The sequence below is a fragment of the Diospyros lotus genome, chromosome 15 (genome assembly GCF_014633365.1).
Source record: "Diospyros lotus cultivar Yz01 chromosome 15, ASM1463336v1, whole genome shotgun sequence".
Classification (NCBI taxonomy): domain Eukaryota; kingdom Viridiplantae; phylum Streptophyta; class Magnoliopsida; order Ericales; family Ebenaceae; genus Diospyros; species Diospyros lotus.
Window position 1 is genome coordinate 30684105 of NC_068352.1, and position 72089 is coordinate 30756193.

The window sequence follows — 72089 nt, forward strand, 5'->3', positions numbered from 1 at the left end:
AAAGTCTTAATGTGTTGTTGAAATGTCGCCCTTGCTGTTAACTAAGTCCAAGTTCCGGATACTTCGGGTCAACGCGGCGTCGTTTCAACTCTAAACGCTGATTGGGCTGCCGACTTCCCAGGTCTCTAAACCGTCGTTTCAACGTGACTCACAAAATCTACTGTTTGGAAGAGGTTTAAAAACCATCCAAAGTTTGTTTTCTGGGTCATTTAATATTTTTGAAATTCTATGTGAAATATAATTAGGAAAAATGTTTTTAATTTCTTAAAATGTGTTTTTGTTGTTTGCCTGTAACATGAAAATGTTGCCGAAAGATCATTTTCAGTGTTTGGCTGGCATTTAAAAATTACAATATTTTTTTATTATCAAATCTATAATATAAAGATAACAAAGTATAATAAACACATAATAACAATAAAGATTAAAATATTACAATATTATATATATATATTGTTATGATGTTTAGAGAGAGAAAGAAAGAGCTTGACAAAAGACTAGACAAGAGACGGTGGCCACTGAGAGGTAGAGCGAGATGATGACAATGAGAGGCTGCTTTGGCAATGCAGGCGAAGATTGAGAGAAGTAGATCTTAGAAAGAAGGAATTAGATAGAGACGATGATGGCTTTGATAATGTTGGCGGAGATGAGAGAGGCAAAATCTTAGCAAAGAAGGATGATTAATGTAACTTGTTCGGTGACACAAAGTAGTGGATCTAAACAGAGGTGCAGGCTGATTGAAACAACAACCAGTATAACGACATAGATAAAGGCTAACGAAGTACGACAAAGATAGAGAATGGCCAATTGTTACAGGCAACTCGAGGTTTAACTCGATGGACAAAAGCAAAGAAAGCATTGGAAACTCTACAAAGTGACTTCCTCTTTTCAAGTTGAGAAACCACTTTTCGAAAATCCTTCATCTTTTAGCATTTCATTTTTCATTCATCGAAAACTCATTTCCATAAAAACAAGAAAAGTGTTTTCTACCTAAAAGACAAAACCAAAATGCATTGATATATATATATATATATATATGCAGATCTAGAAATAAATTTTACATAAATTATTTTTAACAAACTTAACCATTCTAATAAATATCAAAAGGTATGGAAAAGGAGGAGAAAAACATAATTGTTGATAGGGTATTTGGTAACTACAATTACAATTCACTAATTATCATTAGCAAAATTTCTTTAAAAAATACATAACCTTCCATAAATAATAAACAACAAGCGATATGCCTACTATATAATTCTTTTTTCCAATTGAAAAATAATGATATTTGAGATAATATTTTTAAAATAATTATTAAGTGGTTGATTTTTTTATTTTTCAATTTTACACATGATATTATTGTATAACCTAAATCGACTTTATTTTAATTTTTAAAATAGGATTTTTGCTAAAGAGTGACTGACAAATTTATTTCATATTTTAAAAAATACAGTTTATATAATTAATTTTTTTAATTAAAAATATTATAATATATATTTTTAATTACAAAGGAAATATAATATTTTTTTATATTTAAAAAATTAACAAATTTATAATATTTTTTAAGAGATTTATTTTCAAATAAAAATAAACTAACATCTCCATAAATTTTGTTCCATTTTTTAAATAAAGATAATAATCTTTTCATTTAAATCATTCTAAATTATATCCTAAAATATAGATATGATATTTATTGAAATTTTATTTTTTACTAAATTTTGTATAAATAAAATTACTTTTAGTTCGGATTGCACTTGTTTTTCTTACAATATGGGCAATAAAATAATTTAATTGTCCCTTAATAAAGTGTATAGGGACAAAGAGTTGTTAGGGCCATTTAACATAGCTCCTACTCCAAAAAATAAGTCAATCTAACTGAAAATACTTAAATTCATTTTCTTTTCTAAGTTAACTTTTTATTTTTTTGAACCAAAACGAATATAGAGATTATCTCGTTATATCTTTTATCAAAAATTCCTTTCTAAGTTAAGTTTTATTTTTGAAAAAAATATAAAAATGAATACGATTTTTGAATAAATATAATTAGAGATATGATGTTGGTTTTAAAATTTTGTTTTAAGAATAGAAATTTTTAAAAGTAGGAGAACTTAATGTATTGTATATAAATAAATTATTTTATTAATAAAATTATATTATCTATCTTAATTTAATAAAATATGTTAATATATAAATTATAAATAAAATTAGACAAAAGATCATGTTATTATTTTAATCTCATGGGGATAGATTGGTACATTCCATTCCCAATAGAATTTGCAGTTCCGAATTTGTGGCTAGGTTACAAGGAAACGAATATAGAAAAGGTTTTCGATATAAAATAATTCTAAAGTCAAAGTCAATCCACAATTAATTATAGATCCCTCAATTTAGGTAGTTGACGTGTGGGTCCAATTAAAAGTCATATGCTTCAGTCTCTCTCTCTCTATATGGTTGTTGGGGAAAGAATATGAAGTAAAAATAAAGTTTTACCAATCAATTATTAATATTTTATGTTTACTTAGAAAGTGGAGATTGGGGCACATATATATATAAATTGTGTCTATTATTATGGCACATGCACAATAAAATGAACACGTGGGGATGATTAACGTTAAGAGACATATATTGACAATATAATTAATGTTGTAAAAATCTTAAAAGTTTAAGAGACGAATTGGTAAAATTAAAATTTCAAAATAAAATTTAAAGGGAGACAATAAAAATTAATATTTTTGGGTCATGATAGTAAGTTGAGAATTACTCAAGATTTAGTATGAAGTCTATAGTAAAGGTGACTTTGAAGCAAGTGGATCTGACGATCATCTCAATTTATGTATTTGCCAACTAATTTGTCCTACACAAGGACTCTTCCTTCTTTGAATTGGTACAAAAATTAATGCCTCACCACAGGCATGATAAAACAGTTGATTGAATGTCTAGAAGAAAAGAACCAAATTAATATATCCATTGAGCCTAACTCCAGCTTTATTTTTGATGATGAGATCTAATAGTTTAGATTTAATCTAAGGTTTGAAAGGTTTAATTTGATTCAAAATTTGGCTTAAGGTTATCTAAACAAGGAGTACCAAGGAGGGTCTAGTCCCAAACCCGCTAGCTCGCCCAATTTGTCTAAAGTATTGAGTCTGACTATTCATGTAATATCATACTAACCGTTTAATTTGGCTATATAAAGGTGTAGTCTCTCAAGTATCAGGTATAACATTTTATTACTCATTTATTACATCATTTTTACATTCTTTTCAAGTATAGTAATTGAATTGGGTATTGAAGGATCCATTGAGAACTAGACTCTCTCGTGTAGGAATAACTAGTCCAAATAATCTCTGATTTGAGAATTGTTAAGGACTACCTTAGATTTGAGGAAAATAGGGAGATAAATGATTGTTGTACACATCAAATGACTATTGAGTTCAAAGCATCTATCAATTTTCTTTCAGTACATATATGAGTTATTTACTGAACCGATTATATATATATATATATATCTTGTTAGGCTTTATTAATAATATTATCAATTTTTTCTTCTTTAAATTTAAGATAATTAATGGTGGACACTAGTTAAGCCTCAAAACAAGAAGAAACATTGCTCACAAAGGGTCAAGACTTTCCCTTCCAACGCATTAGTTAGACCACCCTCATGTCACTTACCTCAGCGGCACAATTATTTTAGACCTAATAGGCTTATGAATTCTATTTTTTTAACTACTTAAATCCATAATTCAAGTGTGATGTTTCTTTTTTTTTTTTAACAACCATTGTGGTCATGAGGGCGAATCCAACATTTTAAGCTGGGTTGGGCTGGAGTGGGTTGAGGGTGAGCTGAACTAAATTTAGGCTAGACTTTTATTTTAAAATTTTAATTTTTGTTGTGGGCTATCATGAAGTTCAGCCCATAATAGCTCACATTTAAATTCGCCCCGATGGTCCATTGGCAAAAAATAACAATCGAGCTGAGATTTCATTTAACGTTTTTTTGGATTAACTTGGAAATGATCAAAGTGGTGATTTTAAGTTTTAATTAATTAATTCTTTTCGGTAGTGTGGGTACTGTTCTATGATCAACTCTAGCTAGCTAGTTGTAAACCCAATAACGACGAGACTATGGACCCTGTGGCATTAAACACGTGGTTTCTACCCACCACCATTAATTGTCCATTGTAACCGTCCACAATTTTATATTAATAATTTACCAATACATAAAAATATCATATAATAGATTGCATTTTTGTATTTCGAAATCAACTGTCATGTCAAAGATAAAAGAATGCCACGATCCATGAAATTTTTTTGTTTAATATTCTTGAGTAACAATTACAAGAAGGGTATTCTTTAAATTATATTATTAATTAATTATTCAATGGGTAATGATAATTAAAAACCCGTAATTGGTCAATAATAAGAGAAAAGATATTAAATTTGAACTTTACTAAGATCGAAATGATTACATAAATCGTAGCTCATTCAATTTTTATACCCAAAATTAACCTTAATTCAGTATATAAAAAAATATCACTAAAATTAATACGAGTTTTATTAGAAATATTTAGGGGGACAATAACAACTGTGATATAATAATTACGTCATTTTTTATGGCGTAATGTTACGAAGCTTCCTTGTCCCCCAGCCAAGAGTTTGTATAAATGGACGTGAGCAGAGCCTTATCAAACGCGGCATTCCACAGCCTCTCTCTCTCTCTCTCCCTCCCTCTCTCTACTCTATATATATATATATATATAGGTGTATTATATATATATCTGCATCTGGCAGATTAAGGGTTTCAGATCCATACATTTCTGAGGAAACCCTTAATCTGATCGAAATTAACTACAAACTTGGTTTTTGCTCACAAGAGCCCATAATTACTATCGTTAAGATGTATATTAATTTGGAGTGGCTCTAATGGGTTCTTGCTTCCAATTAAGCAGCAAAAGGTGGTCGTCAGATTCTGCGCGAAGAGCAGCAGCAAGTCTCGCTCCAAAGCCCTCACCATTGCCGTCGGCGTTCAAGGTATCACATAAATACAGAACTTTCGTTCAGAATAACATCGTCGTACTGTCGACGGCACTTTTGTATCTGTATTATATGTACTTGTATGTACAGCTCTTCTTGTAAGAGACTAGTCTTTAATTAGGACAGTTGTATATTTATTGTTCTGAATCTGGTGTTTGTTTTTGGAAGGGGTGACATCGGTGACGCTGAAGCAGGACAAGGACGAGATGGAGGTGGTGGGAGAAGGGATGGACTCGGTGGTGCTGACGACCCTGCTAAGGAAGGGCGTCGGCTTCGCAGAACTGGTGAGCGTCGCGTCGGCGGAGGAGAAGAAGAAGGAGGAGACGCCGGTAGTAGTCAGCTCGCCTTGTTACTACACCTATGGCCCGCCTTATTACTGCACAAATTGGGTCCTGCCATGAGCATTTCCTTGTTGCTATGGCCACTCCATCATTATGTGAAGGAGCAAAAGAAAAAGAAAAACTGTTGTAATTTAAAGAAGTAGAAGGTTGGTTGATATATAGATTATATAATTATAAAAATATTATAGTCGTGTCATGATTTCGGTAGTATTTTTGGTGCACAAAATCTTCTGGTATAGTGTCTTATTTCTTACTTAATTACTATTTTTAGTGGGTTGGTTTAGTTTTTACTTCAATATGTTTTAATATCAGTATCGATTATTAATAAAAGTATTATTATCATTCATCGTCCAAAAAAAAAAGAAAAAAGAGAGAATTAAAATAAATTTTGTTATAGTCTGATTAAATCTAAATTTTAATATTATTCTAATTCAAATTTTATAATAAAATAATAAAAGAAATCCTAATCTTAATTTAATTTTTAAAATCAAAAGGGGAAACATATTTAATTTATATCCCTATCATAAAAATAAACATCAGTGTAAAGACAAGTACAATGACTTTTGGGTAGTTGGATGAGGCCACGACAAGACCACAGATGAAAACAAGAACACGCTCAGAGGCGTAGTACGATTGATTTTTAGGTGATAGATTATATTTAATAATACAGATTCAAGTTATGACAATCGCAGTGTAAGAGTTTTACCATCTTATAGGGTGACTCTTTGTGGGCACCATACACTGTGTCTCCTACCTGATATATACTGATGTGTACCGTGATTAACCCCTCTCACGTACATTAAACAGTATGTGGGGGACTTTTAGGATGAGAGATTTCATCTTTTGCACCCAAGAAAACAAGAAGACTCTTTATGGGTGACATTAATACTGAATTTGTCATCTTCAATTGAAAGAAGAAGGATTTTAACGTATCCCTTCCTTCTTTCTTCCCTTCTGTCATCACGGCTACCATTAATTGCCTGCTTCTTCTGCGGTGAAATTCGACTAAATAACATAAATAATAATCAAATTTTATATTAAATTTTAATTTAATATATAATTTCATAATTATTATTAATTATTTTTAAAAAAATTAATAAAATATTAATGTGACTAATAACATAATTGCTAAATAATATAAATAATTAATTACTTGTTTAAGATTCTAAAAACTAGTATTTGCATACAACACGAAGGGTATTTTTATTTGAGATTATTTTGTTTAAGATGAACAATAATTTTATATAATATGATGGAATTTTTATATAATATACTATTTCTATTGAGGACCTTTACATTGTATAAAATAAGAGTGTCCCTGAGCCTAAGTAGACTAGAGAGTTGAAATATACCGATGGGATCAACTCCAGATTTTTATTAGGTTAGATTGATTTCACTTCGAGTCAAACATAAACTATCCCGCCCCATTATAATATGGACTGTGGTACATGTACTCAGTGTCGTTTTTGAGATTTTGGAGCCTCAGTCAAAAATATAAAGGGGCACTAAATCGTAGTATACATTTAAATTTTATTTTTTATAATAAAATATTAAAATAAATAAATAAATATTCATACCATATCAAAAAATAAAATAATTTTTTTTCAAAATAATCAATTAAAAACTATTCTTTTTACAATTTTGAAGGAAAAAATATCAATCAAATTAACATAATCAAATTATTCGAACATTCTTTTTTAATAGACAACATAGTCTATCCATTCAATCTGTCTTATCACATAGTAAATTTCAAAGGGTCAGCTGTTACGTGCGTGTCTTAATTTATTGTTTGATCAATTAATACAATATTTTAATCTATTTATGTATTGTAATTAATCCTAACTTTTAGTAAACACGAAATCAACAACATCAGCAATATATATATATATAACGAATTTAGGGTTGAGCAGAAACCAAACCCAATTGGTTGTGGTATTATAAAAGTGTTAAAATAAAAAATAATTATTGAGCCTTAACTATAATAAGGAAAAGTAGTGATTTACATAGGTGTTTTTGAAAGAGAGATTATAAGAAACAGAGAAATGTTAGGCATGCTGCAAATGTTGAAGAATAAGAGACTTTATACAGGGGCAAAACTATCATTTTAAAATAGGGGCAAAATGGTCAATTTATTCCCAAATTTATGAGCCCCCTAAATTGACAGAATTTTTGCGCCCTGAGACAACCGTATCTTGGGCTACACTGTAGGTCTGAGCCTACATGTATGATAGGATGACAAACTCGATAATTGAATCGAATTTCATAGATTAAATTTTATCATCAATCATCATGACGTCGCGGACAAGAGAAGCCCGGATTTCATGAAACCCGATTGGGCCTAGATAAAACCCAACCAAGCTTAGCTCGATCGGGCTTCATCCGTGATTGAAGCCCAATCAACGTGCTTCATAAAATCCGGTCGACCTTTATCTAGAGGAGGCATTAGCAAATTGGGTGAGGGCATTTTTATTATTTGACGTCTTGATCATTCTTTCAATAATTCAATTATTTAAATAAGTAATATTTTTTTTGTAATATAATATAAAAAACTTGTAAATACATATTCCTCGTACTCCACGGCGCCAAGGAAACCAGTTGACATTCACTAAAGTTTTGACAAATTAGTATTATATTTCCCATCACGAGCAATTTGTACGGAAGAAATTTTCTAATCCAGAAGGTTGACATTAAGGGGCAGCAGACCATCCTCACAAGTGTATGTGCATATATAATTAAGGTAATTAATCTTATAAGGTAGTGTTAGTTAATTAAGATTTAGATTAAAATAATTAATTAAAATTTAAATTAAAAAAGTGGAAGCAAAGAGTCGTTAGGGGCAGCAAAAAATAAGTTAATCTTGACTGAAAATAGTCAAATTTATTTTCTTTTCTAAGTTAAATTTTTATTTTTTGAACAAAAACAAATATAAATATTACATTGTTATATCTTTTATAAAAAATTCCTTTCAAAATTAAGTTTTATTTTTTTTAAAAAAATATGATATTTGAATAATGTCGACGTTCGAAATTGGTCGACAGTGATTCATTGACCCGTTCTGATGTAGTGGATTCGAGAGGGAGAAAGTTGGATACTTGGTTCAACCCCTTGACCTGCAGGCCTTTCTCTGCAAAGTACTCCAATACCCAATTCAGTGAGCGAGTAAGTAAACATGCAAGGTATTCGTCCGTGAAAAAGAAAAAGCATACCCCAACTCTCAGAAGAGCTGGCTGATATATATCTGAGGACATGCCCTCCTGCATGCACTATACGTATACAGATGATGGGATGGAATAGTTGACGTCGGTGGGGACGGCCATGCAGTAGCAAGGCGTCGACAGGACCCTCATTAATGTGGATGGAATCGGTCATTAATGAGGATGAGATCCGAGGTGAACGTGTGAAAACCCAGAGGTGGATGTAATGATGTTGTAAAAAAGGGGCCAAGATGGGACAAGCATGGGCCGAGAAAACGGGCTTGAATAGTCCAGCTGGGACGGCCCCTAGCCTACTGATATACCGTGGCATACGTCCCTTCTGTTATGCGAACTAATCGACTGAGCCAACGAACTACAAGGATCGCTGAGAGCTCGCTCAAAACATAGCTGGGAGCTCGCCTGTATACGTTGATAAGTTAGAGGAATTACCGGGAGCTCGCTTGGTCCCACTATATGAGCCTAGGCTCCGGTAGCGTGTGAGTTCGCTTTAATGAGCTCAGCTCGAGGTCTCCTAGATCTTAAGCAGTTGGACCGACCCACTAAATTAAGTCCAGCCCACATGGAGTAAAGCGGAAAATACCCATAACAAATAAATATAATTAAAGATGAATTTTATTTTACGAAAAGAAATTTTTGAAAGCTAGAGAACTTAATATATTGTATATAAATAATTTATTATATGTAGTTAGTCCTATTCATTAATAAAATTATATTATCTATATTAATTTAATAAAATATGTTAATGTATATATTATAAATAAAATTAAACAAAATAACCATGATAAAGGCAAGACTTTATCTTCTGGTATAGTTTAGGAAAATTAAGTTAGGTGAATATGAGTGAGTCTCTAGAGTTAGGTGTCTTTACTTGTTGAGGTTTTATCCATTATATAGGTAAATTTGCAATGATTGAGTGGAAACCTTGACAAGCTCTTTTAACCAAGATTTTCAAACTCTGGGTAAGATATTTCCAACATGAACCACTTACTTAAGTAACAGAGAAGTTAGTAGACTGTATATTAACATGATTACGAACCTGTAGACTATATATTAAGATGATCGTGAACTTTATTGAGGTCAAACTTTGATCATTTATAAATTAAGCTTCAAATTAGTTTCAATTTTATTTCGTTTTCCTTAATAAATGAATTTGAACAAGATTTTATCAAGCCAAATACCATGTCATATGCGAACGACTCGACTTATTTACGATCCTTACGGGATGCTATGACTAATAAAACACTTTAACATATCATGATTAACTTTCCTCAAAATAGACCACAGGGATAAATTTATAAATAATTAATTTTTTGATGGTCGATTATCAGTTATCATGATATTTGTTTTATATAAAATCATGTGTGGCGATATAAAATTAGGATTGCTTTCTTGACAGATTAAAGAATGACCGAATAGTGCGTCACTATATTTCAAGACCCCTATATATATATGGTGGGGTATTTTTATCTAGGGAAATTCTATATGCAGCCACCAAATTTCTCAGTACAGCCCACTCTAGCGCCAAATCCGCCAACAAAACCGAAAACCCCATTTTGCCCTCAATAGCTCACAGCCCACCCTCTCTCTTCCTCTCTCTCTTCCAGCCATGTTTGCAGCACACATACATATGTATGTATATACACACACGCACTCTGTATATTTATACACACACTAACACACACACAGACACATATATATGTATATAGAAACAGCCAGACCATGAATAGCATCATGCATCTTGCCTCTTCCATTTAGCAACAACCAAGATTTTTCAGGAGATTAACCATATCTTGTACTTAAATTCTTGCTTTTTCAGATGCATCTATTTTTCCAAACAACCTCAAGGCCAACCCGTATCTGGCCAAATCATCAATAGAAGAAATCTTGGCATCTTCTGCGAACAAAGACTAGAGCAAGAAGCATGACTTTGCATTCACACCTTCTAGAATTTCACGGGGGAATTCTCTAATTCGTGAAGTGCATTCAGCTTCCTCACCCTTTAATGCAACTCCAACCGCAGCTATAGCAATAGGCAAACCTCCATATTTTGTCCACACCTTTCCTGCTACTAATTGATCGACTTCAACGTCTACCCTCACCATGGTAAACAGCGTCTATGCCTCTCCTCTTAAGTATCCAATTGGAAAATGTATCCTTTTGAATACCCCTTGTTGCCAAGAGATTAGGATAACTTTGCAATATCAACTTCAGAGTCATCTTCACTCAGAAATATCATCAACATCAGAGTTATATTCACCCGTGTTCAAAGTCATCTCCCCAGTACATATGGTTTTCATCATGTGGTTGCTATCCTCATTTCTATCAAAAAAAAGATGACAAGTTAATACCCACAGGGTTTGAGAATGGAACAAATTAAAGAGTACATAAAATAGTGTGAGTGAATATACAATGAGTGTCCAAAAATTGTGTAAGATTTTACAATTTTACCTGAGTTCAAAAAATGCATTAAGATCTGTGATTTCGATCTTTTGATCTCCTACCATAGCTTGTGTCATCCCCGGGGGCAAGCAAATATGTCCAGAAGCAAAGGTTTTCATCTTTGGGCAATCCTTCACTTTAATTTTCCGCAATGATGAAAAGCTATATGAACATCTTTCATCATTACAAAAGTTTTTGAGATTTGGTAGGTCAAATAGAATCAACTCTCTTAATTTTGGAAATTCAATATGGCGAGTTGCCTTCTCTTCCCCTGTAAAATTATTCTTTTCAATAATAATAATCTCTTCCATCATTTCACAAGATGTCACTGATAGAATTTTTAAGTGTTGAAGAGCCGCGGCCATGAAATGCGTAAAGAGATTTTTTAGTTGGGGACAATTTTTGATAGTTATGTACTCTAAGCTTCGAAGGCACCCAATTTCATGAAAATTCTTACTCCATAGAAGCACCAACTCAGGTAAGTCATAGAGCTTTATGATTTTCACATCAACAAACTGCTCTTCACCAATGCTTATTGTGCCATTGACGTCAATAACATGTTTGAATCCCTGACAATTCTTTAAGTATAATTTGTCGATCGTTTTAAAGCTTCGCTTCTGATAATGAGACGAAACCTTGGTTGAGACTTGGCATCCAACTACTTTTACTATCTCTAGATGTTCTTGTGTGGTAGTTAGAAGATCCCAAAGTTGTATCTCTCTTGAGCTGTTGAGGTTTTCCAAAAAAAGATATTCGATCTTGGGAAAAATAACCTGTCAAAACTTATGCTTTTATGATATGTAAGAATTACCATTCTTGTTCTTAAAATAAATAAAATTAACAATAAATGATAAAAAAATTAAGATTGATACATATATAATCTTTACTTTCTTAAACCTATAGATTCGTATATTTTTTATAAATTTCAAAGTAATACTTGTATAAAATAAAGTAATGCCTACTTATATGAGTTGAAGTTTTTTGACATAAATTTTGATGTAATTGCTTTGATTTATGACCGCAATCATCAACAAGAATTAATTAATATTATATATATACAAAGTATCAACTAACATATACTTTATATTTTTCTTCTCAATATATGAAGCAAATTTTCTACCATTAATTTTTTGGGCTATAGAGATATGAATTCATTATGTTCACTTTAAAGGCTTAATAGCAGCTATATATGCAAGAGAGACACTTTAATTGAAAGATTAATGAGTACAGTAGTGTCATTAATATGGAGAGTTCTTTTTTTATTTTTTTTCTTGCAAAGTACATTAGAGACGAAGCTCACAAAAGGAGGAAGAATCCAACAAAATAAGTTGGCTAAATAAGAAGAAGCCTAAAGCAACAACAACCAAGGCAAAACAAGACCTAACAACACAAAAACAAAAACTAGAGTGAAATGGATAGGCCTTGGGTTGGAGGATTCAACAAAGACTAGCAAGGCAACAAAATCATTGTTTGGCTTGAGAGTTAATTGAACTAATTGTTGCCTCTTTATGGAGGAAGGGAAGATGGCCTCGACAGGTCACTGCTTGCATGTAAGTCATTTCCAAGCTAGTTAAAGCCAAAATTCCTAACAAGACTACCACAATGAGCAACGAGGGGTACAAAGAAGAAACAAGATAGCTAGCATTGAGAGAAACTGAAACAAACAAACAAGTTATAAATTAACAGCAAACTGAGCACGAGAACTCCATCTAGGTGTTATGGTGGTTGTGGGTGGTATTTGGTGGTTGATGTTGAGGTAAAATGAAAGCTGCTGATGAGAAAAGTATGGATAAAGCGGGTGATATTTGCGAGGGAAGGATTTTTGTAGGTTGAGTAAGGGGGTTATCATTGATTATGATTGACAAACAAGACTTGACCACCAACAATGAGAGGGTGGCCATGACAGAGGTAGAAAATCAAGAGAAGATTTAGTACTATGCTGATGAAGAATCCAACATTTGGAATTGCTAGAAAAGAACATGGGTCGCCCCACTGGTGGTGACAAGAAACCTTGATCGATGGCCAATGGCTAGAGCAAAAGTCTGACGTATTTCCTATTAAACCCCAGTTCAAAGATAAAGACACATAACCAAGGTAACTCTAGACTTAATATGTAGAGTTAACTTAAAACTATAATTATAAAATCGAAAGAATGGATAAAAAATATAAAATGAGCATTTGACAATATCGAATTAATAATGGTAGAAGATTTAACTTCAAATGAGTGAAATTTACACTTAATTTTATTACCAGTACATTTGTAATCTAGACTAATAGAAACAATAAAAATTAAAATAAAATATTTATAGTATGTTAGTATATTTAACTTCTTAAGAGCATTATTAGATGATGCATTATAATTGTATATTGACACTTTAAAACTAAAATTTTATTTTTTATTTTCATATATAAATATATATATATATGTCCACGAAAAAAGTTGGAGTATTCGTACCTGGTCATTAAATAAATGTGATGTTTCAAACTTGGACTGATAAAAGCTTTCGAGATCTGGCAAATCTACAAGAATCAAATTATTTAATTTGTAGAACTTAATCATACCATCATCGGTCACTCCTTCTCCCCTTGCCTCTGACACTAGCGATGTCAAAGAATGACAGCTCCGAACACGTAATGTCTCCACTTTTTGTAATTGTGGGAGCATATTTGAGGGGAAAACATTTACCAGATTATGACAATGAGTTACTTCGACATTTTTCAGTTGAGAACAAGATGCATTGTTTGAGCCTTCTGAGGATTGGATCGTTTGCTTATTCCAAATAGCTTTCATTGATAACTCATTAATTTTCAAATTCTTTAAGAGGGGAAAAGAAACCTGTCATATAAGATTTAATATTAGGACATACACTTTTATATTATAGTTTTTTATTTTACTATTATCAACACGCAACAAATATTTAAGAAATAGAAAGTAATAGTTAGCTTGACAGCACAAATCGAAAGAAATATTTTCTTAAATGGTAAAATCAGAGTTGAAGTATTCGTACCTGGTCATTAAATAAATGTGATGCTTCAAACTTGGACTGATAAAAGCTTTCGAGATCTGGCAAATCTACAAGAATCAAATTATTTAATTTGTAGAACTTAATCATACCATCATCGGTCACTCCTTCTCCCATTGCCTCTGATACTAATGATGTCAAAGAAGGACAGCTCTGAACCTGTAATGTCTCCAATTTTTGCAGTTGTGGGAGAATATTTGAGGGGAACACATTTACCAGATTACGACAATGAGTTACTTTGACATTCTTCAGTTGAGAAAAAGATGCATTGTTTGATCCTTCTGAGGATTTGATCGTTTGCTTGTTCCAAATAACTTTCACTGGTAACTCATTAATTTCCAAATCCTCTAAGAGGGGAAAAGAAACCTGTCATATAAAATTTAATATTAGGCCATGCACTTTATATTATAGTTTTTGGTTTTACTATTATCAACACGCAATAATTATTTAAAAAACAGAAAGTAATAGTTAGCTTGACAACACAAATAGAAAGAAATATTTTCTTAAATGATAAAATCAGAGTTGGAGTATTCGTACCTGGTCATTAAATAAATGTGATGTTTCAAACTTGGACTGATAAAAGCTTTCGAGATCTGGCAAATCTACAAGAATCAATTCTTCTAATTTGCAGAACTTAATCATACAATCATCGGTCACTCCTTCTCCCCTTGCCTCTAACACTAGCGATGTCAAAGAATGACAGCTCCGAACACGTAATGTCTCCACTTTTTGTAATTGTGGGAGCATATTTGAGGGGAAAACATTTACCAGATTATGACATTGAGTTACTTCGACATTTTTCAGTTGAGAACAAGATGCATTGTTTGAGCCTTCTGAGGATTGGATCGTTTGCTTATTCCAAATAGCTTTCATTGATAACTCATTAATTTTCAAATTCTTTAAGAGGGGAAAAGAAACCTGTCATATAAGATTTAATATTAGGACATACACTTTTATATTATAGTTTTTTATTTTACTATTATCAACACGCAACAAATATTTAAGAAATAGAAAGTAATAGTTAGCTTGACAGCACAAATAGAAAGAAATATTTTCTTAAATGATAAAATCAGAGTTGGAGTATTCGTACCTGGTCATTAAATAAATGTGATGTTTCAAACTTGGACTGATAAAAGCTTTCGAGATCTGGCAAATCTACAAGAATCAAATTATTTAATTTGTAGAACTTAATCATACCATCATCGGTCACTCCTTCTCCCCTTGCCTCTGACACTAGCGATGTCAAAGAATGACAGCTCCGAACACGTAATGTCTCCACTTTTTGTAATTGTGGGAGCATATTTGAGGGGAAAACATTTACCAGATTATGACAATGAGTTACTTCGACATTTTTCAGTTGAGAACAAGATGCATTGTTTGAGCCTTCTGAGGATTGGATCGTTTGCTTATTCCAAATAGCTTTCATTGATAACTCATTAATTTTCAAATTCTTTAAGAGGGGAAAAGAAACCTGTCATATAAGATTTAATATTAGGACATACACTTTTATATTATAGTTTTTTATTTTACTATTATCAACACGCAACAAATATTTAAGAAATAGAAAGTAATAGTTAGCTTGACAGCACAAATCGAAAGAAATATTTTCTTAAATGGTAAAATCAGAGTTGAAGTATTCGTACCTGGTCATTAAATAAATGTGATGCTTCAAACTTGGACTGATAAAAGCTTTCGAGATCTGGCAAATCTACAAGAATCAAATTATTTAATTTGTAGAACTTAATCATACCATCATCGGTCACTCCTTCTCCCATTGCCTCTGATACTAATGATGTCAAAGAAGGACAGCTCTGAACCTGTAATGTCTCCAATTTTTGCAGTTGTGGGAGAATATTTGAGGGGAACACATTTACCAGATTACGACAATGAGTTACTTTGACATTCTTCAGTTGAGAAAAAGATGCATTGTTTGATCCTTCTGAGGATTTGATCGTTTGCTTGTTCCAAATAACTTTCACTGGTAACTCATTAATTTCCAAATCCTCTAAGAGGGGAAAAGAAACCTGTCATATAAAATTTAATATTAGGCCATGCACTTTATATTATAGTTTTTTATTTTACTATTATCAACACGCAACAAATATTTAAGAAATAGAAAGTAATAGTTAGCTTGACAGCACAAATCGAAAGAAATATTTTCTTAAATGGTAAAATCAGAGTTGAAGTATTCGTACCTGGTCATTAAATAAATGTGATGCTTCAAACTTGGACTGATAAAAGCTTTCGAGATCTGGCAAATCTACAAGAATCAAATTATTTAATTTGTAGAACTTAATCATACCATCATCGGTCACTCCTTCTCCCATTGCCTCTGATACTAATGATGTCAAAGAAGGACAGCTCTGAACCTGTAATGTCTCCAATTTTTGCAGTTGTGGGAGAATATTTGAGGGGAACACATTTACCAGATTACGACAATGAGTTACTTTGACATTCTTCAGTTGAGAAAAAGATGCATTGTTTGATCCTTCTGAGGATTTGATCGTTTGCTTGTTCCAAATAACTTTCACTGGTAACTCATTAATTTCCAAATCCTCTAAGAGGGGAAAAGAAACCTGTCATATAAAATTTAATATTAGGCCATGCACTTTATATTATAGTTTTTGGTTTTACTATTATCAACACGCAATAATTATTTAAAAAACAGAAAGTAATAGTTAGCTTGACAACACAAATAGAAAGAAATATTTTCTTAAATGATAAAATCAGAGTTGGAGTATTCGTACCTGGTCATTAAATAAATGTGATGTTTCAAACTTGGACTGATAAAAGCTTTCGAGATCTGGCAAATCTACAAGAATCAATTCTTCTAATTTGCAGAACTTAATCATACAATCATCGGTCACTCCTTCTCCCCTTGCCTCTAACACTAGCGATGTCAAAGAATGACAGCTCCGAACACGTAATGTCTCCACTTTTTGTAATTGTGGGAGCATATTTGAGGGGAAAACATTTACCAGATTATGACATTGAGTTACTTCGACATTTTTCAGTTGAGAACAAGATGCATTGTTTGAGCCTTCTGAGGATTGGATCGTTTGCTTATTCCAAATAGCTTTCATTGATAACTCATTAATTTTCAAATTCTTTAAGAGGGGAAAAGAAACCTGTCATATAAGATTTAATATTAGGACATACACTTTTATATTATAGTTTTTTATTTTACTATTATCAACACGCAACAAATATTTAAGAAATAGAAAGTAATAGTTAGCTTGACAGCACAAATAGAAAGAAATATTTTCTTAAATGATAAAATCAGAGTTGGAGTATTCGTACCTGGTCATTAAATAAATGTGATGTTTCAAACTTGGACTGATAAAAGCTTTCGAGATCTGGCAAATCTACAAGAATCAAATTATTTAATTTGTAGAACTTAATCATACCATCATCGGTCACTCCTTCTCCCCTTGCCTCTGACACTAGCGATGTCAAAGAATGACAGCTCCGAACACGTAATGTCTCCACTTTTTGTAATTGTGGGAGCATATTTGAGGGGAAAACATTTACCAGATTATGACAATGAGTTACTTCGACATTTTTCAGTTGAGAACAAGATGCATTGTTTGAGCCTTCTGAGGATTGGATCGTTTGCTTATTCCAAATAGCTTTCATTGATAACTCATTAATTTTCAAATTCTTTAAGAGGGGAAAAGAAACCTGTCATATAAGATTTAATATTAGGACATACACTTTTATATTATAGTTTTTTATTTTACTATTATCAACACGCAACAAATATTTAAGAAATAGAAAGTAATAGTTAGCTTGACAGCACAAATCGAAAGAAATATTTTCTTAAATGGTAAAATCAGAGTTGAAGTATTCGTACCTGGTCATTAAATAAATGTGATGCTTCAAACTTGGACTGATAAAAGCTTTCGAGATCTGGCAAATCTACAAGAATCAAATTATTTAATTTGTAGAACTTAATCATACCATCATCGGTCACTCCTTCTCCCATTGCCTCTGATACTAATGATGTCAAAGAAGGACAGCTCTGAACCTGTAATGTCTCCAATTTTTGCAGTTGTGGGAGAATATTTGAGGGGAACACATTTACCAGATTACGACAATGAGTTACTTTGACATTCTTCAGTTGAGAAAAAGATGCATTGTTTGATCCTTCTGAGGATTTGATCGTTTGCTTGTTCCAAATAACTTTCACTGGTAACTCATTAATTTCCAAATCCTCTAAGAGGGGAAAAGAAACCTGTCATATAAAATTTAATATTAGGCCATGCACTTTATATTATAGTTTTTGGTTTTACTATTATCAACACGCAATAATTATTTAAAAAACAGAAAGTAATAGTTAGCTTGACAACACAAATAGAAAGAAATATTTTCTTAAATGATAAAATCAGAGTTGGAGTATTCGTACCTGGTCATTAAATAAATGTGATGTTTCAAACTTGGACTGATAAAAGCTTTCGAGATCTGGCAAATCTACAAGAATCAATTCTTCTAATTTGCAGAACTTAATCATACAATCATCGGTCACTCCTTCTCCCCTTGCCTCTAACACTAGCGATGTCAAAGAATGACAGCTCCGAACACGTAATGTCTCCACTTTTTGTAATTGTGGGAGCATATTTGAGGGGAAAACATTTACCAGATTATGACATTGAGTTACTTCGACATTTTTCAGTTGAGAACAAGATGCATTGTTTGAGCCTTCTGAGGATTGGATCGTTTGCTTATTCCAAATAGCTTTCATTGATAACTCATTAATTTTCAAATTCTTTAAGAGGGGAAAAGAAACCTGTCATATAAGATTTAATATTAGGACATACACTTTTATATTATAGTTTTTTATTTTACTATTATCAACACGCAACAAATATTTAAGAAATAGAAAGTAATAGTTAGCTTGACAGCACAAATAGAAAGAAATATTTTCTTAAATGATAAAATCAGAGTTGGAGTATTCGTACCTGGTCATTAAATAAATGTGATGTTTCAAACTTGGACTGATAAAAGCTTTCGAGATCTGGCAAATCTACAAGAATCAAATTATTTAATTTGTAGAACTTAATCATACCATCATCGGTCACTCCTTCTCCCCTTGCCTCTGACACTAGCGATGTCAAAGAATGACAGCTCCGAACACGTAATGTCTCCACTTTTTGTAATTGTGGGAGCATATTTGAGGGGAAAACATTTACCAGATTATGACAATGAGTTACTTCGACATTTTTCAGTTGAGAACAAGATGCATTGTTTGAGCCTTCTGAGGATTGGATCGTTTGCTTATTCCAAATAGCTTTCATTGATAACTCATTAATTTTCAAATTCTTTAAGAGGGGAAAAGAAACCTGTCATATAAGATTTAATATTAGGACATACACTTTTATATTATAGTTTTTTATTTTACTATTATCAACACGCAACAAATATTTAAGAAATAGAAAGTAATAGTTAGCTTGACAGCACAAATCGAAAGAAATATTTTCTTAAATGGTAAAATCAGAGTTGAAGTATTCGTACCTGGTCATTAAATAAATGTGATGCTTCAAACTTGGACTGATAAAAGCTTTCGAGATCTGGCAAATCTACAAGAATCAAATTATTTAATTTGTAGAACTTAATCATACCATCATCGGTCACTCCTTCTCCCATTGCCTCTGATACTAATGATGTCAAAGAAGGACAGCTCTGAACCTGTAATGTCTCCAATTTTTGCAGTTGTGGGAGAATATTTGAGGGGAACACATTTACCAGATTACGACAATGAGTTACTTTGACATTCTTCAGTTGAGAAAAAGATGCATTGTTTGATCCTTCTGAGGATTTGATCGTTTGCTTGTTCCAAATAACTTTCACTGGTAACTCATTAATTTCCAAATCCTCTAAGAGGGGAAAAGAAACCTGTCATATAAAATTTAATATTAGGCCATGCACTTTATATTATAGTTTTTGGTTTTACTATTATCAACACGCAATAATTATTTAAAAAACAGAAAGTAATAGTTAGCTTGACAACACAAATAGAAAGAAATATTTTCTTAAATGATAAAATCAGAGTTGGAGTATTCGTACCTGGTCATTAAATAAATGTGATGTTTCAAACTTGGACTGATAAAAGCTTTCGAGATCTGGCAAATCTACAAGAATCAATTCTTCTAATTTGCAGAACTTAATCATACAATCATCGGTCACTCCTTCTCCCCTTGCCTCTAACACTAGCGATGTCAAAGAATGACAGCTCCAAACACGTAATGTCTCCACTTTTTGTAATTGTGGGAGCATATTTGAGGGGAAAACATTTACCAGATTATGACATTGAGTTACTTCGACATTTTTCAGTTGAGAACAAGATGCATTGTTTGAGCCTTCTGAGGATTGGATCGTTTGCTTATTCCAAATAGCTTTCATTGATAACTCATTAATTTTCAAATTCTTTAAGAGGGGAAAAGAAACCTGTCATATAAGATTTAATATTAGGACATACACTTTTATATTATAGTTTTTTATTTTACTATTATCAACACGCAACAAATATTTAAGAAATAGAAAGTAATAGTTAGCTTGACAGCACAAATAGAAAGAAATATTTTCTTAAATGATAAAATCAGAGTTGGAGTATTCGTACCTGGTCATTAAATAAATGTGATGTTTCAAACTTGGACTGATAAAAGCTTTCGAGATCTGGCAAATCTACAAGAATCAAATTATTTAATTTGTAGAACTTAATCATACCATCATCGGTCACTCCTTCTCCCATTGCCTCTGATACTAATGATGTCAAAGAAGGACAGCTCTGAACCTGTAATGTCTCCAATTTTTGCAGTTGTGGGAGAATATTTGAGGGGAACACATTTACCAGATTACGACAATGAGTTACTTTGACATTCTTCAGTTGAGAGAAAGATGCATTGTTTGATCCTTCTGAGGATTGGATCATTTGCTTGTTCCAAATTGCTTTCACTGGTAACTCATTAATTTCCAAATCCTCTAAGAGGGGAAAAGAAACCTGTCATATAAAATTTAATATTAGGCCATACACTTTTATATCTTAGTTTTTGGTTTTACTATTATCAACACGCCACAATTATTTAAAAGACATAAAGTAGTAGTTAGCTTGACAACACAAATAGGAAGAAATATTTTCTTAAATGATAAAATCAAAAAGTGGTAGTTAACTTGTTCTAGCTTTATTTTGTTAAATGATAAAAAATATTTTTATGAATAAAATTATTTTTTTTGTGACATTTTATCAAAAAATATCTTAGAGAAAATATTTTAAATAAAAAAAATAGATAGCATATTAAGATTTAATACATACCTCTTCATTAAAGATAGAATCTCCTGGTGTAGTCCAATTTGAAGGGTTTCCCTCAATTGTTGTCTTCTGCATTTTGAGGCAAAAGCTTCTAAATTGTGGAAGTTCTTTCAAATGCATCTTTCTCAACCGACTGAAAATAATTGCCTCATCAGTAACGACTTCCTCTTCATGATAATGATCTCCTACTCCAATTATTTGTTCCATTTTGCTACAATCTTGTACTTTTAGTGTTTGGAGTTGTTGGAGTGTTCTGGCAAAGGATGGGGAAAAGAGATATTTACTACTATTACATTCAGAAATTTTTAAATAGGTTAATTTTCTAAAAGTAAAAGATCTCCCGTCACTTAGTGTAAAGTGTCGTTGTGGCTTGCCAAGTAGATATCTCATGTCTTGAATATTAGACAACCTCAACTCTTCAACTTTGTCCATCAAGAGATGAAACTCATCTATATGGTGAATACCATCAATTTCCAAAACATTTGGGGATCGATTACTTTTACTATAACTGTCGCCTATAAATATGGCAAAATTACTCAATTTCTTAAATAAGTTGGGGCATTCTTGCATCATAATCGTGAAACTTTCTCCCGAAATTCCAACATGTAAAACTGTTAATCGAGACAAAGATTTCAGCTCAGCAATGTTCGCATTGCTCATTCCCCCACCATATATAGTAGTTTCCCATTTCTTAAAGTTGGGTGAAACATACAATTCTTCTAGATTGATCAATTTGGATATCACACCCTTTGGAATCACCTTTAGACTTGTGCACTCTCTCATATCCAAGGACCGCAAACGGATCAATTCTCCAATCTCTTGTGGCAACTCCTCTATCATATATCCCTTAAAGTTAAGTATCTCAATGTGATTCTTCAGATAATGAATTGTAGACGGGCCTCCTAATAATTGGCAATTGTTTAGCTCTAACATTCGAAGATGATTCAACTCCAAAACTAGTGATGGGAGGTCCACCATCATGTCTTCCAGAGCTAAAACTCTTGCCTCCTCCATGCCTGGAAAGAAATCATTTGGAATTTTAAGTGAAGATTTTCCACGCTTCAACGCAAGGGTATGCATTAGTGGACAATGGAACACATCGCAAGGAAAATGAATGATGTCATCATTGATCATTGCTGGGTAATGTTTCCAGGCATTATTCTCTGGCCAATCTTGACCACCGCTTTGTTCTGCTTGCTTCTCCTTTGTGATAGAAATTGCAAGGTCACGAATAACGTCATGCATTTTAACAAAATTCCTTTGTGCTCCATTTAGCAACAAGCATGACTTTTTCAGCCTATTAACCATGCTTTGTACTTTAATTCTTGCAACTTCCAGCGTATCCATTCTTCCAAGGAACCCCGAGGCAAAGCTCCATCTAACCAAGTCATCAATAGAAATCTCAGCATCTTCTTCAAACAAACAGCAGAGCAAGAAGCACGACTTTGCACCCTCGTCTTTTAGAAAATCATAGCTCCACTTCAAGGGGGTATAACCCTCCTGTTCAACTCCTTGTCCTTCAATGTATTTTACGGAGGACTTCTCTAATTCGTCAAGTGCATTTTGCCACTCAAACTCTTCCTCGCCCTTTAATGCAGCTCCAACTGCAACTATAGCAATAGGCAGACCTGCACATTTCTCGCATACCTTTCTTGCTATGAATTCATCAACTCCAAAATATTCTTCCGTCACCTTTTTAAACAACTCCCATGCTTCTTCCGGCTCCAAGTACCCAATGGAAAATGTTGAATGAACGCTCATCCCTTTGAAGACACCTTCGTCACGCGAGGTTAGCAAAATTTTGCAACCTTTATCGCCAAGGCCCGAATTAGGAATTCCAATTTTTCTCAAGTGTAGTACTTGCCAAAGGTCATCCAATGTTACCAGTATCTTTCTTTTCCCGTTTAACAATGCCTTTCGTAGCTCATCTGCTCTTCCTAACTCACTTTTTTGTTTATACTCGAGATCCAATTGGGTTGCAATATCTTCTTGTAGTTTTGAGATGTTTGGATCTTTAGACACAACTGCAATCACAATCTTATCAAAAATGCCTAGTTTCTTAGCTTCTTTGGCAACCTCTTTCACCATTGTCGTCTTCCCAGCTCCACCAGGCCCATGGACCCCAATCATGTCAACGTTAGAATCCTTCAAAGCATTCTTGATGTCGTCAACAACTGAAGCTCTTGAGCTAAACATGGTGTAATACTGAGAAGAATCAAATTCCGGCTCCCATTGGAAAGATGTATAGCGTGCCACTGGCGAATCCTTTAGTTCGTCGCCCTTCTTTATCAGTTCATCGAGCTTCGACTTCCTCTTATCAGCTTCCTTACCCCTCTTGTAACGCCACGTTAAGTTGGGACACATGCAGCCCTTAAAACACTTGAAGGATTCTTCGTTTTCTTGTTGCGGGAGGTTGGCGATGCCTGCTTCCATCTGTACTAGTTTCTCTAGCCAACTGGAGACCGCAGGTATAATGACTCTCCCACAGTTTGTCTCTCGATCCACCATTTCCTGGATTCTCTCCTTTTTTTCACTGAGCTCCGTATTTTTTTGTTCGAGTTCCTGGACCTTGTCCTTGTATCGAATCACATAGGCCACATGGCGCTTGACGTTTTTAATCACGTGATCTGCAATCAAATCGTAAATCTTCCCCACACATGCATCCGCTATGATGTTTGCCATAATCAATTTCCTCCTGTCCTGTGAAATGAGATTTCAAAGAGGTAGCTATATATGTGTGTGTGTGTGTGTGGAGATTAAGGAGGAGGAGAAAATCCAAACAATATTTTTCTTTCTTTCTTTCTTAATTCTATCTAAGGTTGGTACCATTCGAACTCATATCTTGATTCAACCGCCGTCAAATAAAATAAAAGAAAGAGAGAGAGAGAGAGAGAATTAAGGAACAGATGAATACCTCGTCTGAAGCAGCTGGTGAGACAGAAGAGAGAGGTGAGTAGGTCTTCTCGTAAAGTAAAAATCGAAGGGAAAATATAGAGAAGAGACTAATAATAAGAAGAAATGGAGTAGTTGGTGCTGATGGTGTGTTTGAGATGTATGTACCCAATCTTCTTCAACCAAAGCTTTTGGATCTCAGATCCACCACAGCATGCAGATGCAGGGGAGACGACGAAGCTCCAATCCAGAGGAAAGAAAGATGCTGTAATTGGCAATAGTAAAGATGATTCCTTCCGCGTTTCGCAATAATAAAGATGCGTGTTAATGCTTTGATGGAATATGAATTTATTTTAATTTATTAAAGTTATGATATAAAAATTTAAAAGTGTATTAAGTAATATTAATTATATATTTTATACTTAAAGAAAATTGTTTAACAATATTAACATAAATTTACGATGGAAGTAAAATAAAACTTATAAAATATTTAAATTAAACATAATTATCCATATATAAATAAATGCTTGTCTATTCTGCTTTTCTCTCTCATGACTTGCTTTTCTCTCTCCTCACGTGGTTTGTTTGTTTTGCTCTCTCTCTCTCTCTCTCTGATCTCATCGCCACCTTTTCTTTCTCCGCGTATCCAACGCTATAATTGACTCTGTAGCAAACCCTATCTATTTGAGTAGTTTGGTATAATTTGATTTGATGTTTTTACATTAATGTTTTTTAATTAAAATAAAAAATAAGATATAAAAATTATTTTATATTATATTTATTAAATTTATATGATAATTCTTGAAAAGAAATTACGTAATTTTATATATAAGATTATTTAGATAAATTTATTTTTTTATATAAATTTATCTTAAATTTTATAAATAAAAAAAATAACCTATATATGTCCAATATATTTTAAAAAAATTAATAAATAGTATGATAAAAATCTTCAAATACTTTTTTAATTTTATATTGATAATTTCATATTTTAATGCAAAAAAATATTTTAATATTATACTGATATAATTTTATCTTATTTAACAAATATTATATAAATATAAAATATAATATATTTCGGAAAAGATGAATAGCTCTTCTTAAATGAGAGGAAGCAGCTGGAGAGACAGAAGATAGAGGGGAGTAGCCCTTGTGTGAAGTGAAAATTAAGGGGAAAATAGGTACAAGAGAATAATAAGAAGAAACTGAGCAGTTGGTGCAGCTGGTGTGTTTGAGATCTACTTAAAAATATAAAATATAATATATTTTTTATTTATATATACATATAAATTTTATAAATATTATTATTATATAACACTTAATATGCTAAGTCAATAGACTCACTCTAACCCCTGCTTGGAGCCGAGATATGCTATCTCAAAATGCTGTCCCAATAGCTGTCTCTCCAATCAGAAATTGTCACGTCATCAAATAATTAAACACAATCAAATTTATTGTATCTTCAATTTAGAGGTGTTCAAAAAATCGATGCACTGCGGAAATCGATCAGACCAAACTGAACCAAACCAAAATGATTGGTTTTTTTTTTTTTTTTTGGCAATCAGAAACGGTTTGAAAGCAGTCCAAACTGCACGGTTCGCGGTTTATTTAATTAGTTTGGACAATATATTATTTAATTACATGTATATGTATATACATTTTATACTTAAAAAAATTGTTTAACAATATTAACATAAATTTAAGATGAAAGTAAAATAAAAATCATCAAATAATTAAATTAAAAATTAAGCATAATCATCCATATATAAATAAATAATAGGTAGTATTTAAATAAAATTAAAAAAAAAGATAAATATCTGTAATCTGTTAGAGCAAGCTACATATTGATATTGTGATCTTTTCTTTTCTTTTTTTTTCAGATAATATTGTGACCTTTTCAAGGGTGTTATTGTTAGTTCAAGGGTTTTGGATATCTCCCATTATTAGTGTGTGCCCCCCCTTGATGCCCCTATTTTTTATCCCGCCAATCTTTATTATTTTAGATATTTGAAAAAATATTTGTTTTGAAATGATTTTCGGATTGAAGGTTGATTTTCCTAAAAGTGTCTTGATTGGCATCAATGTGGATTGGTCTAGTTGTTTTTGGAGGTTGAGTTACAAAAGTGCAAAATTGGTTAAGATATTAATCACTAGATTGGATTCTTCTCCTATTTTCATGACTGGACCTTGTGATATATGTTTTTTCTATTATTATTTGTATCAGATGAGCATGCGACATCTTTTGCTTAGATACTGTTGAGATAACTTCTTTTAAATGCAGTTAAAACACCGACAATAATTCATATATGATTGTGGAAGCCTATTGTCATAAATTTTAATTCAAAGTTCTATTAATTGTTGTTTATTAGATGATATTGTAGACATTCATGTTTAATTTAAGGGTTAATAACGAAAATAATCCAATCTTTTTTGCAAAATTTTAATTTTATTTAATTCTTTTAATTTTAGCAATTAGATTCAAATTAGCTCAATTAGATGTAATTTTATTCAACATGTAAAATCGATTTAAAAAGAATATGTTCATGCTGAATTACTATGTTAGGTGTCATATAATAATAATATTTATGGGACATATATGTAAGCATAAATAATATATATATATCTTGCTGCATATAACCTCTTTATTTATTTTTTATTTTTTTTACAATTTACATCTTTTCTTTTTTTATATATTTTTTTTACTTACCCCTAGAGCTAAAGGCATCTGGAGAATAATATTGAGAATTAATACTTACCCTGGAGGAAAGATCATTTTCTTTCATCCAGAGATAATCATCCGCTTAGCATAAGATCATTTTTTTTATAACATTTAAGAATAATTATTTTAGAAGAACTTAGAGTGATCAAGATTAGCTTAACATACCACCTTCATAAGATTTAAGAGAACGTGTTTATCCCAAGTTTATTGAGACTCGAGTTGGCCTACTAGATTTTGATCATAATCTTGATTGAAGTAGGAATCTCAATTTTGATTGGTTTACTTGTGAGTTTGCAAAAACTCGAGGTCAAACGAAGCCTAATTACTAGTGAGTCGATTTTTTAATGTCATCAAACATATAATTTATTCCTTTTTAATTTTTCTTAAAACAAAAATAATCACACATTATACCTACACCCAACAGGCAAGACAATAATTTATGGTAGACAATAATTTATTTGGGGTGATACACCTTCCTCTAAAGAGTAGTCATACGAAATTCATGATATTTTAAATTAATAAAAAAACTATAAAACTGGGACATTTTTTTGGAGTTTATTTAATTTTTTTCCTTTTATCACTCATGCGTGATGTGGTGGGTTAAAGTTTTTATTAGTTTATTAAATATTAAATATAATTAATTAATAAAAAAATACACAAGCTAAATATTCAATTCTTTACTTCTCTTCACGTGACTTGTCTATTCTACTTTCTGTCTCTTTTCTCTCTGCTCAGATCCTGTCCTCTCCTCACGTGGGTTGTCTGTCCTGCTCTCTCTCTCCCATCTCATCGCTTGCTTTTCTCTCTCCATAGTAGACATATGGCCTATACAACTTTCTGCGTTGGCATTAATGACGAAGATAGGCTGTCAACTTTCTGCGGGAATGCAATTAAATTTCTTCTGATTGATGTAATGAAAGTAATGTTAATAATTGAATAATATTAACGCCACTAAGCCAAAATCTGAGTATGCAATTACGAAAAATTCACTCGGCTCTTTATCTGCCTCGTTCCTCGTCAATTTTTTGTTGTGTTTCAAATTGCTTGTTATAATTGAGTAAGAAATTGCTCTTTTTTCTTCTTGTTCCAATAACTTTCTCTCGTAGATATGAAATTGAAAGACCCGATTACGAGCAACAATAGAAGTGGCTATCAACAATGACGGTAACAAATAGTAGCAGAGTTTGAGAGTAGAACGACAGCAAGGAATTAGAGGTTGGAGTCGAATGACGAGGAATAGGGTGTAGATGAAGAGGATAAAGAGATTTTCAATGGGGTGAGTGGAGACTGAAATTTCTAGAAAATAAGTTTGTGAGATTTTAATATATTTTTTATTTATTAATGTATTGGATGATTGATATTGTGTATTTAATTATTAATTTAAATATAAAATTATTAATTTTGTATATGTGTGTATTTAATTATTAATTTTATTTATGTATATATCTTATTATTTTGTGTATTTAGTTATTAATTTGTGTATTTTATTATTAATTTTGTGTATATGTAAAAATTATAAAAAAATAAAATAAATAGAATTGAAATTAATTAAAATAAATAAATAAAATAGGGAGTGAAATAAAAAAAAAATAAGGAATGCTATTAGAATAAGCATAATTTTTAAGGTAAAATAAAAATAAGAAGTGAATTATTTATAATATAATAAAAAAAATGAGATAAGGAGATAGGTTGAAGTAGCTATATCACCTATTTTTAATTTTTGTAAAAAAAATTATAAAATTAAATAAAAAAAATTATAAAATCAAATAATAACATATATATAATCAACATATATTTCAATTATAATTTTTTATTTAATTTTATAATTTTTTTACAAAAATTATTATTTAAAAATAGATGATGTGACTGTTTTTTATTGACTGAATAAGAAAAGGAACAACAAATTTTGACTCGATTGAAGATGGCCTAAAAGTCGGTCATCAATTATATGATATCTCTTTATTAAAAAAATTAAAAAGATCATACTATTATTTTCTTATTTTTTATTTTTTAATAAAAATATAATACATAATTAATAATATTGTTATTAATTATAATTTTTAATATTAATCTAATAATTATCGATTATGTATTCATTATTGGTGTAGTGACAGTAATGTTAATAATTTATTATCGGTGCAAAGGACAACCGGAAAGCTACCTTTCACGTTTTGCAATAGTAAAGATGTCTCATGGCTGGCTTTTCTCTCTCATCGGATCCTGTTCTCTACTCGTGTGATTTCTTTGTTCTGCTCTGTCACTCTCTCTCATCTGTCTTTTCTTTATCTAACGCTATAATTGACTCCTTGCAGACCCTATCTATTTGAGTAGTTTAGGGTAATTTAATTTGATGTTTTTATATTAATTAAAATATAAAATAAAAAATAAGATTTAAAAAATATGTTATATTATATTTATTAAATTTATTTAATAATTCTTATTTAGATAAATTTATTTTTTTCATGTTTTTATCTTAAGTTTTTTAAATAAAAAAAATGATCTATATATCTCTAATACATTTTAAAAAATTTAATAAATAGTATGATGAAAATTTTAAAATATTTTTTAATTTTATATTGATAATTTCATATTTTAATTTAAAAAATATTCTAATATTATACTGATATAATTTTATCTTATTTAATTTAATAAATGTATAAATATAAAATATAATATATTCAGGAACAGATGAATAGCTCTTCTTAAATGAGAAGAAGCAGCTGGAGACGGAAAAGAGGGGGAGTAGCCCTTGTGTGAAGTGAAAATTAAGGGAAAAATAGGTAGAAGAGAACAATAAGAAGAAACTGAGCAGGCAAGCAGAGGGCTATCAAGATTGAATCAAAGTCACTTTGGCTGAGATGACACAAATGACTTTGGCCCGTTTTGACAGAGATGACTTTGTGACAAATTAAGATGACTCAGAGATGACCTTGCGTTGTTACAGAGATGACTTTGGCCGTGCAAAGGACAATCAGAAGGAAAGCTACCTTACAATATAAAGATGCGCGTGAATGCAATGGTCGACTGACTTGTAATTGTAAAGTGGGGCAAGGCGGGAAATTGGAAAGCTGACTTCTGCAGCGCAAAGGACCATCGAAAATGCAACTTTTCGCGTTGGCAATGACAAAGCGAAGTTGGCCTATCAGTGATTGAATCAATAATTATTATTAAAATTATTTTTCTTTATAATTCATTATAATTGGTGCAAAGGGCAATCGAAAAGTTTTTACCTTCCGGGTTTTGCAATGGTAAAAATGCGCGTGAATGCGTTGATGGAATAGGAATTTATTCTGATTGCATCCATAGCCACGGTGACAAAGGCTACCAAGCAAAATTAAAGTAAAATATATATATCAATTAAAGTTATGATATAAAACTTTAAAAATATTATCATATAAGGTTTAATAATATTATTATTATATTATGATAATATTTATAAGTACCACATTTATACATAAATAAAAAAATATAACTTATTATATATAATTTATTTATTTATTTTATTTATATGTATATCTAAATCTTACAAATATTATTATTATATGATATTTAATATGTCAAGTCAATAAATTCATTCCATCTAAATAAATTTTACATGTTAAATAAAATTATACTTAATTGAGTTAATTTGAGTCTAATTACTAAAATTTAAAAATTAAATAAAATAATAAATTTATAAAAAAAATAAATTACTTTCATGATTACCCCTTAATTTAAACAAATAGTACAGCCTTCATATATTCATAAACCCTGTTTCCTACCATATATTCAAAAAATTAAATTATGCCCAAAATGGGTTCATTACATACATTTTTAAAGTGTTTACTAACATATATATATATATATGTATGTATGTACGTACGTATATGCTATGCATGAGAGAGTGAGCGCTTTTATTGAAAGATTAGTCTTTTATTGAAAGATTAGTATGCATAGCGTTGATTAAAATAAATAAAATAAATTTAAAATATTTTTTAATTAAGATATAAAATAATTAAGATAAAATTAAAAAATATTTTAAAATTTATATTAGATTGTTTATTAAATTTTTTAAAATATATTAAGAAACATATGGGTTATTTTGTTTTATTTGTTAGGACGTCGATAAATTTATTTAGAGAGAGAGATAAATTTATTTAAATAATTTTAAATAAGAAATTACATGATTCTTTTTTAAGTGGGTTGTCAGATAAATTTAACAAATATAATAAAAAATACTTTTATTTAAAATACTTTTTATTTCTCACTTTTTCTATCTTATATTTTGATTAATAAACATTACCATAGTAAATAATATAATGAGATTTTACTTAAAATTATAATTATAAAACTACTAAAAGAAACAAAAAATAAAATTAACTCTTAGGATTATCGTCTTTGTGCAGTTCTCCGCCACTCATGCCCTTAATTTTAGTAGAAAAAATAAATTACATGTGAATTTTTGACCCTTGCCTAAACCTATTATCAAACTCGTGACTTACTAATACTAATCTCAGCATATCACTTGATCTATGTCCTGGGGCAAAAGTAAAACTAACTCTTGATAATATGTGATATGACAGACGACTTTGTTCAAGTATATGAAATATACATTTTCTTTTAATGATTATATATTTAGAGTAGTGGAAATAAAGAAAGTAAAATAAAATCTTATGCATATGTCTATATATTTATGTTTTTGGGGAAGATTAAGATTTGGTATATTATTATTGTATGTTAATGTATATATTTATGTTTTGGAATCAACTTTTAAGTTTAGCTACAGTATTAATTAATTTCAATTTTGTTCCAATTTTGAATGGTTGTTATATTTTTATTAATTAAAATTATTAAATACTAACGTCGCAATGGGAGGTTAGATTAAGTGACTGCCACGTCAAATTAAAAATATGGACTTAACATAAATAAATAATTAAATACAAAATATATAAATAAAATTTTAACAAGTCATACAAGCAAATATATATATTTATAAACCAACATGGGATAATTTTGTTATCAATACGACGCAGAACAGTATTGTTAGTTGAACAAGAGAGGTTATTGGCAAGTTGACTGATGTGGTCAAGAATTTAATAAAACCAATCACCAAACCTAATCAATATTTAATAGTTTTTATTAATAAAAGAGTATCAACAATTTAGAATTAAAATTATATTAAATTTGACTTGGAGATAAAAAAAAATAGAGTTGTTATTATTTTCAAAATTAAAGTTAAATTTAAAATTAAAAAGTAAAAGTTTAATTTTTGACAATTTACCCTAAACTTCATAATTTTACTTTTTAACTGATCACACTCCTAGACAAATCAATTGTTTTTTAATTTTTAGATATATTAGAACATACTTGATGGCTGGAAACATTGGCCTTGAATCACTAGAACCAAAAAATTGGAAAAAAATAGATGAAATTGCCCTAAAAAAACGAAAAAGCTAGAGATAGTTTGGGAATAATAATGAAAATAAATACTTATTTTGGATAAGAGATCCTCATTCTTTTATAATTATCCAAACATAATCTTTCACTTAGCATAAGATCACTTTTTTTGGATAACATTTAGTGTAAGGGCCCACTCTCGAATATTCCCGTTAGTATAAGATATTCGAAAGGAGGTCATCACAGAGATGATATAGAGCAAACTCAAAAAAAAAAAAAAAAAAACAACATTCATTACTAGCAGCGAAAACTAAATTAAGGTTCAGTTACACTTCCAATATCTCATAAGTTTGAGCTTGAAGGCCATACAAAATAATTAAAAGACTCTAATGTTAACTAACAAAATAAAGAAAAAAATCATTTCATCAAGCCTCACCAAAATGCTAAATAGGATCTTCAAGTTAGGGCGCGTCCCCGTACACTACTATTTTTAGCCCTTAGTCCCACTGGACTCATCCCCAATAATAGCCTTCCCTTTACCTGGAATGGCAAAAAAGATCAAGTGAGCTACAAGCCTCAGCAAGTTCGAGGAACAAGGAATAATATATAGGATCCAAGAACACGATAACACCAAAAAGAGTAATAAAAAACTCCACAATTATATACAAGATTCATAATTCGTGAATTTATCAATTCAACTTAATATATCATGTCACCATCTATGACTATGCAATTGTGTATAAAATTTCCAATATCATTATCAATTCTCACAGGCTCGCAAGCCATCATTCAATACATGCAAGAGTACATCATTTCATTACCAATATTAATTTTCTTGGCTCTCAAGCCATAAATCAATGCATGCAAGAGTGCATAAGTTTCATAAAATCTCACGAATAAATATGGAGCCAACCTGCCGGGCTATAGCCACCTCGTCCCGTGCCAGGTGCTCTAGGGTACCTTTTCCCTCCGTGCAAAATAATATATGCGTAAAGATAAGTAATACGAAACATCATAACATGAACATACTGACTATGTACAAACATGACATGCATTCATTCCCATATAAATAGCATGAAATTTCGACTCACAATTATTGCTATACTTATATATATTTTCTGTCTATCTCACAATTACTCAATAGTTTCCCAGTCACATCAATTATGCACACGAGACACAATGATTTACCCAAGAATTTACTTAATCAATTTCCAAGAAGCTCATAAATTCTTTACAATTTATTTAAATGAACCCCAAATATTTACATATATAAATATATTTGATATATGCTTTTCATTATTTATGGATTAATAATAACAAAAGGAATATATTCATCATTATATATATACCATATAATTAAGTGGGCTTGAATATGCATATATAAATACACTCTAATAGTTTATATGTGTTTGCTTGGAACATCCAGTAGCTTATCTTGGACGTGTGTGTATATATATATATATAATTTTAAATGGATTTACATGGAACATCCATTGGGTATGTATATATAGATATATGGTTTCCAAATGTGAACAGTGGCTGGACTTCATTTCTTTACAATGGGTGCGTGGGTGTTAATATATATATATAAATAAATATAAATGGTTTTCAGTGGCTTGAACGTGTATATGTATATATATATATATAAATGTAGACGAGTTGTTTGGAGCATAGCATTGGTATATATATATATATATATAAATGTAAATGGGTTGCTTGGAGCAGGGCATTGGCTTTATTTATATAGTGTGAGCGAGTGAAAGAGAGAGAGAAAGAGAAAAAGAGATAGCTTCATTTGTAGATTCTTTATCACGCATGCACACATATATGCATATATTTGAGGGAGGTTGACTAAAACAGGGGTAAGTAGATAAGGGGCGTGTGTATGTATATATATATATATATATATGTAAATAGACACTGATGTTGCTGGGACCATAATTTATAGTGGGTTATTCCAATCATGGGTATTATATTTGCGTGAAGCGTATATATATATACAAGTGATCATTGTGATTCGGCTGGAACAAGGCAACCAAATTGGGTGAGTATATATATATATATATGTATATATATAAGTAGGTCTTAAGTTTAACTGGGTAGAACAGGGGTAACTGATGCAGGGCCGATTATAAATATATGAGCTGTTAGTCTATAAGAGAGAGAAAGCTTCCACAGCCTCTCTATTAAGCATTTATATACATATGTGTATGAGTGTAAATGAAAGTGGGTCAGTGAGTGCAACTACATATATATTTTTACTAACTCATAAACAGGGAGTAGTGAAACTAAACAAAACTTCGCTGTAATTACGGAGAAAATGCCATTCACAGGAACACAATGGATTAATAATATAGCAACAATTTAGAGGACTAAGGGAGTTGCACTAATAATGAAATAGGAGTGCAGAAGAACTTGCAACAAAGCATCAGCAGAGAGATCAGAAAGAACTTGCCTGAAGAAGATGCTAGCAGGAGGACTCCACCAACGAAATGAAAGATAGCGCACAATGAATTGAACAGAAACACAAGGAGGAGGTGAAGTATAAGATGATGCTGAAGGGATGAGGAAAGAAATGGGAAAGTGAAGAAAAGAAAGAGATGATATGCACTAGAATTAGAAGATTTGTACACAAAGAAGGTTGCAAATTTCTGTGTACAGATTGCATGCCAATGTTAAGAAAATTTTACCAAAATGACATTCTTATTATATAATAGACAAAGGAATTGTTATGGGTTTTATTGACAATTGGTAATTTAATTTATTTTCTTCTCTTTTCTTTTATTTTTTTTTTACATAACAAAATTTAAATCCCCTCTACCATTGGGTCCAAGCCCAAACCCAACAATTTATTTAACCCACTTGGTAAACCCATGAATTCATTTAACTATTCAAATGGAGTCCAAAACATTTATTTCCCAAATTTTAAAAATAGGCCCATACACTTAAATTCATGATCACATGCATCAAAAATTTCATATTAATCCAAAATCATGTTATGCCATCAAAACAATATATCATAAATTGTTAAAATACTTTGACCCACATTTAGAATGTTTTTGAGCTAAAATTAAATATTAAAAATACCTAGACCCAATTTAGGGTCATTACAGTTTCTCCCCCTTCAAAGAATTTGGTCCCCAAATTCGTACCTGATCATGAGAATAGCTTGGGGAAAAGACGCCTCATCTCATCCTCACGCTCCCAAGTAGCCTCATCTGGAGAATGACGTTGCCACTGAACCCTCACAAAAGGAATCGATCGGTTTCGCAACACTTTCTCTTTCCGTTCCAAGATACCAACAGGCATTTCTTCGTACGCCACATCTTCCCCAACCTCTATAGTCTGATAGTCAATAATGTGCTGATGATCTGGCACATACTTCCTCAACATGGACACATGGAAGACGTTATGAACGCCGGATAGTTGCGGTGGCAAGGCTAGCCTATAGGCCAAAGTGCCAACCCGTTCCAAAATCTCAAACGGCCCAATATAGCGAAAACTAAGCTTCCCGGACACCCCAAATTGGCGTACGCCCTTCATGGGCATCACTCTAAGCCATACATGATCCCCAACTGAAAACTCCAAGTCTCGCCGTCGCTTGTTCGCATAACTCTTTTGTCGATCCTGGGCAGTCTTCATTCTCGCTCTGATGATGCGAATCTTCTCCGTTGTCTGTTCCACAATCTCCGGCCCCAACAAGGCTTTATCTCCAACCTCCTCCCAACAAATGGGTGATCTACATGGCCTACCATAGAGCGCCTCACAAGGCAGCATACCAATACTGGAGTGGTGACTATTGTTGTAGGCGAATTCTACTAGTGGTAGGTGGTCATCCCAATTTCCATGAAAGTCCAACACACACGCCCTCAACATGTCCTCTAGTGTTTAGATGGTCCTTTCTGACTGTCCATCTGTCTGAGGGTGGAACGCGGTACTAAACTTCAACTTCATCCCTAAAGCATCCTACAACGCTCCCAAAAAATGTGAGGTAAAACGAGGATCCCGGTCTGACACGATACTAGAGGGTACTCCATATAATCTCACTATCTCCTCAATGTACATCTTAGCCAGACGGCTCAAAGGATAAGTCTTCTTAATCGGCAGAAAATGGGCTGATTTAGTTAAACGGTCTACTATCACCCATATAGCATCATACCCCTTTGTCGTCCTCGGCAGCCCTGACATGAAGTCCATAGATATGTTGTCCCATTTCCACTCTGGAATGGGTAACGGCTGTAGAAGGCTTGCCGGCTTTTAATGTTCTGCCTTAACCTGTTGACATACTGCACACTGGGACACATATTTGGCCACATCCCTCTTTAGTCCATCCCATCAAAACTGCCGTTGTAAACCTTGATACATCTTCGCCATGCCGGGGTGAATGGTATAACGAGACTTATGTGCCTCCGCCAAAATTTCCTTCCTGATCCCAGCATCATCAGGCACACAGACTCGATCATGAAATAGTAACATCCTATCCCCTCTCTGACTGAAGCCCAATGGAGAAAACTTTCCCACATCTGTTAAAATCTGAGCCAACTTCACATCACAAGACTATTGTACCCTAATCTGCTCCATCAAATCCGGATGTACCCTCAGGTACGAACAATACACTATAAGTCTCTCCTCGGGTCCGAAAATAGACATCTCCCCCATCTGCCTCAAAAGCATCCACTCTTGTACCATCATAGCTGCTATGTGAGCTCCTCGGCGACTCAAAGCATCTGCCACTACATTGGCCTTCCCCGGATGGTATAAAATCTCACAATCATAGTCTTTCAGTAGTTCCATCCATCTACATTGTCTGATGTTCAACTCCTTTTGTGAGAAAATGTACTTTAGACTTTTGTGGTCGGTATAAATCTCTACCTTCTCTCCGTAGAGATGATGCCTCCAAATCTTGAGTGCAAATACCACGGCTGCCAATTGCAAATTGTGTGTGGGGTAATTCACCTCATGCTTCTTCAACTGTCTCGAGGCATATGCATTTACTCGCCCATCCTGCATCAACACACACCTAAGGCTAGAGTGCGACGCATTACTGAATATGGTAAACTTCTCCCCACTCCTAGGAATAGCCAATACTGGCGCTGTCGTCAATCTCTTCTTCAATTCCTCAAAACAACGTTCACATGCCTCATTCCACTCGTACTTGACTCCCTTCCGAGTCAACTTCGTCATAAGCAGGGATAGTCAGGAGAAACCCTCAATAAATCTCCTATAATAATCGGCCAGTCCCAAGAAACTTCTGATGCCCGTCACTGAGGTTGGTCTTGGCCAATCCATCACTGCCTTTACCTTCTCGGGATCTACTGAAATGCCCTCACCAGATACTGCATGCCATAAGAACCCCACATGTCGTTGCCAGAAGTCACACTTACTGAACTTGGCATATAATTGCTTTTCCTTAAGTCTTTGCAAGACTAACCTGAGATGGTTCTCATGCTCTTCCAAGCTCGGCGAGTAAATGAGAATATCATCGATGAACACAATGACAAAATGATCCAAGTACTCCCTAAAAACCCTATTCATCAAATCCATAAAGACGGCTGGAGCATTCATCAGCCCAAATGGCATGACCACAAATTCGTAATGGTCGTACCTAGTACGAAATGCAGTCTTCTGAATGTCTCATTCTCTGACCTTTACTTGGTGATACCCCGACTTCAAATCAATCTTAGAAAAAACTGAGGCTCCATGTAGCTGGTCCAACAAATCATCAACTCGGGGAAAAGGGTACTTATTCTTCAATGTCACCTGGTTCAATTGGCGATAGTCGACGCATAATCTCATGGATCCATCATTCTTCCTTACAAACAAGACCGAAGCACCCCAAGGTGAAGCGCTTGAGCAGACGAATCCCTTCTCAATCAACTCCTCAAGTTGTACTTTCAATTCCTTCAGTTCATTTGGGGCCATTCTGTAAGGTGCCTTGGAAACTGGCTGGGTTCCTGGCATCAACTCTATGGAAAACTCTACCTCCCTCGGTGGTGGCAAACCTGGCAACTCATCGGGGAATACATCAAGGAATTCTCGAATTACAGGAATGTTTGACAATTCTGTATCATTCTCCTTACCCGTGGTCACAAAAGCCAAATACGCTTCACATCCATGTCGCATCAATTTTTCATCCTTCATCACCGATATCATAGGAGTGACACTCATTGGTTTAATGCCTCGATACGTTATGACTGGTTGCTGAGGTAACTCAAAGTGGATAACCTTACATCTACAATCCACCTTGGTATAATGTCGAGATAACCAGTCCATGCCCAAAATAAGATCAAAATCATGTATGTCTAAGATTATCAAATCCCCGGGCAGCTCCTTATTATGCACCATAATCTTACATCCCTTATAGACTTCACTCCCCACTAACTCAACTCCTCCCGGTATAGACACGATCAAATAATAAGGCAATAATGTACTAGAGAATGGAATATAACACATAACCCTAGGTGCAACAAATGAATGTGTAGACCCCGTGTCAAACAAAACACTCACGTCAATGTCATATAGGGAGAAAATACCTTGCACAGTGTCATTTCTCTTCTCTTCCTCTGCTGATGTCAAAGCGAATGCCCGTCCCTGGGTGTGGGGTCGACCAGCGTCTGTGGTGCCCTGTCCTGATGGTAGTGCCAATGGTGGTGCTGTCCCCTAAAGTCTCGACACTGGCTGCCTCTGTCCCATCTTGTTGCCTTGGTTCTCATACCTCTGTCCTCCTTGTTGTGGCGATTGTCTACAAACGTTAGAAGTATGCCCTTTTCTTCCACACCGGTAGCAAGTCACCTCTTTGTTGCTTGTTATACCTTTCCCTTGTGGATAATCATTCTTCATGTGCCCCAACTGCCCGCAACTGTAGCACGCCTTACATACTCCTCGATGCCTCTTCCCACAAGTTGTGCAGGGAAGAATGTCAGCTATATTACCAAAAAACCCCGGTGCTCCTTTTCTTTTCTTATCATTGCCTTGCCCCCGGGCTGAACTTGATCCCGTAGCGGTTGCCTGAACTGCCCTTAGCTCACTCATCTCATTCTCTATGATATGTGCCCTCTGCACCAGTATAGCATAATCTGTGATCTGTGCACCAGCTAGGTGAAATCTAATGTCCACTCGCAACCCTCTTTGGAATTTGGTTGCCTTCTTCTCCTCAGTACATACTAACTTAGGAGCGAATCGTGCCAAAGAGGTGAACTCCTCCTCATACTGTGCCATTGTCTTATTGCCCTGGGTCAGCTCAATAAACTCATATGTCTTCTGATCTCGTACCCAAGCTGAAAAGTAATTGGCGTTGAAGAGCTCTCTGAACTCCGCCCATGTCGGCCCCCTGCCCACAAACCTTTGTCGAATTGTCTCCCACCACCTCTCGGCCCCTCCTCGAAACAGATATGTAGCCAACTATACCCTCTGGGTGTCACCGCACCCTATCGTCCTGAGGTGCTTCTCCATTACCATCATCCACTCCTTTGCGACCAAAGCATTGGTCCCTCTATGGAACTCTGAAGGTCTCAGTGTCATGAAGTTCCTCACCAACTGGCTCCTAGTATTGTCATCCATCCCTTGGGGCTCCACTTCCTGTGACACCGGGTTTGCAGTCTGACCACTGACGTTCTCATTCATGACTGGTTCATTCCTCCTTCCAGGTGGTGCTTGCTCCTGTCTTCCCTGATGCGCCATAAAATTCTCAAAATGCCTCAACATAGTGGCCATGGTGCCCCTCAGCTCACTAACCTCCTGGCGCAAGTCTGCCATTGACTCAGCTTATAATACCCTATATTTTTGTGAAGATGCCATGTATTTTAAGTGAGTTTAAAATACCAAAAATATGTTTGAATTGACAACAAGTGATCGAATCAGTCGTAGGGAGTACCCTAGAGCTTAGATACCTAAGGTTAAAGGTATATTTTTGATGAGCGTCTCGAGGTGAGATTTATGACACTGAAAGAAATCAAATCAGAAATAGTTTTCGGTTAAGCTAAGTTGTAGCCTAAAAATACCGAATGATGGTAAGGGGCTTCCGAAAAATTGTATATATTGAGTAATTTTGAGTTATTAATTTTGGGATTTTAAGTATCTCGATAAATTTGATGTTTGAGGGTGTAATTGTAATTAGAAAATTATCCAAATGAAATAAGGATAACATTAAGAGCTTATGTGGTAAAATATTGAAGTTGAGGACTTGAAATAAGGGCCAAAGTGTTATTTGAAAGAAGTTTGGGATTTTAGCTTGGATTTAAAAAGATCAATTCATTCTAGTTTTGGATTTCAAAAGCCACTCAATTATGGCTTTGAGTCTTTGGAGTCCATGGCTAAGATTTTGACAAGTGGCATAATGTGATTGGTTGGAGAAATCTATAAAAAGGCACCATGGGTTCTTCTCAAATCATTCCAACCAAGTTTGAGGAGTGAAGCACTCTAAGAGGAGGAGCTTTCTCTAGAGAGAGAGAAGGGAGTTCGGCAAGAAGGCGGGAAGAAAGCGACGAAGAAGCGGCGGAGAACGAGCCTCGTCGGAGTTGCGGGTCTTCGCCGGAATTTGCCAAAATCAATCAGCAAAAAGTGAGGTAAGTCCGACTTTTTTTGATAATCCTATAGAGGGGGAAGAGAGGGTCGCGTAGGTTCAAACGGGGGTCGAATCGGAGTTAAAACGAGGGAGATATGGCCGAAATACCAAACCGACGCGTTGCTGTCCGAAATCTGCTGTCTGCGCGTGAGTTACACGCGCCGGAAAATGCTTGCGCGTGAGGGCGCGTGGCCCGCCTTTCCAGGGCACGTGAGAGGCTTATTTGTCTCCAAATTTTCCAGTTATACCCCTAAATTAATACCCTTAAACTTTATATAAAAATATTTGATTTTAGGTTTACCAAAACGTGTGTTTTCTACAGAAACCTAGGTCGTTTGCAGTGAAACCGTACCGTTTAAGAGATAAACCAATAAGGTGAGACTCCTATACTCCAAATCCTATTTCTTATTCTCTTATGAGAGACTATTATTACATGAGACGTGTTTCATGAAGTTCTTACACATAAACCCTCGTTATTCTCTTACGTGAAATCATGCTGTATATATGAACTGTATTTTTTTGAAAAATATATGCTGTTGGCTTTTTAACTGTTGCATTTATAAAATTCGTGTGGCCATACTGTTGTACCTATTTGTTATTGGTCGAGAACAAAAGTCGGATATCCCCCGAGAGGCGCTATGCGTGCGCCATCGAGAAAGCTCTCGTGGGGAAGACCGTGAGTCTAAGGAATAACGGATGTGGTGCTTTCATGAGTGCTATGAGGTCGGGCCGAAGTGACATGGTTAGGGACCTCCCGAGAGGCGCTATGCGTGCGCCATTGAGAAAGCTCTCGTTGGAGGAGGCTAACGTGTTCACGAGGCACTTCGGAGTAGTTCTCCTTGTCTTCTCATACATTTTATACCTGATCATGCATCGATATAAACTATTTTTTTTTAGAGTTTCTCACTAGAAGATACATCTTCTAATTGGACTATGTCCCTAGAATATTCAAACGTTCCAGGTTCGACGAGCGGCTCAAAGGGAAATGAGGTAGCTGAGGAATAAGTTTAATCTGCTGTCTGTATCATGTTTAGCATATTTTTGTTTATGTGCGAACCTATGTAATTTTGGATATGTTTAAGATGTTCAGTTATCACTTGATGATGTCCATGTAATATATTTTGTACACGTCTTGAACAATTTTATGATAAATAAAGTATTATAGTTGTGAAGCATATCAGGTTCGATCTAGCTTCCGCATTCGAGATTTTAACGACTGTCTTAGCTATTCGATTATTGGGTTTGTTAAGCTGAGAAGGTGTAAATTAGGGTTTCTTGGGATATTATGTGATGTATGACAGCTATTGTGATATGAAAAATTTTTATATTCCCGAAATCCTAAGTTATAACACGCTCAAAAAAATTGGGGTGTTACAGTTGGTATCAGAGCGAACCTAAGGAAAAGTTCGCATGTGGCTAGATGAGTAAAGCCACCGTAAGTTTTGGGAATTAGGTTAGGATTTTTTTGAAATATTTAGTAGCATACTCTTGTTGCTTATTCAAATTGAATTATGCCATGCCGTGATGATTTAATAGATCGCCCTGTCTTCTTGCCAAATGGTGAATACAAGAAGGAACAGGCGCGAGAGAGGCAATGGCGAAGAAAGCAACACCAACCCATACCCAGGAGGTGGTGTGGAAGGTCAAAGTGATGCACGAGCTGACCTCGGTGAAGGCCGGATTGATAGGATCGAGAGAATCCTAGAAGGCATGGCTAGGCGAATTTTGGAGTTGCAGCCCGAGCAAAGAAGAGTAGATTCCTTGGAGAGGTATCTACGACAAAACCCACCAGTGTTTCAAGGAAAACCGACAGATGACCCCGCCATCAGTGAATACTGGTTGGACCAAACTGAAAAGATCCTACAAAGATTAAGAATTCTGAATGAGGATAAGGTCGAGTGTGCGACCTATATGCTGGAAGAAGAAGCTGCCCAATGGTGGAGGTCTATGCAGCGAGCGATACTTAACCGGACAGGATCTCAAGGGTCAGCAACAGATCTAGAATTGGGGGAGGCACCCCAGATGTTGTGGGAATGGTTTAAGGAGTTGTTCAACGGGAAATTCTTTCCCACTTGCTGGAAGTTGGCTAGAGCTCGAGAGTTTATGAACTTACGCCAAGGGCTAAATATGTCTGTGGCTCAATACAACGCTGAATTTTTGCAGTTAATCAAGTATATGCTGCTATACGGGATGGACGATGTGGAGAAGGGACGAAAATTCTTACAAGGCTTGCAAATTGAATTTCAACAGCTGATAAGCTTGGTCCATGTGGAGTCTTATGCAGACATAGTTTTCAAGGCTATGACCGCTGAGGAGAATATGACACGGGTGGTAGAACTAAAGGCCACGACTGTTCAAGCTGGAGAACAATCAGAGAAATCCCATTCGACTATGGGACCTCGAGATGGGAAGATCGTGAAAAAGGGCAAGGCATGCTTTAAATGCAAGAAGAGGCACCCAGGTAAGAGGTGCGATGGCCAAAGCATTGTATGTTACACCTGTGGACAGCCCGGGCATACTTCTAGAAATTGCTCAAAGGGAATGGTCCAAGAAGGCAAAGCCATAGCAGCAACACCAGTGAGCGTGATCTGCTACAATTGCAACCAGCACGGGCACATATTGAGGAATTGCCCAAAGAAGAAAGAGCAGCCGCTAAAGATTGAAGAAGGAAAAGGGACTAGACAGGGGCGAGTCTATAATTTGACCAAAGAAGACGTGGAAGCAAACCCTGCAGTTATCCAATGCACTCTCTTCATTTTGGATACTCCTGTGCATGCATTGATAGATCTAGGGTCTACTCATTCTTTTATATCGCATGCTTTGGCTGGGAGTTTGAGAGTAGAAACCGAGTCTATGGGGTGTCTTATGGTGATTTCGACACCTATGGGAAAAAGTATGAAGTCCTCAGAAATGGTGAGGGGATGTGAAATTAGCCTGAGTAATGTTTGGTTCCAGGCTGATCTGATTCTGTTAGAAGTATATAACTTCGACATAATCTTGGGGATGGACTTCTTGTCCAAATACGACGCCAATGTAGACTGTCGTAGGAAGATAATGATCATAAGAAAACCTGAGGGATGGTGGGTTAAATTTCGGGGACAAGGCGACCCCGAGGTCATAAAGATGATTTCGGCAATGAAGGCAGCAAAGTTGTTGAGCCAAGGAGCTCATGGATTCATAGCTTATGCTCAGTTAGAAGAAAGAAAGTTACCGAAGCTCAATGAGGTGCGAGTGGTACAAGAATATGAGGACGTGTTTCCAGAAGAATTACCGGGACTAGCCCCACCTCGGGAAATCGAATTCTCAATTGAGTTAGTGCCAGGAACCCAGCCGATATGAATTTTGCCATACCGGATGGCTCTGGCGGAGATGAAAGAATTGAAGAGTCAGCTACAGGAGTTGACTAATAAAGGGTTCATTAGGCCAAGCACGTCACCATGGGGCGCACCAGTGCTATTTGTAAAGAAGAAAGACGAGAGTCTAAGGATGTGCATTGACTACTGTTAGCTAAATAAGGCCACTATAAAGAACAAGTATCTACTCCCAAGGATAGATGAGTTATTTGATCAACTATAAGGTGCGAAAGTGTTCTCAAAGATTGATTTGAGATCCGGATATTATCAGCTGAGAATTAAACCCGATGATGTTCCGAAGACGGCATTTCGGTCGAGGTATGGCCATTTTGAGTACTTTGTAATGCCATTCGGATTAACTAACGCTCCAGCAGCGTTTATGGATCTTATGAATAGAATGTTCAAGCCCTACCTGGATCGGTTTGTGATCGTCTTCATAGATGATATATTGGTGTATTCTTCAAATGAGAGTGACCATGAGGAACACTTGAGAATAGTGTTAGGAACCCTCAGGAAACACCAATTGTATGCCAAGTTCTCGAAATGCGAGTTCTGGCTATCCCAAGTTGCATTTCTTGGCCATGTGATCTCAGCCGAAGGAATCTCAGTGGATCCAGCCAAGATTGAGGCTGTTCGAGGATGGAAGCAACCAACGTGTGTGACCGAAGTGCGAAGCTTTTTGGGATTGGCAGGCTACTATCGAAGATTTGTGAAAGGGTTTTCGAAAATAGCTGCACCTATGACGAAGCTCATACAAAAGGAGGTAAAGTTCGAATGGACTACAAAGTGCGAGGAAAGCTTTCAAGAGCTTAAGGATAGATTAACCTCGACACCTGTTGATTAGTGGTTAATTTTGTAAAAATTTTGTTATAATTATACCCTTCTTTCGATCTTAAATATGGTTTAAATTAGATATTAATATATATTTTATGGTTATATGCAAGTTTAAATTGAAAGATAAATGAAATGAAGTTCTAAAGTAAATAATAATAATATATAAAATTATATATAATACATATACATCATTATATGCATGCATGTACTATATATATAATATAATCTAATATATATGTGTGCTATGTGTAACACATATATATAATATATAATTTATTAATAATATTAAATTATTTTTTTTATTTTTTAGCCATGAAGAAATCGAATCTATGAAGAATTCAAGTCCATGAAGAAATCAAACCCATGAAGAATTCAAGTCCATGAAGAAATCAAACCCATGAAGAATTCAAGCCCATGAAAAATTAAAGTCTATGAAGAATTCAACCCCATGAAGAATTAAGGCCTAATTTGAGCAACCCATGAAAGATATTATTTGGAGAAGGCCCAAGGATTATTTTTAATCCTAATGAAGATTAAAAAACCAATTTATAGAAATCTATTTTTATTTTTTATGTGAGAGCTTTATTAGGTGTGTTTTTTAGCTAAAATCCATTTAACTATTAGGTGGATATTATAGCTAAAATCCATTTAACTTTATGAGTGCTTTATTAGGTATGTATTTTAGCTAAAATCCATTTAATATTAGGTGTGTATTATAGCTAAAATCCATTTAACTTTAAGTGTGTGAGTGCCCATTAGATATAATTATGTCTAATTGAATAATTGAAATTGTGTGGTTTGTATTGCATCTTGTGGCCTATAAATAGCTCACTTGATTGCATTTGTAAGTGTGATTATTATTCTTGAATAAAAGTTTAGTTGTTTCCTTATAATTCTCTCTTTGAGAATTGTTCTTGTTCTTTCTCATTTTCTTTAGTACTTTCTCTTATAATCTTACTTCTTTTTTTTTCTTCTTTGAAATTCTTATGTCATTTATTGTCTTTTAATTATTCACCGCCTAAATGGCCGGTTAGTTTATGCCTTTAAATTTCTGCAATTTTAATTCTTGTCTTTTAATTATTCACCGCCTAAATGGCCGGTTAGTTTATGTCTTTAAATTTCTGTAATTTTAATTCTTGTCTTTTAATTATCCACCGCCTAAATGGCCGGTTAGTTTTTACTATTTTAATTCATGTCATTTAAATTCTGTTATTTAAATTACGTCATTTAAATTCCTGTCAATTAACTTTCAAATAAAGATGAGTAGCTAAATCTAATCTTGGGTTAAGGCAAGGACAGTGTCCAACGCCAATGATTCCCAAAGAAAGCTGCGTTTTAAATAAGTAACATTAATTTAAATTTCAGTATGAGTGTGTATTAATTATTGAAAAATCACTAGGTTTGGATTGGAGCGTAAGCCTAACTTAGAGCTTTCATGCCATGTATGAGAGTTACTAGAACTGGAAACGCTATCATACCCAAACTCGGATGATTAATTTAGTTGTTTTGTGTATTAATTGCAATTGAATTTATGGTGGTTACTTAAATTAGAATCCCGCATATCATGTATGGGGATTGCTTAACCTAGAACTATCATCATCTCTAATTGCATTTAATAACAAACCATCATATCTGAAATTAAATTAATGTTGCTAATCTTTTATGCTAAAATTTAGGAATCAACGGATTGGTACTGAAATTGTCTTAACTCAAACACTATCCAAATTCATATTTTTACGCTTAATGTTTATTTCAATTTCTTCCTTACTTTATTTTCTAGTATCTGTTGTTTAAAAAATAAAATCATAAAAAAAACCTTGTTGCCAATTTGTCCAAATGTGTGTGCGTGTGTGTGACATTCTTTTTCTTTTGCCATAAAAAAAATCTCTCAGTGGACGACCTAGATTCATCCAGAAAAATATAAATTTAAATTTGGACTACAACTGCACTCGTACACTGGCGAGTATAAACCTCTCACCAAAATAAAAAAAATATAAAAGTTTTATTATGATTTGTTTTTATTGTGTTTTAATTGCAGGGTGAGAGTGCAGTCACCTGTGTTAGCAATGCCTAGTGAGCCCGGTGGATATGTTGTATACACCGATGCCTCCAAGGTTGGTTTGGGATGTGTATTGATGCAGCATGGTCGGGTGATCGCATATGGATCACGCCAGTTGAAAAGATACAAAGTGAACTACCCAACACATGACTTGGAGCCGGCAGCGATGGTATATGCTTTGAAGCTATGGAGGCACTACCTATATGGAGAGACGTTCGATGTATTCACAGACCACAAAAGTCTAAGGTATGTGTTCTCGCAGAAAGAGTTGAACATGAGGCAGAGATGCTGGATGGAGTTCCTGAAGGACTACGACTGCACCATCTTGTATCACCCGGGGCGTGCCAATGTGGTAGCTGATGCTTTGAGTAGGATTGTGCCTACTATTATGGCCGGGTTGATGGCCCAGGAGTGGCTACTAATTGAGGCTTTTAGCCTGATGACGATGAGTGTAGTGCCGAAGGGATCTTCTATCCTAGTAGCTGGCCTGGCGGTTCGACTGGATCTGGAGACCGAAATACGGAAGGCTAGTGGGAGTGACCGGCATATACGTCTATGGGTAAACGAACAAGGTCAGCCCAAGAGTTCAGATTTTGAGATGCGAAATGGTATTCTCAGGTTTCGGGGTAGAGTGTACGTGCCAAACCTTCGGGAGTTGAGGCAAAAAATTTTAGATGAAGCCCACAGAGCTAAGTATACCGTGCACCCAGGAGCCACGAAGATGTATCAAGATCTTCGGGAAATCTATTGGTGGCCTGGGATGAAGGCCAGCATGGCTAGGAGGGTGGCACAATGTGATATATGCCAAAGGGTAAAGATTGAGCACCAGAAACCCGTAGGGTTGATGAGACCTTTGGAAGTTCCCGAGTGAAAATGGGAACATATCACAATAGATTTCGTGACAAGATTTCCAAAGAGTCGAAGGGGCTATGATGCCATTTGGGTGGTGGTAGACAGGTTGACAAAGTCAGTGCATTTCCTGCCTACGAGGATAGACTAACCAGTACGAAAATTCGCCGAGCAGTACGTAAAGGAAATAGTACGACTCCACGGTGCGCCGGTAAGTATAGTTTCAGATCGGGACCCGAGGTTCACCTTGAGATTTTGGGAGAGTTTACAGGAATGCATGGGGACTCAGTTGAAATTGAGTACGGCTTATCACCCCCAGACTGACGGGAAATCGGAAAGGACAATTCAAACGCTTGAAGATATGTTGAGATCCCGTGCTCTTGATTTTGGAGGAAATTGGGAGGAGCATCTGCCATTAGTAGAATTCGCGTATAACAATAGTTACCACGGCAGCATTGGGATGGCTCCTTATGAGGCTTTGTATGGAAGAAAGTGTCGATCGCCTATCTGTTGGACCGAAGTAGGGGAACGACAGATATTGGGGCTCGAGCTTGTGCAACAGACTATTGATAAGATTCGAATAATCCAAGAAAGGATCCGAGCTGCACAAAGCTGACAAAAATCCTATGCTGACCAAAGAAGAAGGGATCTAGAGTTTGAGGTCGGGGATCTAGTGTATCTCAAGGTGTCACCCCAGCATTTAGTGACGCGTGGAAGCGGTAAAGGAAAGCTGAAGCCAAGGTATATAGGACCATATCCTATTGTGGAAAGAGTTGGACCTTTGGCCTATCGATTGGAGCTTCCGCCTAGCTTGTCCGGGATTCATAATGTGTTCCACGTCTCCCAACTTCGAAGGCATGTGCCAGATCCAACTCTCGGAGTTCGAGTGGAGACAATTGAGCTAAGGAATGACTTGACCTACCTAGAGTCACCTGAAGCAATTTTAGATCGTCGAACTCAAGTGTTGCGAAATAAAGAGATACCGTTAGTGAAGGTTCAGTGGGGAAAGTACTCGGATGACGAGACAACGTGGGAACTTGAGAAAACAATTAGGAAAAAATATCCTCATTTGTTCGAGGAAATGGAAATAGAGTAGGAAATTTTTATATTTTCTTCCAGAAATTGTACGCAATAATTATTTAACCTTCAATAATGTTGAGTATGTTTCAAATTTAGAGGACGGAATTCTTTTAAGGAGGGGAGAATATAATACCTTATATTTTTGTGAAAATGCCATGTATTTTAAGTGAGTTTAAAATACCGAAAATATGTTTGAATTGGCAACAAGTGACCGAATCAGTCGTAAGGAGTACCCTAGAGCTTAGATACCTAAGGTTAAAGGTATATTTTTGATGAGCGTCTCGAGGCGAGATTTATGACACTGAAAGAAATCAAATCAGAAATGGTTTTCGGTTAAACTAAGTTGTAGCCTAAAAATACCGAATGATGGTAAGGGGCTTCCGAAAAATCGTATATATTGAGTAATTTTGAGTTATTAATTTTAGGATTTTAAGTATCTCGGTAAATTTGATGTTTGAGGGTGTAATTGTAATTAGAAAATTATCCAAACGAAATAAAGATAACATTAAGAGCTTATGTGGTAAAATATTGAAGTTGAGAACTTGAAATAAGGGCCAAAGTGTTATTTGAAAGAAGTTTGGGGTTTTAGCTTGGATTTCAAAAGATCAATTCATTCTAGTTTTGGATTTCAAAAGCCACTCAATTATGGCTTTGAGTCTTTGAAATCCATGGCTAAGATTTTGACAAGTAGCATAATGTGATTGGTTGGAGAAATCTATAAAAAGGCACCATGGGTTCTTCTCAAATCATTCCAACCAAGTTTGAGGAGTGAAGCACTCTAAGAGGAGGAGCTTGCTCTAGAGAGAGAGAAGGGAGTTCGACAAGAAGGCGGGAAGAAAGCGGCGAAGAAGCAGCGGAGAACGAGCCTCGTCGGAGTTGCGGGTCTTTGCCGGAATTTGCCAAAATCAGTTAGCAAAAAGTGAGGTAAGTCCGACTTTTTTTGATAATCCTGTAGAGGGGAAGAGAGGGTCGCGTAGGTTCAAACGGGGGTCGAATCGGAGTTAAAACGAGGGAGATATGGCCGAAATACCAAACCGAGGCGTTGTTGTCCGAAATCTGCTGCCTACGCGTGAGTTACACGCGCCGGAAAATGCCTGCGCGTGAGGGCGCGTGGCCCGCCTTTCCAGGGCGCGTGAGAGGCTTATTTGTCTCCAAATTTTCCAGTTATACCCCTAAATTAATACCCTTAAATTTTATGTAAAAATATTTGAGTTTAGATTTACCAAAACGTGTGTTTTCTGCATAAATCTAGGCCGTTTGCAGTGAAACCGTACCGTTTAAGAGATAAACCAATAAGGTGAGACTCCTATACTCCAAATCCTATTTCTTATTCTCTTATGAGAGTCTTCTATTACATGAGACGTGTTTCATGAAGTTCTTACACATAAACGCTCGTTATTCTCTTACGTGAAATCATACTGTATATATGAACTGTATTTTTTTGAAAAATATATGCTATTGGCTTTTTAACTATTGCATTTATAAAATTCGTGTGGCCATACTGTTGTACCTATCTGTTATTGGCCGAGAGCAAAAGTCGGATATCCCCCGAGAGGCGCTATGCGTGCGCCATCGAGAAAGCTCTCGTGGGGAAGACCGTGAGTCTAAGGAATAACAAATGTGGTGCTTGCATGAGTGCTATGAGGTCGGGCCGAAGTGACATGGTTAGGGACCTCCTGAGAGGCGCTATGCGTGCGCCATTGAGAAAGCTCTCGTTGGAGGAGGCTAACGTGTTCACGAGGCACTTCGGAGTAGTTCTCCTTGTCTTCTCATACATTTTATACCTGATCATGCATCGATATAAACTATTTTTTTTTTTAGAGTTTCTCACTAGAAGATTCATCTTCTAATTGGACTATGTCCCTGGAATATTCAAACGTTCCAGGTTCGACGAGCGGCTCTAAGGGAAAGGAGGTAGCTGAGGAATAAGTTTAATCTGCTGTCTGTATCATGTTTAGCATATTTTTGTTTATGTGCGAACCTATGTAATTTTGGATATGTTTAAGATGTTCAGTTATCACTTGATGATGTCCATGTAATATATTTTGTACACGTCTTGAACAATTTTATGATAAATAAAGTATTATGGTTGTGAACTATTTCAGGTTCGATCTAGCTTCCGCATTCGAGATTTTAACGCCTGTCTTAGTTATTCAATTATTGGGTTTGTTAAGCTGAGAATGTGTAAATTAGGGTTTTTTGGGATATTATGTGATGTATGGCAGCTATTGTGATATGAAAAATTTTATATTCCCGAAATCCTAAGTTATAACACGCTCAAGAAAATTGGGGTGTTACACAGCTGGAGTGGGCGGTGCAGGTAGAGGTGTAGGGGTAGGAGTAGGAATAGGTGTAGGCTCAAGAGCGGGGTTAGGAACTGGAGTAGGGATGGCCCGGTTGCCTCGGGCACGGGCAGTTGCCTTCCTCGTCGTCTACTCATTTTCTGCACGACAAAAGACATTTTAGTATTCCATCTTAACTTAGACTCACTAGATCACTAGACACAATTCTAACTCTACCCAAACCTAGGTGTACGGAGACTCCGCTCATTTCCTAACTTATGCTCTGATACCAAAATTGTAAGGGCCTACTCTCGAATATTCCCGCTAACATAGGATATTCGAAAGGAGGTCATCACAGAGATGATATAGAACAAACTCAAAAAAAAAAAAAAAATAAACAACAACTCAATTCATTACTAGCAGCGAAAACTAAATTAAGCTTCAGTTACACTTCCAATATCTCATAAGTTTGGGCTCGAAGGCCATACAAAATAATTAAAAGGCTCTAATGTTAACTAACAAAATAAAAAAAAAAAATCATTTCATCAAGCCTCACCAAAATGCTAAATAGGATTTTCAAGTTAGGGTGCGTCCCCGTACACCACTATTCTTAGGCCTTAGTCCCACTGGACTCGCCCCCAATAATAACCTTCCCTTTACCTGGAATGGCAAAGAAGATCAAGTGAGCCACAAGGCTCAGCAAGTTCGAGGAACAAGGAATAATATATAGGATCCATGAACACGATGACACCAAAAAGAGTAATAAAAAAACTCCACAATTATATACAAGATTCATAATTCGTGAATTTATCAATTCAACTTAATATATCATGTCACCATGTATGACTATGCAATTGTGTATAAAATTTTCAATATCATTATCAATTCTCACAGACTCGCAAGCCATCATTCAATACATGCAAGAGTATATCATTTCATTACGAATATCAATTTTTCTGGCTCTCAAGCCATAAATCAATTCATGCGAAAGTGCATAAGTTTCATAAAACCTCACAAATAAATATGGAGCCAACCTGCCAGGCTGTGGCCACCTCGTCCCGTGCTAGGTGCTCTAGGGTACCCTTTCCCTCCGCGCAAAATAATAGGTGCGCAAAGATAAGTAATACAAAACATCATAACATGAACATACTGACTATGTACAAACATGACATGCATTCATTCCCATATAAATAGCATGAAATTTCGACTCACAATTATTGTTATACTTATATATATTTTTTGTCTATCTCACAATTACTCGATAGTTTCCCACTCACATCAATTATGCACACGAAACACAATGATTTACCCAAGAATTTACTTAATCAATTTCCAAGAAGCTCATAAATTCTTTACAATTTATTTAAATGAACCCCAAATATTTACATATATAAATATATTTGATATATGCTTTTCGTTATTTATGGATTAATAATAACAAAAGGAATATATTCATCATTATATATATACGATATAATTAAGTGGGCTTGAATATGTATATATAAATACACTCTAATTGTTTATATGTGTTTGCTTGGAACATCCAGTAGTTAATCTAGTTATCTTGGACGTGTGTACATATATATATATATAATTTTAAATGGGTTTACATGGAATATCCTTTGGGTATGTATATATAGATATATGGCTTCCAAATGTGAACAGTGGCTGTTTCAAGATCGTCTAAATCAACACGCTTACACCTAGAATGTTCTCGATCCTCACTTGCTTCAAAAATTGAATTTTGCTCCAGCCTTGTTCTTTTTATGAGAAATTTTTCTATATCTAAATGAAAAATAAATTATTATAATTCATGTAAAGACGAAGATTGTTATAAATAAAGACCAAATTCTCTACACGTTTTGAAATTAATTTATTACTTCTAAATGAATGAACTAAAGAATAAGTACTCCAGTAAAATTTTTACCCACAATGTTTAATCACCTATAACAAATTTTTCACCCATTGAAATTTTTTATAAAAATTGGCTAATAATCATTATCTATAATCAATTTATCAAAATTTAAATAATTATTTCTCTCAAAAGCACTGAAATCATGTAATTGTGATGTTATAATTTTTTTTCTCTTACTGTAAGGTTTCTAATTAAAACATCAACCAACTATACTAAATATGAAAAACACCAATGAACTATTAAATTAAACTGCAGGTGTTGCACTAAATTAGTTGTCTAAAAATTATGAATTCTAATTGGACATATAATATAACAAAATGAAATGCTGTGAGTTCACTGAGTTGGATTGGTTGAGTTTATGATTTGAGTGGAAAATAGAATAATAAAAAACAGGATTGAAGAGCACCGTTTTCAGCTTCATATCAGATAACTAAAATTTGAAACATATATTATGAATTTATGCTGAAAAAATAAAAATGATTACTAAAAATTCTAAAAAACATACCTTCTTATAGATCAGGGTCATTTTCGCGGGGAAAATATGATCGAATTGAAGATCGGATGGTCAGATTTTAAGAAATAAATGATTACATATATAATCTGAGTGAAAATAGAAAGAAAGGAAAGAGAATGGCGTTTGCTGCGTTTCAGATTGTTGGCTAGAGTGAAGAAGATGGGGGGAGAGAGAGAGAGAGAGATTATGAGAGAATAAAATTTAAAATAATTTAATTGAAGTGGAGGAGGAGAGATGAGTGGGAGATAATTGAGAGGGGACAGCTTTTTTTTAGCACTGATGTTCGTAAGGGAGGGGGGCAAAATATAAATATAAAATAAATATTATATAAATTTTTAAAATTTTATCTAATTTGGGGGCAGCTCCCCCCCCCCCCTTGCCCCCACGACAGATCTGCATCTTGGACGTGTGTACATATATATATATATATAATTTTAAATGGGTTTACATGGAACATCCATTGGGTATGTATATATAGATATATGGCTTCCAAATGTGAACAGTGGCTGGACTTCATTTCTTTACAGTGGGTGCGTGGGTGCTAATATATATATATATATATATTTATATATATATAAATGAATGTAAATGGTTTTCAGTGGCTTGAACGTGTGTATATATGTATAAATGTAGACTAGTTGTTTGGAGCAGAGCATTCACTTGGACTTGTATGCATATATATATATATATAAATGTAAATGGGTTGCTTGGAGCAGGGTATTGGCTTTATTTATATAGTGTGAGCGAGTGAAAGAGAGAGAGAAAGAGAAAAAGAGATAGCTTCATTTGCAGATTCTTTATCACACATGCACACATATATACATATATTTGAGGGAGGTTGACTAAAACAGGGGTAAGCAGATAAGGGGCGTGTGTATGTATATATATATGTAAATAGACACTGATGTTGCTGGGATCATAATTTATAGTGGGTTATCCAATCATGGGTATTATATTTGCGTGAAGCGTATATATATATACAAGTGATTACTGTGATTCGACTGGAACAAGGCAACCAAATTGGGTGAGTATATATATATATATATGTGTATATGTAAGTGGGTCTTAAGTTTAGCTGGGTAGAACAGGGGCAACTGAAACAGGGGTGATAATAAATATATGAGCTGTTAGTCTATAAGAGAGAGAAAGCTTCCGTAGCCTCTCTATTAAGCATTTATATACATATATGTATGAGTGTAAATGAAAGTGGGTCAGTGAGTGCAGCTACATATATATATTTACTAACTCATAAACAGGGAGTAGTGAAACTAAACAAAACTTCGCTATAATTAGGGAGAAAATGCCATTCACAGGAACACAATGGATTAATAATATAGCAACAATTTAGAGGACCAAGGGAGTTGCACTAATAATGAAATAGGAGTGTAGAAGAACTTGCAACAAAGCATCAGCAGAGGGATCAGAGAGAACTTGCCTGAAGAAGATGCTAGCAAGAGAACTCCACCAACGAAATGAAAGACAACACACAATGAATTGAACAGAAACACAAGGAGGAGGTGAAGTATAAGATGATGCTGAAGGGATAAGGAAAGAAATGAGAAAGTGAAGAAAAGAGAGAGATGATATGCACTAGAATTAGAAGATTTGTACACAGAGAAGGCTGCAAATTTCTATGTACAGATTGCATGCCAATGTTAAGAAAATTTTACCAAAATGACATTCTTATCATATAATAGACAAAAGAATTGTTATGGGTTTTATTGACAATTGGTAATTTAATTTATTTTATTCTCTTTTCTTTTATTTTTATTTTTATTTTTTTTTACATAACACAATTTAAATCCCCTCTACCGTTGGGTCCAAGCCCAAACCCAACAATTTATTTAACCCACTTGGTAAACCCATGAACTCATTTAACTATTCAAATGGAGTCCAAAACATTTATTTCCCAAATTTTAAAAATAAGACAATACACTTAAATTCATGATTACATGCATAAAAAATTTCATATTAATCCAAAACCATGTTATGCCATCAAAACAATATATCATAAATTGTTAAAATACTCCGACCCACATTTAGAATACCCTTGAGCTAAAATTAAATATTAAAAATACCTAGACCCAATTTTAGGTCATTATATTTAGGAATAGGTATCATAAAAGAACTCAGATGGATCAAAATTAACTTAACGTACACCTTCCTAAGATTTATGAAAACAAGTTTATCCCAAATTTACTTAGACTCAAGTTGGAAATCTAAATTTCGATGATAGTCTTGGTTAAAGTATGAATCCTAATTCTAATTGGTTTGCTTGTGAGTATGCAAAATTCCTTCCATTTGAGCTAAAGAAAGCCTCTGTAAAATATCAAAATTGAGCCAAATTCAACCAACAACTGGAAATCGAATGAAGCCTAACTAGTGGTCCATATCTTAGTATCATCAAGGATATAGTTTATTTCTTTTTAATTTTTGTTAAAATAAAAAAATCACACACTATACCCACACACAACTTGCCAGTAGATTACTTAATATAAAATTCTCTAAAAAGGTAAATACATAAAATATTTAATGTAAAATGGTCAACAAAAATTAAAACTTCACGTGGAGTGTTCTTCAATAAAAAATTTTACTTAGTTTATAGTAAAATAAAAATATTTTATATCAAAATATAAAAATAACTTTCATAGAAAATTTTCGTAGAATATAAATATATAATCGAGCAGATAGTGAATGTCAATTGAGACACAACACATGAAAGACACCCAAATAGAGCGTTCGATGCAGCAGCAATGACAATGAAGCTCCGTTCTCCCGATTCACAAATTATGACGACATCCTTTATTTGAAGTTGGAATTTAAACCAAGAAACACAAAGGCTAAAGTTTGAGGTTGGATTTTAGAAAATTTTAGTGAATTTATATTTAATAATTAACATTTTTATTTTAATTTATTAGACTAATTAAAATGTAACACATTGTTTAGTGTTTAAGATTTAGAATTTAGCAACATTAATATCATTCATGTGAACCAATGCCACATCTAATTAACTATTCAAATCTAATGATTTGGCCTATTATCTTGTTTTAATTTAATTAATTAGGTTATATGAGAGAATAATGAAAGCCATTCAGAAGATAGATCAGTACCATATCATGTTTATATTTTTGAATAGAAACGCCCCAATCATCCACATAATTTCAAAATTGGCACTATGAATGTATTGTAAGAACTTCACTTTTTCACATTTGTTATTTGTTTACACTTTAAACCCATTTGTTTATAGACGGTTACTGTCATAAAAAATGATATATTTATGAAAAACAAAAACACAAAGTTATTTGATAAATTTATTTATGTTATTTTTTTTATATATAATTTTTTTTGTAAGTCTATGTAATATAATTTTATTTTAATTTAATATTTATAAATATTTATCAAAAAAAGAATGACATATTTTTTCTATAAGTAGCTCGTTGAAAAATTCTCAAAATTTCTACAGCTTATGCTAGGACATATCAGACTATCACATCCAAAATGAAATGAAATATGAAAAAAAAATCTAAACTACCATTATATGTTTACATTCCTCCTAACATAGAAAATATATACAAATGTTAGAGGAAATCTTCAATTAAGTTCAGTTTCAAACTTGAATTCAGGATCTTCATTTGTCTTACCTCCCTAAGTATTATAAGTGTTATGTGAATGTTAACATTTGTGATACTAACACGTAGTTACTCATAAAACAAATACTTCGAGAAAATCACGATGAGTAAGCATTATAAGATTTTTGATGTGAAATCAACATTTGTGATGAAGACACCCGATTACTCATCTAAATAATACTTAGAGGCACAACCACTTTTTCACTTTTTTAAAACTTTCATTTATATCCCTAAGCATTATTTGGCTTTTAACGCAAATATCGACATTTGTGATGAAAACTGTCAAGGCCTGCTCCTAGATTTTCTCGCTAGCATAGGAAGTCCGAGAGAATGTCCATTCAAAATGGATACAGTTTTTCAACATTTCCAAATATTTCTTTTTTGAATTTGCTTACTAACAAAAGGAGCCAAACTAAATTATACAACATTCCTTACAATATCATCTTGGAGTTACCATCCATACATTTTCGAATTAAAAGGCACAAAGATTTTAGATACATAATGAAATACTCTACTCATGCCCTCAAAACTATACCCATGGATCTTGAGGTCGAGACATCTCTATACACATCTAATCGAGATTCATCCCAAATAACTATATTTCCCTTTTCTATAATGACAAAACAAGCAAGGGTAAGCCATAATGCTCAATAAGTATATAGCAAAGAGAAGTATCAATAGATCGATATATAAAAGCATGAATAACTTAGAGCTAATGAAAAATCATTACTTGACATATAGACATCGACTGGGTTTATGCCTTCTACACTTGACAACAACATCCTCAAAAAAATACCATTTTTTACTTTTTATCAAAACACATTTTTTAATATAAGCCACAAGACTCAACAAGTATATAGAATAACGAAAAATGGATACAATTTTCCTTAAACATCATGCATATCATGTCATATACGGAAATACATGCCAGTCTCATATACATAAACGTCACACAATCCATGCCATGTGGTTATATAACTTGATACCTAGCCATAACTAGCTATAACATAACTGTATAGATGCACACATATGATTTTTTAGGCCACATAAATTGCATACACTAACGCCCAACTCCAAGTATACAAACCTGCTAGTAGCCAAGAACATGCTACCAAATCAATCACATGAGCCCAAGGCTCTCATACCACATCTATAGATATCATATCCATCACCATTGTCATCATGTGCCACAACACTCACAATCTCATCAAGGTCACAAGTTATTGTGGGTCTTAAGCCCCCCAATTTTATGCATCACAAGATATAGCTGTTGTGGGACTTAAACCCTTTAGTCTTACGCATCACAAGATATAACTGCTATGAGACTCAAACCCTCTAGTCTTACGCATCACAATCACAAGCCAATTCCATTACCACTACCACCATATGGTATAATTACGCAGACACACCGTAACGCAATGCAACACATAATGAATGCAATAGCTCTTGTAGCATTAACGTGATGACAAGGTTTGCATAAACCAAACATCAGGTCATGCTACGCCCATGTAGGAATTCACACACACAAATACTTTAATACATGTGTTCGCCTAACATACACAAAATTAGCACTCAATAAGCTAACCGTGTCATTCCAATACTCAGGCTCCCAAAACATATATAGCATGACCACCTAATGAATGCAACCCATGACCCAACATCATAATGCGAAACAATATAGTAACACAATGCAATACAACGTAGCCACAAGCAATGTTATAACAAGTAACATTCACACACCCTCAATTTTTGTCCATTAAGATTATTGGTTATTTCACATAATTCAACATTTAAATAGGTTCCACCACATTAATTAAGTGCAATTATTCGATAATATTGATAACCGGGTTAAGGTGGAAGCATTGATTCCAAAATTTAAGATTAAGCGAATTTTAAGGAAAGAGAAAGTTACGATTCAAGCATACATTTCAAAGGAAGCCCACATGATCAATAGTTAACTAAATGGTTCAAATCTTATATAAATCGAAGCTTATCGAGTTAGGGTCGCAATAAATAAAAATGGATTTTAATTTTGATATCGGGACAAAAAGTTATGGTTTAAAGAGTGTAAGGTGCACAATCTGAAAGAAATGGCTTAGTCGACTAAAGAAATGCTTAGTCGATTGAGAAGATTGCTTAGTCGACTGGGTTGAGAGTTGGCACAAAAATTTGAGAAAATTGGCCTCTGCTAAGTCGACTAAACCCCAATATTAGTCGACTTGACGCACACAGAAAGCATTAATGGACCCGAAACACCCCAAACAACCACCACTAGCTTCCTAACCCACAAATGTCATTTCTTGAACGAAAAATAAGTGAACAAGCCCCAATGAGACCAGCAACAAGACCTAATAAAAGATTTAGACAAGCCATAAGATTTAAGGAAAAATAAAGATAATCACACAACCAATATAAAAATAGTTTTTTAATAATGAGGGGATGAATAACCATGAAGCATTTCGACGCTATAATGGAAAAGAAGGAAAGCTTGCACAAAATGTAATAAAATTGCAATGAGAACTTGCCTTTGATGATGTTTGGAAGAAGAAAAAGCTTGCCCCAAAAAAATTGGAAATCCTCCTTCTAGAAGCTTCAATGTAAGAAGATGAATAAAAGAATAGAAGAATAAGAAGAAGAAGAAGAATTGTCAAGGAACCAAAAGTAGAAGAAACAAATGAATGAAGAAGATACAAGAGAGGATGGAGAGGAAAAGGGAAAGGAATGGGCTGCCAACCACCTCTTAAATATTTACCATTTTGCCCTTAACTTCTTCCACACACACATAGCATATAAGCTCTCTTTGGACATTTCACATTTTCTTTTTTTTTTTTTCATTTTCTTTATCAAATCAATTATGAAATTTCCCTTTTTGCTCCCACATTTTTTCATAAAACATGCCCATTTTTTGTCATTTGCCACATTTCTCATTTTTATTTAATTATAATGTCACGACCCAAAATCTGATATGTCATGACCGGCACTAATCCCTAGGCCCAATGGTCCCACAATGGACTAGTAAGCCTCTTCTCTAGCTTGTTTTGAATAAAACGATACTACTGACAAGATATAGAACATGAATAATATACCAATTCACCTTCTAACATAATATCTCAATATTCCATATATAGCAGTTGTACAGAATAAGAATATCTATCACACTGCTGTCATAAATACATATCCGATCCCGTATCTCGGGCCATTGGCACAATTATGTGCCAACAAAATAAAAGACAAAACATCAGACTCTACAATACGTGTATGTCTCCACAGAGCATCCTATATCACACCAGGGTTCAAAAGAGGGTCTGATATCATACCAGAAAATCTGCTGGACCAATAATCAAAAGAAGAATTGCCTGAAAATATTTTTAATAAAACGAGGTGAGTCTTATGGACTTGCGAGTATAAGGTATGTCATGCCCACTAGGAGAGTATACAATAAAATGCTAGGATGATCATCATGAGTACAATAACATAATAACTGTATAAACAGCGAAAATATGAACCATAAGTTTAAATAATTTGAGATTTCAAGGAAAAACATAGTGTAGGAAAAATAGGTGCCTAAAGACAACCCCCATAAGTTATTCCCTAACCACCTAAGTCTCATATACTTTTGTATGAGATGCATTAACTGATTCTGAGGACACACTAGTAGAAACTGGCCTAACGCCTATATACACATGCACACAAGTATATATATCGGCACATACATCATTATCACACAATATCATCATAAGGGCCCACGTGATAGTAGTGCTGAAACATACTATCCGTGTCTCTCATGGCCTTGGCATGCCAAGCCTCACAGTACCATGATCTTTTCCTGCTGTGAGTCACTAGGGAATCTACTAGATAGTCCTCTAATAGTAATGCAAATGATACCCTAATTTATGCACAAGTCATAACCATTTATCAATTTAAGTGATGCCTAAAATACACCATATCATCATATATTTCACATGCTCAAGATAAGAATTCAGTTAAGGTATCTTTCTGTTTATGTCTCTCCTAGTAGGATGAAAATATTTCATGCAATTTAGGAACATTTAAAAGAGAATATTTTCTATGATTCGCATATAGAAATCATTTACAAGTTATGCATAGAACAATTTATATACGTGCATAAAAATATGGTAAACATAACATATCCTGTCTACTCGCCTGAGAAATGATGACTCAAGTCCGATTCTGGGGAGAAGATCGAACAAAATCCTGAGAATCCGAGCCTATAATAAATAGAATGGGGTGGTCACATTTAAGTAACAAGAGTATGACGAAATGAAATTACCGAAAACCCTAACCATTACCTAACACCCTGAATTGATTATTTTATACCTTGGCCCGCGCAATATTCAAATCCGGTGTCATGGAATTTATCGAGCTAAGTCATCGACTACATCATCATGTCTCGCCTTGCTTGCTACGCGTAAGTGTATAGTGGAACTACACACCCATTTACAGGCTGCAATAACATAATATATATATATATATATTTCTATATTTACCCATAAACCAGTTTTCTTTTGATATAGATAATATATTTTTTATCTAAATTCCTCTTTTATCAAAAATACATATATATTTATATTTATAACTAAATTGATAAATTTTCTTAAAAACTTAATAATTAATTAATAATTTAATAAATTGTTTAAAAGGATTAAATTACAATATTCTAGCCTCAGAATAAAAGGAATCCATCAGAAATCAGGATTCGAAATAAACCCACGTCATCATCATAGGCTAGCCTAGAACGCACTCGGGGTCAGTCTTACTCGGCCTCAAGTCATCTAATAGGGCTTCGTCCTTAGGACTCCGATCAACAAAATGACTCGCCAATCATATCGCCAATTCTAGGAGACCTAAAGAGAACCCAAATTAGACCAATCTCGATATCCTGAGTAAGATCAACCTAACCAAGTCATCCTAGATTCACGGACAAACGACAAGGGAGAACAAGTCGAGTGGGCCAGCCCAAGGGTTGCCACAACTGGGTTAGTAATGCCCAACACATTGGGCCATCCTAAAACCCAATCGGGCCCTTCCATCCTAGGCCAAAACCTAACCCGACATGCCCAACCCCAAAAGCCCTCATTTCCTTTTTCCTTATATTTTATTTATTTTTATTTTTATTTCCTTTTATTCTTTTTCTTTTCTTTCTTTCTTTTTCCTTCCCAGCAAACTGTCGCCGCCGGCGACCACCGCCGGCCGGCCAAAAACGGCCGATCAATATACCGATACGAAGCCCTCACCACAAATAACAACATATCTTAAAATGAAACCCATCGGACGGTCAGATTTTAATAGATCTGAGAATTAATTTTTGGCCAAAAATAGGGGCAAAATCTGGCCGTTGCAGTTCGCCGGCAAATTTTTCAACGATCGGAGACTACCCCGAGGTGCGCAACACCAAGAAGAGCAACATACCCAAAAATGACAAAGATCGGATGGCTAGATCTTTGTAGATCTAGAGTCAAACTCTCGGCCAAAATGGGACAAAACACTGCCAACGTCGCCGACGATTTCCAGCTATCCAAGATCGCGACCCAACACCCTCAAGCAAACCGACCAACATATCAAAAAACCAAAGAAATCCAACGGTCAGATCGTCGTAAATCTAACCTCAAAACATCCGGCCAAAAGCCCCATCGCGCCTCAACCCATATTTCACGAAAACAACAAGAAAAATCGAAAAGATGAAGCCAAAATACTTACCTCTTTGTAGATCGGGGGTGCTTTAACGATAAAAATGAAGTCGGATCAAAGATCAAACGGTCGGATCGCTTGGAATCGAAGAAAATTCGAGAGGGAGCAAGAGAGAAAATAAAAGAGAGAGAGAGAGAGAGAGAAAGTTGATTCTGTTTGGGGGGGGCTGCCGAGCGCCTCCCCCTTTTCTTTTTATATTTTTCATTTTTTTATTTAATTAATTATTATATATAATTTAATTAAATTAATTAATTTAGTTTTTTTTTTTTAGATCTTTACATTCTCCCCCCTTATAAAAATTCGTCCTCGAATTTCACGGAAACAAATAAGTATATTTCTCTTTCATAGCATCTTCCATCTCCCAAGTGGCCTCACCCTCACTATGGTGGCTCCACTGAACTTTAACGGAAGCTATTTCTTTAGATCTAAGCTTTCTGACCTGCCTATCTAAGATCTTAACAGGTTGCTCTTCATATTGCAAGCTTGGTTGGATCATAGTGGGTGCTGTCGGGGGCAAAACATGAGAGGGGCCTCCAATAACCCCGCGTAGCATCGACACATGAAATACGGGGTGCACTCCAACCATCGACGGTGGTAGTGCTAACTCATAAGCTACCTTCCCAATTCGCCTAAGGACTCGAAAAGGTCCAACATACCGGGGACTGAGCTTACCTCTCCTCCCAAACCTCACTACCCCTTTCATAGGCGATACTCTAAGGTACACCAAATCATCAACTGCAAACTCTAAGGGTCGATGCCTACAATCTGCATACGACTTCTGACGACTCTGAGCTGTCAAAAGCCTATCACGAACTACCTAGACGATCTCCATGCTTTGGCCAACTAGATCTGGGCCAATAAGTCGTCTCTCACCAACCTCAAACCAACCTAAGGGTGACCTACATCGTCGACCATATAGCGCCTCATAAGGTGCCATTTGAATGCTGGATTGATAGCTATTGTTATATGCAAATTCGACATACGGCAAATTCTTCTCCCAACTACCCTTGAAATCAAGGGCACACGCTCTAAGCATGTCCTCAAGTATCTGGATAGTCCTCTCCGACTAGCCATCCGTCTGGGGGTGAAACGTAGTACTCAATGCTAACTACGTACTCAAAGCCTCATGAAACGAGCCCCAATACCGAGAGGTAAATATGGACCCTCGATCAGAAATAATAGAAATGGGTACTCCGTGATACCGTACAATCTCATGAATGAACTTCTGAGCTAACTGAGAGGCAGTAAATGACGTACGTACAGCAATAAAACGAGCTGTCTTCGTTAGGCGATCTACTACTACCCATACTGAATCATGTCCCGCAGGGGACCTCGGCAATCTTGTAACCATATCCATGGTAATATGCTCTCATTTCCATTCTGGAATTGGGATGCTCTCCAACAAACCTCCTGGCCTCTTATGCTCCGCCTTCACCTGTTGACAGACTTGGCAAGTTAGACACGTACGAGCGACATCTTACTTAAGGCGTGACCACCAAAACAATTGCTTTAGGTCCTGGTACATCTTGGTAGTCCCTGGGTGAATGGCAAATCGAGAGTGATGAGCCTCCGCAAGGATCCTACTCCTCAACTCGTCCACCTCGGGGACACAAAGCGAAGCCCTGAATCTCAACACTCCAGAAAGGTCAACAGAAAAATCCAACGCCTTACCTTCTCTGACATCTTTAATGATCTTGGCTAGACTAGGGTCTCTAACTTGAGCCACCTTAATCTCCTCCATCAAAACAGACCTAAGCTCGATGTGCGCCAAAAATCCTCAAGATTCAGATATCTCTAAACGTGCACCACTCCGCTCTAAACTATGTAACTGCTCCACTAACGGTCTCCTCCAACTAGAAATATGAGCAAGGCTACCCATAGACTTCCTACTCAAGGCATCTGCTACTACGTTAGCCTTTCCTGGGTGGTACAAAATATGGACATCATAGTCCTTAAGGAGTTCCATCCACCTACGCTGTCTCAAATTCAGGTCCCTTTGGTCCAAAATGTACTTAAGACCCTTATGATCTGTGAACACCTCGCAGGTCTTGCCATACAAGTAATGTCGTCATATCTTGAGAGCAAATACTACGGCAGCCATCTCGAGGTCATGAGTAGGATAGTTCTGCTCATGCTTCTTCAACTGCCTAGAAGCATATGCAATAACTCTCCCCTACTGTATCAACACACATCCTAATCCAACCCTCGATGCATCACAGTACATGGCGTAACCCCCACTCCCTAATGGTAGGGTCAACACTGGCGCTGTAGTCAAACGCCGCTTCAATTCACTGAAGCTTTGCTCACATGCATCTGACCACTCAAACTTTACATTCTTTTGGGTGAGACGCGTCATCGGCGCTGCAATTTTAGAAAAATCCTTCACAAAGCGATGGGAGTATCCTACTAGACCTAGGAAACTATGTATCTCGGTGACTGTAGTGGGTCTAGGCCACTGAGCCACGGCCTCTATCTTCGTTTGGTCCACCTGGATCCCTTGACTAGACATAACATGCCCCAAAAAGCCAACACTCTCTAGCCAAAACTCACACTTTGAAAACTTGGCGTACAACTCATTCTCACGAAGGGCTTGCAAAACCGTCCTAAGATGGTGCTCATGCTCAACATCACTCCTCGAGTACACCAATATGTTGTCTATGAACACGATGACGAATTGATCCAAGAAAGGTCGAAATACTCTATTCATCAAGTCCATGAATGCTGCCGGGGCATTCGTCAACCCGAACGACATCACCAAAAACTCGTAATGCCCACACCGAGTGCGAAAGGCAGTCTTGGAAATATCCTGATTCATGATCCTCAATTGATGGTATCCTAATCTCAAATCAATCTTAGAAAATTGCCTTGCGCCTTGCAACTGATCAAATAGGTCATCAATGCGTGGCAACGGATATTGGTTACGAATAGTAACTTTGTTTAATTGACGATAGTCGATGCAAAGTCTCAAACTCCCATCCTTCTTCTTCACAAATAGCATCGGCGCACCCCATGGCGACGTGCTAGGCCTAATAAAGCCCTTATCTAAGAGTTCTTGTAATTGATCCTTCAACTCCTTCAATTCCGCTGGGGCCATCCTATACGGGGGTATCGAAATAGGTCGAGCCTCCGGTACTAGATCCATACAAAACTCAATCTCTCGATCGGGTGGTAATCCCGGAAGCTCCTCGGGAAAAACATCTAGGAACTCACATACTACCGGAACCCCATTGACCTCCCCAACTGATTGCTCACACTCTCTCACAACTACCAAGAACCCCTCACAACCTTTGCCCAACATACGTTGCGCCTTTATAGCTGATATCAACATGCTAGCCCCTCGAGTCCTATCCCACTGGATATAAAACAAATCCTCACCGGGAAGATAAAAATAAACGCGTTTCTAACGACAGTCTAGGCTAGCGTGGCACGAAACTAACCAATCCATACCTAAAATGGCGTCAAACTCCATAGGACCGAGTAGAATAAAATGGCGTCAAAATAGATATTTTTTTAATAATTTATAAACATTAAATATTTTTAATTTACTGAATAATCAAATTTATTGAATAAAATATCATTAAAAATTTATTTTTAAAATTTCAAAGAGAACGCATTTTTTAATTTTCTGTTTTGAGAAATAGTTTTTCAAAATGACAAAGAGAACGCGTTTTTAATTTTCTAAAAATAGACTATCAAAATAGAGAATTGAAAATTAAGAAGTAAAGAGAACGCAACTTTAATTTTTAATTTGATATTATTGTTTGTACCATGAGACCCAGAGGCAAGAGTCTCTAAGGTCATGACAAATGCTTTAACCATGCTAAATCTAGACCATGACATGTACATTAATAATTTCCCATGTCATTCTTTATATCATGTGTTTCGTGGTGGGTGTTAAGAATGAGAGGGATTATGGATTTGTTGAATCTCCTCCATTATATAAGGGATTGAAAGATATAACACACTTAGAAATTAATTTGTAGTTTTTCATAAGGTGTTTAATTTTTTTTTAAAATTTTAGGATATATACACAAATTTTATTAATATTTATTATAATATTAATATTTTACTTTTGTGTTTAATTTTGATAATGAAAAACAAAATTGATTTATCTCCTAAGTTATTTGTCAAGAATATGGTTTTTAAACAAAAATCAATTTCAAATGAGTTATTAAATCAAAATGAATTATGATTTTCTATTTAAACATTATTTATGGAGATTAACAAAAATAAGTATATTTAGATAATGGAAGATCATTTATTGTTGAAATTTTGATGAGGGAGAGATATATTTTGATGATGAAGTTATTTTATTAACTTGGTGTTTTAAATTAATTTTATGTGATAAATTAAGTATAATAATAATTTTATCGTTTTAATGTCAAAAAATCTTGTTATAAATTTTTTGATGACATTTGATTTATTATATTTTTATTTGATCAAAAATGTTAAATGAAAATAAATTTTATAATCCAATTTAATGCCAAAAAAAATTCTTGGGAAAAATTTTCTATGGCATTTTGATTGTCATATTCTTATTTGATTAAAAATGCTATATAAAAATTATTTTCTAAAAAGCTTAAAAATAAATTAAATAAATAATCAAATGCAAAAATATTTTGAATGGCAGCCCAAAATTCGATCCCGTTATGGGAGCTATAAGCATGTGCATGAACCACTCAAGCTATAAGTTTATTTGTTATATATAAGTGCGCAAATTGATATATCTAAAGAAACTTATGTATATTATATTTTGAAATGAAAAATGAATCAAGCAGCGCTGGTGAGGCTCGAACCTGGGCTCGGAAGGACACACCTCCCAAGTGCTCCCATACTTCTTTGTGAGGCTAGTTTTTAAATTCTAACAGTTAGTTTTTAGTTGAAACTTGTAGGATACCTATAAATATAAGACAAGAAAGATCTTGAATAAGCTAATGGATGGAAATGAAGTGAAATAAGGTTGCAAAATTTATTCATCTTCTCTAATTATATTTATGCTTTAATATTTTTCTCTCAAAAGTTTTGATTATCATTTGTATTATCTGGTTCAACTTTTGTACTTTATTTTTTAGAGATCTTTATAATTAAGAAATTCATCTTTTAGATTCTCTCTCATTATTCACTTCTTGTATTTCCTAACTTATGTAGAAGGTTATAATTCTTAGTTTTGGATTAGACGACATACTTGGTTTAAGTAGGGGGTTTTAATAGATTGAGTTCAAAATCATTAATGATGAGCTAAGATAATAGATTATGTTTGATTTAAACTGAACCACTATAAATCCTTATGTTAATCTCTTATTTATATTTTTTGTTTCATTTATTATTTCAAGTATTTTAATAATCTTCACTTGTATCATGTTCTTATTTGTTTTGAAAAAAAATTAAGTTTTTAAATTAATTTTTAAATAATTCAATTCACTCTCCTTGGTGGCATAGTATTTCAAACATATCAAATATTACTTCTCATTAAGTTTAAGGAGACTAATATAAAATCTAAATCATCTTCACGGAAAAAAAAACCAATAAAAAAGAGTCAAAATGCTCTGGAAAGATTAAAAAAGAGGTCAATTCCTCCAGCCTCTATAGATTAAATGATTTATTTAATTTATTTTAATTTTAAAAAGAAAAATAATGATTTATTTAAAAAAAATATTAAATGCATGATTGTTAAGAGGAGTAGAGTCATGAAGAGAAGCTTTATGATGAATATGAGTTTTAACTTGCACCAATATCACCACCAGTTTTGTTAAAGAAATAAGCGAAGTCTATGAACTAATTAAATCAAAGTTAAGTATTGTTATAAATGTGAGTTAAAAAGAACTAATAATACAATCATCTTTATGTATATAAAAGTAGGATAGTTTGAAAAAAAAAATTTCTCCCAGAACTTGCATTAATAATTTGAATTTAGTACTTATTGCATTAATAATTTAAATTTTCCAATTGCTTTGAAATAGTGAGTACTAATTACTGTAAAAATAATAATAAATTTTAAATACATGAGTTTTTCAATTCTAATCACGGATTTTCCAATACATTATTCTATAAATATTAAATATTTAATTAATCTATCAATCAATTAAAAATAAATACTACTTATGAGAAATATGAATAGACACTTAAAGCATTAATTAAGTCACATAAAATTATCCATTAAATAAAATCTTATATTTATAAAATATAATCTTTATATCTTTATATATATAAAAGTAGGGTAGTTTGGCAAAGAGTTTTTCCCCCCAAAATTTGCATTAATTATTAAAAGTATTAATTACTATAAAATTAATAATAAGTTTTTCAATACATAAGTTTTTCAATACTAATTATGCGTTTTTCAATGCATTTTTTTGTGTATATTAAATATTTAGTTAATATACACATTATAAAGTAAGATAGTCTGCAAAAGAATTTTTTCCTCCAAAACTTACATTAATAATAATTAAATTATCTTTATCTTTATATTATTATTATTGTTATTATTATTATTATTATAAAAGTAGGATAATCTGTAAAAAAAAAAAAAATTCCCCAAAACTTGCATTAATAATAATTAAATTATTATTACTAAAAGTAGTAGTAATTAATAATTACTATAAAATTAATAATAAAATTTTCAATATATGAATTTTTCAATGCTAATCATCGATTTTCCAATACATTATTATGTGTATATTAAATATTTAGTTAGAAAACACTTTGTTGTGGGCACAAATATACATATGCATGTAGGTAATTTTTAATCTACAGGAATTGATACACACCAAGAAATTACACAAGATATAGCCAGAAGATCACTTTTATGTTGATTTTTCATAGTTTTTCTTGCTTACTTGCTGAAAAATTATTAAAAGCCATTTATAATACGTATGTTATTTATCCACCCGTTTAAATATTTTGTTAGTTAACTTCTAAGATGGATTTTTCAATGCATTATTATGTGTATATAAATATTTAGTTATTAAATAGTTTGCCAAGCATTTTTTTCCTCCAGTAGTGTGCTAAAGTATTTTTTACCTCTAAAACTTAGATTAAATTAAAGATAGAAATAATTAATAATTAAAGTAAAAAATTAAGCATTGGTTTCCAATACTATTTATAATATTTATTTATAACTTAATTTTAAACTAAGTCATAGAAAATTGTTTATTTGCATAAAATAAAAAATAATTTGTATTTAGTACTTATTATTCCAGAGCAATTGGAGATCTCCTATAAAGTATTTTGGAATTTTCCATTATCAATTAAATAAATATTATTAATAAAAAATTTAAATATACAATTTAAATTACTAATTATGTTATGTATAGATATATAATTTCTCAATGAATTAAAAATAAATAAATATATTTTTTATAAATATTATTAATAAAAAATATTTATAATATTATTTTTTATTAATTCCTCAATTTTTAAAAAATAAATATAAATATATGGGTTTTTCAATATTAATTAAAATTTAACATAATACATTTGCAAGACTATGGAAGAAATTAATACATAATGAAATAAAAATAAGTCAAAATTCATATTTTCAAAGTTTTGTTATCACTACAAAAATTAAATTTCAAGTAAATTTTTAATTAGCATTGAAAAATCCATACTTTTTCACATTTAGGAGTTTTAATTTATATTTATATTTATAATTTATAAATAAGTATATAATATAATAAATAATTTTACTTTAATAATTAATCAATTGCTACCTTTAATTTAATGCAAGACTAATGCATGAATTTTTCAATACTAATTAAGATTTAAGATATTGTATTTTTAAGACTAATATATAAATTTTTTAATATTAATTAAAATTTAATTTTTAAATTTATTGTGATTACTATTCTCGTGCATCGCACGGGTGAACACTAGTAATATATAATATTTTTATATCTTTATATATATAAAAGTAGGATAGTCTGAAAAAAAAAATTTCCCTCCAAAACTTGCATTAATAATTTGTATTTAGTAATTTACATTAATAATTTAAATTTTCCTATTGCTTTGAAATAATAATTACTATTATTGTAAAATTAATAATAGTTTTTAAATACATGAGTTTTTCAATATTAATCATGGGTCTTCCAATACATTATTATGTGAATATTAAATATTTAATTAATATGTCAATCACTAAAACATAAATAATATTTATGAGAAATACGAATAGACACTTAAAGTATTAATTAAGTCACAGAAAATTGTCGATTAAATAAAATTTTATCCTTATATAATATAATCTATATATATATAAAAGTAGGATAGTTTGAAAAAAAAAAATTTTCCCCAAAAATTGTATTAATAATTTGCATTTAGTACTTATTACATTAATAATTTGCATTAATAATTTAAAATTTTCAATTACTTTCAAATGATAAGTCCTAATTACTGTAAAATTAATAATAAATTTTAAATACATGAGTTTTTCAAATCTAATATATTAAATATTTAATTAATCCGTCAATCAATCCAAAATAAATACTATTTATGAAGAATATGAATAGACACTTAAAATATTAATTAAGTCACAGAAAATTATCTATTAAATAAAATCTTATCTTTATATAATATATAATATATTATATTAAAGTAGAATAGTTTACAAATTTTTTTTCCCTCCAAAAATCTACCAAGCTATTTTTGCCTCTAAAATTTGTATTAAATTTGCATGAATTTTTTGAAAAATATTAATAGACAACTTGAACTATTAATTAAGTCATAAAAAATTATACATTTATTTAAAATCTTATCTTTATATCTTTATTCTATATATATATAATATTAAAATAGGATAGTCAAGCAAAGTATTTTGTTAAGTGTCAATCATTGGTGGTGAATACTGAATTTCAGTATTCAAATTCAGAGATGTTTTGGCAGTATATTGAGATTTGGTACTTTTTGTTTTTTTGTGTGTAGTTTAGTACAAAATTCAATTTTTTTTTTTTTTTTGTGTATTCATATTATCCTCC

General features: G+C 33.7%; 4 protein-coding genes across 53 annotated transcripts; 1 reads left to right on the top strand and 3 right to left on the bottom strand.

Annotated features, from left to right (window-relative positions):
* Window positions 1-4874: 4874 nt before the first annotated feature.
* LOC127791719 (disease resistance protein RGA5-like) lies at window positions 4875-5492 on the top strand (the record flags this gene model as incomplete). The annotated part of the gene is made up of 2 exons (XM_052321696.1): window positions 4875-5022; window positions 5194-5492. Coding segments are annotated over 2 exons (381 nt in total), but the record flags the coding sequence as incomplete, so codon positions are not given.
* Window positions 5493-10305: 4813 nt separating this feature from the next.
* Window positions 10306-24553, bottom strand: LOC127791542 (uncharacterized). 50 transcript variants are annotated; one of them, XM_052321476.1, is made up of 19 exons: window positions 24410-24548; window positions 24264-24277; window positions 21353-24049; window positions 20660-21040; window positions 20107-20487; window positions 19555-19935; window positions 19002-19382; window positions 18449-18829; window positions 17897-18277; window positions 17344-17724; window positions 16791-17171; window positions 16239-16619; window positions 15687-16067; window positions 15134-15514; window positions 14581-14961; window positions 14029-14409; window positions 13476-13856; window positions 11030-11793; window positions 10306-10900 (listed from the first exon to the last, which is right to left on the bottom strand). In XM_052321476.1, exons 3-19 carry the CDS (start codon window positions 24029-24031, stop codon window positions 10801-10803), a joined length of 8877 nt encoding a protein of 2958 aa, XP_052177436.1. In that variant the 5' UTR covers window positions 24032-24049; window positions 24264-24277; window positions 24410-24548; the 3' UTR covers window positions 10306-10800. The 50 variants fall into 50 exon arrangements, with proteins under 50 accessions (XP_052177436.1, XP_052177437.1, XP_052177435.1 ...); XM_052321477.1 differs by having other exon boundaries at window positions 21353-24044; window positions 24410-24542; XM_052321475.1 differs by having other exon boundaries at window positions 24264-24553.
* A 14443-nt stretch (window positions 24554-38996) lies between these two features.
* Window positions 38997-40091, bottom strand: LOC127791720 (uncharacterized). The gene is made up of 2 exons (XM_052321698.1): window positions 39763-40091; window positions 38997-39666 (listed from the first exon to the last, which is right to left on the bottom strand). Exons 1-2 carry the CDS (start codon window positions 40089-40091, stop codon window positions 38997-38999), a joined length of 999 nt encoding a protein of 332 aa, XP_052177658.1.
* Window positions 40092-63436: 23345 nt separating this feature from the next.
* Window positions 63437-64197, bottom strand: LOC127791721 (uncharacterized). Its single transcript, XM_052321699.1, has 2 exons — window positions 64027-64197; window positions 63437-63940 (listed from the first exon to the last, which is right to left on the bottom strand). Exons 1-2 carry the CDS (start codon window positions 64195-64197, stop codon window positions 63437-63439), a joined length of 675 nt encoding a protein of 224 aa, XP_052177659.1.
* Between the last annotated feature and the right edge of the window lie 7892 nt (window positions 64198-72089).

What these genes read in the sequence shown, in the direction of transcription:
- LOC127791720 (XM_052321698.1), bottom strand. Translation starts at nt 40,091, where the DNA reads ATGGCAGACTTGCGCCAGGAGGTTAGTGAGCTGAGGGGCACCATGGCC. An exon ending in AAGCACCTCAGGACGATAGG is followed by an intron (nt 39,667 to 39,762) that starts GTGCGGTGACAC and finishes GTTTGTGGGCAG; the next exon opens with GGGGCCGACATGGGCGGAGT.
- LOC127791542 (XM_052321475.1), bottom strand. Translation starts at nt 24,031, where the DNA reads ATGGCAAACATCATAGCGGATGCATGTGTGGGGAAGATTTACGATTTG. An exon ending in CACATTTATTTAATGACCAG is followed by an intron (nt 18,278 to 18,448) that starts GTACGAATACTC and finishes TTTATATGACAG; the next exon opens with GTTTCTTTTCCCCTCTTAGA. An exon ending in CACATTTATTTAATGACCAG is followed by an intron (nt 13,857 to 14,028) that starts GTACGAATACTT and finishes CTTATATGACAG; the next exon opens with GTTTCTTTTCCCCTCTTAAA.
- LOC127791721 (XM_052321699.1), bottom strand. Translation starts at nt 64,197, where the DNA reads ATGGCTAGTCGGAGAGGACTATCCAGATACTTGAGGACATGCTTAGAG. An exon ending in GGCGCTATATGGTCGACGAT is followed by an intron (nt 63,941 to 64,026) that starts GTAGGTCACCCT and finishes GAGATCGTCTAG; the next exon opens with GTAGTTCGTGATAGGCTTTT.